The 72,089-nt window shown below is 44.0% G+C and overlaps 1 protein-coding gene across 4 annotated transcripts; it reads right to left on the minus strand.

Annotated features, from left to right (window-relative positions):
- Positions 1-22,438: 22,438 nt before the first annotated feature.
- On the minus strand, positions 22,439-59,613 carry FMR1 (fragile X messenger ribonucleoprotein 1). 4 transcript variants are annotated; one of them, XM_075260678.1, is made up of 17 exons: positions 59,311-59,613; positions 49,258-49,310; positions 46,927-47,020; positions 46,761-46,793; positions 39,269-39,340; positions 38,980-39,128; positions 37,958-38,051; positions 35,601-35,717; positions 35,254-35,424; positions 35,085-35,163; positions 33,384-33,493; positions 31,130-31,159; positions 29,605-29,691; positions 28,881-29,076; positions 28,047-28,223; positions 27,284-27,366; positions 22,439-23,768 (listed from the first exon to the last, which is right to left on the minus strand). In XM_075260678.1, exons 1-17 carry the CDS (start codon positions 59,560-59,562, stop codon positions 23,607-23,609), a joined length of 1,959 nt encoding a protein of 652 aa, XP_075116779.1. In that variant the 5' UTR covers positions 59,563-59,613; the 3' UTR covers positions 22,439-23,606. The 4 variants fall into 4 exon arrangements, with proteins under 4 accessions (XP_075116779.1, XP_075116781.1, XP_075116780.1 ...); XM_075260680.1 differs by lacking the exon at positions 46,761-46,793; XM_075260679.1 differs by lacking the exon at positions 31,130-31,159.
- Between the last annotated feature and the right edge of the window lie 12,476 nt (positions 59,614-72,089).

Consider the following 72,089-nt stretch of genomic DNA (forward strand, 5'->3'; position numbering starts at 1 on the left):
GTGAACGTCATAAAACCAAAGCCCGTAAGAAAGTCGCAGAAATGCATTTTTTCTTCAAATCCACCCCATTCTGAATTTTTTCCCTGCTTCCCAGTACATTATATAGAATAATTAATGGTGGCATCATGAAGAAAAATTTGTCCCGCAAAAATTAAGACCTCATATGGCTCTGGAAGCGGAGAAATAAAAAAAGTTATTGGGTTTAGAAGGAGGGGAGTCAAAAACGAAAATCAAAAAATGCCATCGGCGGGAAAGGGTTAACTTCAAATACTTCTGTCCCAAAGTCACTATGTAAAGTTTCTCACAACACCGTATAGCAGCTCAAATACAAAGTAACTTCAACACAAAAGTCACAAGATACAAAGTTACATTTCATATCCCATACTTTATACACAGTACGAAAACCTTACCCGCGCCTGTATATACCCACTGCTACAATCACCGCAGACGAAGTCGCGGGTACCAGCTAGTAAATAAATAAACCATAAGCAATTAAAAAAACAACAACTTTTTTTCTTGTACCTCTTTAACTACTTTGGTGCTCCCGGTCTACCACTTTTCCACCCATCATACATACATAAACACGGTTTCTTATATGTAGTTATGCGCCTATTTGCTTTGTCATTGCTCAAATTGGATTGGGATCTGTGGATGGTCGTATTCAATGTAATTGAATTGTGATAAAATCTTAGACATGGCCCTGAAGCCTTTAGAAAGTTCATTACCCCCAAACAGCTGGAAATCTATTTTTTATGTGACTTTTCACAAACTTAGGGGGCGTTCACACTACCGCCGCTGTTCATCTAGGGGTTTCCATCCTAAACCCCAGGGAAACTGGACAAGGGATGACTTGCCGGCGGTCAGCTTTAGAACCCATTCATCTGAATTGGATTTTAAAGGTACCCACCAGAGTCTGTATGAAGCCTCTCCAACTGGAAACCATTTTTTTTTTCCACAGACACAAAGTCCGTGGATGGAAACCCCGAGCAGACAGTGGTGGTAGTGTGACGCCGCTTTAACTTAAAGTCTTGTTCATGGGACAGAACCACAAATACAAAAAAAGACTGTTGGAAGATATGAGTAACCCTGAAATACCAGGCCATACCATTTTCAGAAGATCCATCCTGTCATTTTGAACTAAATCCTGACAAAAGGGAGACGAGAGGCATTTCCTAGCATTCATTAGAAAAATATGCAAATCTGTCTCCTGAGATGTAAACAGGGAGACAGTGCCTCTGTTATGCAGCATAACAGAGGCACTGTCTCCCTGTTTACATCTTGGGAGACAGATTTGCATATTCTTCCCATGTTCCCTTGCAGTGGAGCAACTATGGCTGTATAAGTCTCCACACGCCTGAGAAGGTGGTCTCTCCCTAAGGATGGACATTATCCCCATAATCTGGTCTCTCAGCCTCTCACTTAAACCAAATCAATTCTCTCTAGGCTGCGCTGATGAAATCCAACCAGACAGAAACGGTGCCGTGCGTAGCTGAGAAATTGATTTGGTTATAACCTCGCATCAGGCAGTAAAGACTTCTGGGAAGTCAGACATGATGTTCAGGGTGCTTGCTATAGAGGGCGGCATAACAGAGGCACTGTCTTCCTGTTTACATCTTGGGAAACAGATTTGCATATTCTTCCCATGTTCCCTTGCAGTGGAGCAACTATGGCTGTATAAGTCTCCACACACCTGAGAAGGTGGTCTCTCCCTAAGGATGGACGTTATCCCCACAATCTAGCATTCATTAGGCAATGTTTCTCCTTCTCCATTATTTGATTAATAAAAGTTAAGCAAAATGTTTACAAAAATTATATAAGTGAGCAAAAAGTGTAAATGTTATGCTAGGTTCACACTAGCTTGGGGACAGCAAAAACAGAAAGCTAACCTGATTAACAAGCGCTTACCCATGGAAACCTATGGACCCCATAGACTATAATGGGGTCTGATGGGTTTCCACCTAAAAAAATGGAGAAAATTTTGGAAAGAAAAATCCTGCATTTTTTTTTCCTCTCCATTTTTAAGCAGGTTCAGGGATGAACACCCCAAATGGAGTTCAAGCGTTGGTGAGGTCACTGGCCAAACTCTGGAGCAACAAGTCAAAAATTTGACCTGTATCCCAACCCGGACTTGATGGTCATTTGTCCTTTTACACCTCTACTATATACGTAGCCGTTACTCCATAAAGATGTTTCGGGGCAACTTTTTGTTTTCTGTGCGTTATATAACAAAAATTTGTTTTGCGTCTTCAATAAACCTCTTAGATTTGTAGACACATAACTGGATGCAATGATCCTTGATATAGGAGACGCTTTTTTTTTATTGCTAATAATTATAAACTGTAGAATGTTTTTTAAAAGCCGAAATCACCAAAGGCTAATCCCATTCTAACAGTATTAAAATAGTTGGAAACATTTTCCCGTTGAACTAAAATTTCACACATATATATATATATATATATATATATATATATATATATATATAATAAATTCCTTCCCATGAATAATAATCCAGATTTCCCTCCAGGCAGGTGTATAATGTGTTCACTGTATGGAGAGAGAAAGTTATTGTTACTTTGGAAAACAAATTAAGCAAAATTTCTGGAGAGTTTCCTCCATTTATTCTTCCCTATAAAGTCAGTCCTTACTGTGCTACAAAGTAAGAATAAGAAAACCCATTGTTTGTTTTATGAAATGGAGAATTAAAGGGATAATTTGGATGGAAAATTAAAATTTTGTACAGTTTAGAAATTTTTTTATTTGATTTAGGTTTAATGTCTCTTTATAAGTGATCTAAATGGAAGTTTTACCTGTAAGTTAAGGAAATTATTACATTGCATTAAAATCAGCCTAAAAAATATAAAGAGGGGTAGAGACATTTATGGCATTGCACTAGGTTGGTGTGGGGTCAACCACTATTTATGGGGACGGTGTAAATTAAAGTCACTTTTGGAGACCCTCTATGAACACTGGTAACATTATCACCGGGGGTCACCTATGTATTATTACTTTTATATATCATGTTTGCCAACTTTTGAGAATCAGAGAGATTCCAATGATGGAAACAAAGTGCTGTGAGTGCAGTCACTATGCTAAAATGTGTTATTTATGTCCAGCTCATTTCTATAGAAAATACCTAAATCTATGGTTTTAAATTACAAATAGTATATAAGATACTTTTAGCATATGCAATGATAGCAGAGCAAACACGGGACCCCCTAAAGAAATACAGGCTATGGGCTGGCCATGGCTGTCACATCTTTGGATGTCACAATATAGAGGGAATCTATGGATGTCAATGTTATATAGGAACTATGAGAGCTATGAGAGGTCTTTGGCTGTTACTGTGATGAGAGGTAGTATGGTTAACACTCTTACTGGGGTTATCAATGTTATAGGATCAATGAGTGTAGCGTTTATTGGTGATTTATGCATGTTACTAGAGGATGTATTGGATGTCACTGATATGGGGATAATACTACTGTTACTGGTATGGGGCTGTCTCTATTATAGATGATATATTGGCTGTCACTAGTATGGGGGTAATACTGCTGTTACTGTTACGGGGCTGTCTCTATTATAGATGATGTATTGGCTGTCACTGATATGGGAGTAATACTGGTGTTACTGTTACGGGGCTGTCTCTATTATAGATTATATATTGGCTGTCACTAGTATGGGGGTAATACTACTGTTACTGGTATGGGAGTTGTCTCTATTATAGATGATGTATTGGCTGTCACTGATATGGGAGTAATACTGCTGTTACTGTTATAGGGATGTCTCTATTATAGAGGATATACTGGCAGTCACTGGTATGGGGGTAATACTGCTGATACTGGTATGGGGTAGCCTCTGTTATATAGGATATACTGGCTGTCACTTATATGGGGTAGTACTGCTGTTACTGTTATGGGGCTGTCTCTATTATAGAGGATATACTGGCAGTCACTGGTATGGGGGTAATACTGCTGATACTGGTATGGGGTAGCCTCTGTTATATAGGATATACTGGCTGTCACTTATATGGGGTAGTACTGCTGTTACTGTTATGGGGCTATCTCTATTATAGAGGATATATTGGCTGTCACTGGTATGGGGGTAATACTGCTGTTAGAGTTATAAGGGCTGTCTCTCTTATAGAGGATCTAGTGGCTGTCACTAGTATGGGAGGTAGTATTGATGTTACTATTATGGGGTATATGAAAGGTGTGAAAAACAAAAACATAGCACAGCTGGAAAAAAATATATCTTTATAGAGTAACAAGCCTACATGTGTATACCAGCCTATACCCCTTACAAAAACGTGTTGCTACCTACATAAATGCCACAAAACGAAGAAGAGAAAAAGGTAAACACAACACTCAACATAATATGAAAAAATTAAAAAGAATTTTTATTGAAATATATTAAAAAGATGAACACACATAAATACAGGAAAATTTTCCCAAAGGGTCGACACTAAGTGGATAATCAATTACAATAATCATAATAAATATAGCATTCACAATTAGAAGGATAATCGTTTTGTGTTATATGAAAGGTGGTACAGTTTTCATCCTTATATAGACTCTATTGCAGCCACTATTATTTGGGGGTCTATGGTTGTTACTGCTTTGGGAATCTCAATGGGCTCTAAATGTATTTGTGTTGTATACAGGCTGGAAATGTCTATAGAAGCAATGGGCCAAAGATGTTTGTCAGTAAGCTCTGCGATTGTCAGGAGAAGCCATCGGAGTGTTCTGGGGTCCATTGAAGAAGGAAAGGAAAGAAAATCCCTACGATCAAGGAAGATGTGACCTGTGGATATAACAGTATTGCATACACATGGTAGTACTGATATTTACCATGGTATAGTATTATTCAGTATAGTGTCACAGTCCTCATTACATATCCATGTCCTTTATTTAAAAAGCACCTAATCATTGTTCGCTCAGGTCCCTACATCTGGGACCTCCACCAACCACTAGACTGGGGGTCTTGAGCCAACAATCCAAAGGGGTTTGAATGGAGTGGAGGTCACACATGCCCCTGCTGCCTTGTCTGAACAGAGCAGATATCGCCATAAGTCACATAGAAAGGAAAGGAAAGCATACATGTCTACTGGTACAATACATATCAGTATATCTCATTTTATCTGTATAGGCCAAATTTTCAAGGGCCACATGTTTCCTCCCCTGCTATGTAGTGCTGTAACTTCATAGCTTTGATTTGTCCGATTAAAATGTGCAACTGTTTTGTTTGCTTTTATTTAATCTGTTTTTATTAGATTTTTATCCATTTTTTATGCATTAGCAAAACAAACAAAGTAAACCTAGCAACAGAGGACATGCCGAGTACTAAGTAAGCAGGTGAATAGAGATGAGCGAACAGTGTTCTATCGAACACATGTTCGATCGGATATCAGGGTGTTCGCCATGTTCGAATCGAATCGAACACCACGTGGTAAAGTGCGCCAAAATTCGATTCCCCTCCCACCTTCCCTGGCGCCTTTTTTGCACCAATAACAGCGCAGGGGAGGTGGGACAGGAACTACGACACTGGGGGCATTGAAAAAAATTGGAAAAAGTCATTGGCTGCCGAAATCAGGTGACCTCCATTTTAGACGAATAGTGGATTTCAAATCCGGGTCATATGAGAATGTGAACTTTGTGACTATGAGACAGGGATAGCTGTACAGGCAGGGATAGCTAGGGATAACCTTTATTTAGGGGGGAATGTTATTAAAAATAACTTTTTGGGGCTCTATCGGGTGTGTAATTGTGATTTTTGTGAGATAAACTTTTTCCCATAGGGATGCATTGGCCAGCGCTGATTGGCCGAATTCCGTACTCTGGCCAATCAGTGCTGGCCAATGCATTCTATTAGCTTGATGAAGCAGAGTGTGCACAAGGGTTCAAGCGCACCCTCGGCTCTGATGTAGCAGAGCCGAGGCTGCACAAGGGTTCAAGCGCACCCTCGGCTCTGATGTAGGAGAGCCGAGGGTGCACTTGAACCCTTGTGCACCCTCAGCTCTGCTACATCAGAGCCGAGGGTGCGCTTGAACCCTTGTGCACACTCTGCTTCATCAAGCTAATAGAATGCATTGGCCAGCGCTGATTGGCCAATGTATTCTATTAGCCTGATGAAGTAGAGCTGAATGTGTGTGCTAAGCACACACATTCAGCTCTACTTCATCGGGCTAATAGAATGCATTGGCCAGCGCTGATTGGCCAGAGTACGGAACTCGACCAATCAGCGCTGGCTCTGCTGGAGGAGGCGGAGTCTAAGATCGCTCCACACCAGTCTCCATTCAGGTCCGACCTTAGACTCCGCCTCCTCCGGCAGAGCCAGCGCTGATTGGCCGAAGGCTGGCCAATGCATTCCTATGCGAATGCAGAGACTTAGCAGTGCTGAGTCAGTTTTGCTCAACTACACATCTGATGCACACTCGGCACTGCTACATCAGATGTAGCAATCTGATGTAGCAGAGCCGAGGGTGCACTAGAACCCCTGTGCAAACTCAGTTCACGCTAATAGAATGCATTGGCCAGCGCTGATTGGCCAATGCATTCTATTAGCCCGATGAAGTAGAGCTGAATGTGTGTGCTAAGCACACACATTCAGCACTGCTTCATCACGCCAATACAATGCATTAGCCAGTGCTGATTGGCCAGAGTATGGAATTCGGCCAATCAGCGCTGGCTCTGCTGGAGGAGGCGGAGTCTAAGGTCGGACCTGAATGGAGACTGGTGTGGAGCGATCTTAGACTCCGCCTCCTCCAGCAGAGCCAGCGCTGATTGGTCGAGTTCCGTACTCTGGCCAATCAGCGCTGGCCAATGCATTCTATTAGCCCGATGAAGTAGAGCTGAATGTGTGTGCTTAGCACACACATTCAGCTCTACTTCATCAGGCTAATAGAATACATTGGCCAATCAGCGCTGGCCAATGCATTCTATTAGCTTGATGAAGCAGAGTGTGCACAAGGGTTCAAGCGCACCCTCGGCTCTGATGTAGCAGAGCCGAGGCTGCACAAGGGTTCAAGTGCACCCTCGGCTCTCCTACATCAGAGCCGAGGGTGCGCTTGAACCCTTGTGCAGCCTCGGCTCTGCTACATCAGAGCCGAGGGTGCGCTTGAACCCTTGTGCACACTCTGCTTCATCAAGCTAATAGAATGCATTGGCCAGCACTGATTGGCCAGAGTACAGAATTCGGCCAATCAGCGCTGGCCAATGCATTCTATTAGCCCGATGAAGTAGAGCTGAATGTGTGTGCTAAGCACACACATTCAGCACTGCTTCATCACGCCAATACAATGCATTAGCCAGTGCTGATTGGCCAGAGTACGGAATTCGGCCAATCAGCGCTGGCTCTGCTGGAGGAGGCGGAGTCTAAGATCGCTCCACACCAGTCTCCATTCAGGTCCGACCTTAGACTCCGCCTCCTCCAGCAGAGCCAGCGCTGATTGGCCGAATTCCGTACTCTGGCCAATCAGCACTGGCTAATGCATTGTATTGGCTTGATGAAGCAGTGCTGAATGTGTGTGCTTAGCACACACATTCAGCTCTACTTCATCGGGCTAATAGAATGCATTGGCCAATCAGCGCTGGCCAATGCATTCTATTAGCGTGAACTGAGTTTGCACAGGGGTTCTAGTGCACCCTCGGCTCTGCTACATCAGATTGCTACATCTGATGTAGCAGTGCCGAGTGTGCATCAGATGTGTAGTTGAGCAAAACTGACTCAGCACTGCTAAGTCTGCATTCGCATAGGAATGCATTGGCCAGCCTTCGGCCAATCAGCGCTGGCTCTGCCGGAGGAGGCGGAGTCTAAGGTCGGACCTGAATGGAGACTGGTGTGGAGCGATCTTAGACTCCGCCTCCTCCAGCAGAGCCAGCGCTGATTGGTCGAGTTCCGTACTCTGGCCAATCAGCACTGGCCAATGCATTTCTATGGGGAAAAGTTAGCTTGCGAAAATCGCAAACTGACAGGGATTTCCATGAAATAAAGTGACTTTTATGCCCCCAGACATGCTTCCCCTGCTGTCCCAGTGTCATTCCAGGGTGTTGGTATCATTTCCTGGGGTGTCATAGTGGACTTGGTGACCCTCCAGACACGAATTTGGGTTTCCCCCTTAACGAGTTTATGTTCCCCATAGACTATAATGGGGTTCGAAACCCATTCGAACACTCGAACAGTGAGCGGCTGTTCGAATCGAATTTCGAACCTCGAACATTTTAGTGTTCGCTCATCTCTACAGGTGAAAGTACACAGAGGCATTGATGCGAAAAAATAAATAAAAAGAACACAGTCATAGTAGAAGAATACAACAAAGGGGAATGATAGTATGGAGAGCGGATCAGTCTCATGTCTCAATGTATTGCTAAATACAAAAGTGAATTTGGCAAAAGATATTCCCAGTTACCTTCAGGGGGAAAGATCCTCTGAGGACAGGGGCGTAACTTGAGGGGGCGCAGAGGGTGCAGTTCCCCCGGGGCCCAGGAGCCTTTGGGGGACCCATAAGCACCGGCATCAGTATTGAGATTGCAGCTTCCATCTGGCCCAAAAGCCAAGGAGACCCACAGATTACTCTAACCACACTAAGGTTCCTTAAACTCCTTAGGGATGTAGGGATGAGGTAGGGGGCCCTGGACAAAAGACTGAACAGGGGCCCACAAGACTTTAGTTACGCCATTGTCTGAGGATGTCCATGGACCTCAAGTCTCCAGGAACCTGTGTCCATGTACTTTATCTCTCCTTTGCTGGAGCATTGGTGGTTCCTCTAGGGGATTAAAAGCTTAGTAGCCTGAGGAAACCCTGTAATTAAAGGGGTTCTCAGGTAAGCTGTTCTTGGGAACACTTAGTTCCTCTGGGATTTTTCTGCATCATAAAGGGTTCCAGGCCGGTGCTGACTGCAGGTGATTAGAACCAACACCGGGGTCCTGACTGATCCACCTCCTCCCTCCTCTCCACAGGTAGTTTACTTGTGCTTTGGGGATTGCTTTACTATAACCTATCTGATAGCACAATTACCTGTGACCATGGGAGAGGAGGGAGGAGGCAGAGTGACTTGGGGATGGGGGCTGGTTTTAGTCACATGGCCAAGGCTCAGAACCAGTCTGGTAATCCTAGGTATGATGCTTAAAAACCCTGGAGAAAGTAAGTGTAAACAGACTGCCTGAGAAACTCTTTAAGCAGTGTCTTGAGGCTTTATATTGCTAAGTAGGCATTGGAAAAAAAGGCTTCCTAATTAGGAAGCATTTTTTGGACCTTGCCCAGCTTTTGGACCTTGCCCCATACTTTAAAGAGACCGGGCTGCAAAAAAACGTGCATTTTGCGCTTCCCATTCACTTCTATTGCTTTCTTCAGGCAGAAAACGCCTGAAGAAAGGTCATGTTGCTTCTTTTTCTCTGCTAGCAGTCTACATAGACTAACATTGTATGGAGGCGGATTATGACGTGGATTCCGCTGTCAATCCTCCTTCATGTCCTCATGTGAACTAGCCCTAGCTGATTTTGTCACTGATTTTTCAGCGTCGCTTTTTTTGAATGCTGTTTTTTGCATTGGACGCTGTTTTTGACGCTTTTTCAGTCGCTGTTTTTTTTTAAGCTTTTTTTTTGCACTACAAAAGAGTACATGATAAAAAAAACACTAGCGGTTTCAGTCGCTGTTTTTGCCAAAACAGCTGCAAAAATAAGCGACCAAAAACCGCTAGCGGTTCTTTCTGCGCCCCATAGACTCCAATTCATTTTCTTAGGCGTTAAACGCCTGAAGAAAGGTCATGTCGCTTCTTTTTCTGCTAGCAGAAAAAAAAAGCTAGCAATTCACATAGGGCTACATTTTATGGAGGCTGATTTGGCCACAAAATCAGCTGTCAAAATCAGCGTCCATGTCCCCGTGTCAACTAACAGTGTTTTTTATGTTTCTTACCTCTCCCGGGCCGCCGATCATTATACTCGGGGGTCTGAAAAGACCTCCGAGTATAATGATAGCAGCGGTAGTGGTTGTCACTGGGCCCCTAATGTCCCGGGCCCTGTGGCAGCTGCCTCTGCTGCTACGGCGGTAGTTACGCCACTGCTCACTTCTCCTTTGCATCCTTGCAGCATCCAATGGTCCCCCTGCATCCTCTTTAGGCCAATGGCTGACATCACCGGGGTAATTGATGAGGTCTGTGATTGGACCTCAGCAGTCACATGGGACCCATCTTCATCATGATGCTAAGACCCACCATCATAAGGATGACCTACCCCATGTCATCCTGTGGTGTGTGACGTCAGCCATAGGCTGGAAGACATCAAAAGAGGACATTGTGGAACCGACATATGCCAAGGAGAGGTGAGTATAAGTTGTTGTTATTTTTACTCACATCACCTGTACCTCCACTTAGTATACTCCGGGGTCTGAGGAGACCCTAGACAATAATCAAAAGAACTTAACACTCGTAAGGAATAGATTGTCTTCAATATTTTATGCATATAATATCACATAATAAATTAATCATAAAGTAAGTATCCACAACATTGCAAGTAGAGAGAATTGGTATTGAGTAACGTTTCAGTCCTCCAGACCTTCATCAGACTTGTGCGCAAAATACAAGAAGTCTCCGGTACTAGGGAATGGCGGAAAGTCCTAGCGCTAAACTTTTGGAAATTCTAAATTCTTATTCTAAACTAATTGATTCGCCCATCCCTAATACTAGGGTAGGTTATTTGTAGCAACTTGAGACTCTGCACTGTTACATTGTAGCAAACCCCACTTGTGTTAAAATAGGGTTGAAGATTTTTTCAAACTATAATTTAATTAAAAAATATGCTTCTGATCAGTGGCTGAAAGCAAATATTGTAGAAATGGTGAAAAATCTAAACATAAAGTATAATAGAAAGTTGCATTGCTTTTCATTACGCAGTTATTGTTAGCTTATTACTGAACTGTATCACTATATGAATACCGGAATTTCTCTATTACTATTAAAATAAATGTTTGGCTTTCAGGGTTCAGTGAAATTAAGTTAGTCTTTTGCTGCCATCTGGTGGCCATAATAAATATTGCTATTCTCGTTCCCCATATTTCAATGTTCGGTGCTCAAGTACCCCCAGGTCATGTTTTAAGTGTATCCCAAACCTGAGCTAATTGATAGAGACAATAATTACTCCTCTTGTGCTTAGACATGGATATCCTTAAGAGTGCTTGAGGAGCGGATTGAGAGACACATTGAATCTGAGAGCCAAACTTCTCAGCAATATTTTACTTGCCTGTCTGTTACGCATGCATTATACAGACATTTATAATTAATGGACTTGGACAGCAAGCCCAGCAGTAAAAGAAAAAAAAAATCCTAGAAAATAAAGTTATACATATATTCCAGCATATATAACAAACAAGTGAAAAGGGAACTAATGCATCAGCATGAACACGAGAAAACTGACCCTAAAGAACAGGGTTTATTATAGGGGTTTTCCTGGCTAGGGGGCTGTGATGACAGAAGCCCACCTGTTCATATATCCTTTGTGAATTATATTGTTTATGTATAGATCAGTAGTGAATATATTGTTTATGTATGTGTTATCAGTATATTACATTGGTGTATGTGTATAGGAGTGAGACTATTTACTCACTGCAATCACAAGATCAGATATTCTGCCAGGTATTATGGCTTGATGGCTATGTCCCTATGGAAGTCCATCAGGCATACGAGTTGGGGGGTTGTGACTGGGAGTCACTGGGCGCAAATGGAACAGGTCATTCCCCAACTTTTCAAGGTGAAAAAAGGGGAAGTAGATGGAACAAGTCATTTCCCAGATTTCCAAGATGAGGAAAGGGGAAGGAGATGGAAAAAGTCATTTCCCAAATTTCCAAGATGAGGAAAATGGAGAGAAGGGGACATCCTGGAAGGAGTCAGGGCTAAGCACGGGCCAGGAGCTTCGCCTTACAAAAAAACTGGGAATGCCTTGGAACCTTGTCACACTTTGAAAGTCAGCAAACAAACTGGGTGTGCCCAACCCATCCGATAAATCCTCTAAGCTCTATGAAAACGGTCACATGGGCATATAGCACATCATGACGTCATAATGCTCCGCATGCCCATGTCATCACTGAGGCCCAATCGAAAGCCTTAACTGTAACCCTGCACATGGGTCAGAAGAGACCCAGAATATAATAAGGTTCCTGATTCGTACCGAACTTGTTAGAATGAAAACAAATCAGAAATCCATGCCACCCAAACCTGAAAATAAAAGACTGTTGGGAGGTTCACGCATTTATGTTGAGAGTGTATGACATGGTAGTACGCCCAGTTCTACCGCACCATACACTCTGCTTTTTTTGTTCCCTATCAATACGTCTTTGTAGAATGGGAGGAAATCCAAGCAAACGCAGGGAGAAAATACAAACTCCTTGCAGATATTGGCAGGATTCAAACCCAGGACTCCAGTGCTGCAAGGCTGCAGTGCTAACTGAGCCACCATGGTGCCCTCCATACACTCCCCTTTATGTGCTTCTTACATTGTTATCATGGCATCTGATGAAGGTTATAACTGAACACAATGTCTTTGCTACTGTCTGCATTATTTTCGGGTGCAGAGTTCCTCTCTTTGATATTAGAAAATTCCTTTAGCATATAAAGACTGCAAAACTCTCCCAGGTGAGGAAAAAATAGAAAAAACTATATCTTAATCGAAAAAAAAAATGAAAATAAATATATGGATTTTTCCAATTACTTACCCATTGCAAATTATTATGGGATTAACATAAACGTGTCATAAATGTCAGTTCCAGAATCTGTCCAAACAGTTTGCATCTTCTATATACAAATGCAGGAATACATAGTGTTCAATGGTGCAATGTGCAGCCAATGGCATTTAATAGGAGCGATGTCCCTGAATGTTTAATAGGCAGTGGTCATGCCTTATAAAACATTTCCCGTGGCGATGAACTTGCTGTCGGATTCCAGTACATGTGTAATGCATTCTTACCAGAAATTACAAACGGTACAATCTTATTTTTCACTGTTTGTGGCCTTGAAGTACAGTGATATGAAATACATTGGAATCAAGTTTCCAGCTTACTGAAGGCAGAATGGCTTAGAACCAATCTCTGTAACGTGAGCCGTACGATACATTTATTTATACACTCGATTTATATGGAAATGGGCAAAATAGCTTATCTGAGCGAGGGGTGTTATCCGGGGAGATACACAAATTAACAGGTCTAGTAAATAGTCTACATTTAGGACTGTGGATTAAAATATTTCATGGAATGGAAATAAGAATTGAGGAGACATCGTGTTTATAGATTCCGGCTTGGGTCAGCCATATTGGGGCAGGTAGTGATAGATAGATAGCAGGAGAATAAAGTTGAGTTGCTTAACTGTTTGATCAAAGTCAAACTCAAAATTTTCATATTTAGGAACATGGACGTCCAAGGGTCATATACAGTGTTGGCCAAAAGTATTGGCACCCCTGCAATTCTGTCAGATAATACTCATGTTCTTCCAGAAAATGATTGCAATCACAAATTCTTCGGTATTATTATCTTCATTTAATTTGTCTTCAATGGAAAACCACAAAAAGAATTGTCAAAAAGCCAAATTGGATATAATTCCACACCAAACATAAAAAAGGGGGTGGACAAAAGTATTGGCACTGTTTGAAAAATCATGTCATGCTTCTCTAATTTGTGTAATTAACAGCACCTGTTACTTACCTGAAGCACCTAACAGGTGGTGGCAATAATTAAATCACACTTGCAGCCAGTTGAAATGGATTAAAGTTGACTCAACCTCTGTCCTGTGTCCTTGTGTAACCACATTGAGCATGGAGAAAAGAAAGAAGACCAAAGAACTGTCTGAGGACTTGAGAAGCAAAATTGTGAGGAAGCATGAGCAATCTCAAGGCTACAAGTCCATCTCCAAAGACCTGAATGTTCCTGTGTCTACCGTGCGCAGTCTCATCAAGAAGTGTAAAGCCCATGGCACTGTGACTAACCTCCCTAGATGTGGACGGAAAAGAAAAATTGACGAGAGATTTCAACGCAAGATTGTGCGGATGGTGGATAAGGAACCTCGACTAACATCCAAACAAGTCCAAGCTGCCCTGCAGTCTGAGGGTACAACAGTGTCACCCCGTACTATCCGTCAGCGTCTGAATGAGAAGGGACTGTATGGTAGGAGACCCAGGAAGACCCCACTTCTTACCCAGAGACATAAAAAAGCCAGGCTGGAGTTTGCCAAAACTTACCTGAGAAAGCCAAAAATGTTTTGGAAGAATGTTCTCTGGTCAGATGAGACAAAAGTAGGAAAAGCCATCAACATAGAGTTTACAGGGAAAAAAAGAGGCCTTCAAAGAAAAGAAGACGCCCCCTACAGTCAAACATGGCAGAGGGTCCCTGATGTTTTGGGGTTGCTTTGCTGCCTCTGGCACTGGACTGCTTGACCGTGTGCATGGCATTATGAAGTCTGAAGACTACCAAAACATTGTGCAGCATAATGTAGGGCCCAGTGTGAGAAAACTGGGTCTCCCTCAGAGGTCAGGGGTCTTCCAGCAGGACAATGACCCAAAACACACTTCAGGTCAGCACTAGAAAATGGTGGTGAGAGAAAGCCCTGGAGACTTGTAAAGTGGCAGCAATGAGTCCAGACCTGAATCCCATAGAACACCTGTGGGGGAGGAGAGATCTCAAAATGGCAGTTTGGAGAAGGCACCCTTCAAATCTCAGGGACCTGGAGCAGTTTGCCAAAGAACAGGGGTGCTCACACTTTTTCAGCATGTGAGCTACTTTATTAACTGACCAAGGGTTAAGATCTACTACCCACTTCTTGTGGGCGGTGTCTGTGGGCGGGGCCATGGGCTGAGAATCATCTCTGGACACTTGTAGGCGGGGCCTTGCACTTGTTAGCAGTCAGGGTTGCGGCGGCCCCGCCTGCAAGCGTGCGGAGATGACTCTCAGCCTGCGCTGTGAACATGCAGCACCCCGGCTCCCTTCATCCTTAAGAGCGGGGAGCGCGTCATCCCCCTGAACTGCTACTGCCCGGCCTGCAAGTGTCTGGAGTGCTTGTTCACAGCGCAGGCTGAGAGTCATCTCCGGACACTTGTAGGCGGGGCCGCCGCAGCCCTGACTGCTAACAAGTGCAAGGCCCCGCCTACAAGTGTCCAGAGATGATTCTCAGCCTGCGCTGTGAACAAGCAGACACCGGGGATCCCTGGCTGCATCCCGCGATTGACCCATACGTCCTTCGTGCAGGCAGTGCGCGGCAAGCACACGGAGGCCATTATAGTCTATGGGCTCCATGTGCTTTGCAAGCACATCGCTTGCAATTGCGATTGCATTCCGTCCGGGGGGTCTCCATGTGGACTCCTTACAGACGGAACACAAGCGCTAGTGTGAACCAACCCTTACATGCTCTTTTTATACACAGTCATGTGACTTAGTTGAAATATCAGACTCCAGCTGTTTTTCATTAGTACCAGTTAAATTTCCAGCCTTAGGTAAACCCTGTCCCAACTTTTTTTTTAAATGTGTTTCTGAATATAGGACTTCTCTCTCCACCAGTTTCGGTATTAAAACGGCAGACCCCATTATAGTCTATGGGGTCTGCAAGTGTCTACAGTTTTAGTGGACGGGCTCTCCAAACAAAACAATGGAGAGCCTAGCACAAGTCGAAGCTAGCCTTACTTTCACCTTCCGATGTGTTCTACGTTCTGTTGTGAATAACATATATTACATGTGACATTTCCAAATTATTGTGTGTAATTGGTATTGTAAAGTTAGATTTTATTTCCAAAAACCATGGACATAAGAAAACACCTTTAAAGAGGACCTTTCACCACTTGGGGCACATGCAATTTTATATACCGCTAGAAAGCTGACACTGTGCCCCAAGTGAAGAGCTATCGGTGCCGGTACCGTAGCTCATCACTGTCAGAAGGGCGTTCCTGACAGTCAGTCAGGAACGCCCTTCTTCACAGCAGCATCTATAGTGCTGTACTGTGAGACCGTGGAGGAAAGCCTCCCTCCCCTCCTGATAGTACTCATTTTAAAGTTGGCAGTCCTGTTGCTTCCGTTTTTTTCTGGTCCTCGCTAGTTGGGAAGTGACGGCGAAGAGGTAACACTTTGGAATTTGTCATGTATGTATGGGTCTCAGTGGCTACCTTCTGCCACTGATCAGATCTGTACAATTGACATCTATGGAGAGGGGAGGAGGAGAGCTCCTGAAAGCAGAGACTTCTGCAGTATAGAGAGACAGTTCTCTTCCACAACACAGTTGGGTTATCGAGAGTTACTGTCCAGCCTTCTCCTGACATGTTGGTGAAGGCCTAATATCTCTGCCTCTTTCTCCTGTCTCCATAAATATCATTGGAAACTGACACTGCTTGTGTACAGATCCTGGACTGAAATCACTCCAATAAGAAGTAAAGGCAGGAGCAATACTTAAAGGGGTTGTCCCATCGCAAGGATCCTATCTATACTGCTAGTTTATGTGAATTTAAGGCTTTTCCTAAATGCATTGCTTTATCAAAACTGCTTTGTTTGGCCGCTATCTTAATTTATTCACTTCATTGTTTACACTGCTTTTCTATGGCCCTTAGGATTATCTGCTCATTTGTCAAGTGATGTAGCTGCCTGCTCTCAGGGGGGGAGGGAGGGGCTGGGAGCAGCTCTGAGCTATTTGTGTCTTTTAAGTAGCGGAGCTTCTCAGAGAGCTCCGGGATTTCTGAGCTCTTATCAGTCGGTTTAATTGAATTTGGCTGATAAGGGCTGAGCTAGGGAGTCCTTTACCTCTGTATGTAATGCAAACTGACTCAAATCCAGCTCTGCTACATCAGCTTCACACTGTGGTAATTCATTTGCAACCAATCCCGTGCAAGTGAAACCCTGCCCACCCATGTGCTGAGAAAAGCAGGAAGTGAAGAGAGCGCAACAGCCTGCATGTTAGTGAACAAGTGTCATGGGAATACCCCTTTAAAATCACTTGCACTTTAGTGAAGTCTATTGCAAAGTGTTCAACTGCACTATAGATTTATTAAAAAATAAATAAAAATGTACTTACGCTTTAAGGTAAAATCCGCATAATGCCATAATCGGTGTTTAAGCAATTCCCTGTAAAGTAGAAGCCACTTGTTATGTTTGGCCATTAGGTTTTGTGCAGACTATATATATATATATATATATATATATATATATATATATATATATATATATACTGTGACTGCCAGTAACAACAATGCCAGATAGAGTCGGGTAATAAGAAGGGCTTGATAAACTGGTAGCAATTTAGGCAAAGTGTATCCCATCTATATATAAAGGAATTTCCAGGGAGATAGGGCGGCTTAGTTGACAAGTGTTTTTAGTTTATTTAAATGTATATTTTTCTGGTTTAAGTTGCTAAGCAATTCACTATATTTCCACCTAATGAACCAGCTGAAAAACACAAGACAGAAAGAATTCAGCAATAATTCACCATTTCCATTGCTTAAGTCAATTAAATCTAATAAATAGTGAGCGTAAACAGACAGTAATATGATTTTCCATGGAAAACCGAGCTCTATCAGTATAGAATTGCAGCAAAGAAATAGAGCCACGTGGCAACACCGTCGATGTACCTTCATTTTGATGTTACGGGCCATTGCAGAGCATTAGGTCTAAATGTTTTGTCTTGTATTAAGGCTCAGTTCTCACTAGCAACAGAAAACAAAACTTAGGTAAAACTCCCTGGAGAAGGCAAATGATATTGTAAAGGCTTTCTCCGGGGATCTATTCATGGTGTTGCAAGGAACAAGGGATCTCCCCAAGGCTAATGAGAAACAAACATGATCTTTAAGACCTGGATACAATGTAACTTTTTGTAGTGCTGGACACTCCATTACCTCAATCCTGTTGTAGCCAAGATATAGTGTGTTTTGGGTCATTGTCATGTTGAAAGGCGCGGAAACGCAACTTTTTTTTTTGCAGATTTTGCTGCGTTTTTTTGATCCAAAGCCAAGAATGGCTACAAATGGAAAGGGAAATATATAGGAAGTTCTTATACGTCTTCCTTCTGCTCGATCCACTCCTGGCTTTGGCTCAAAAAAACTGCAACAAAAAAAAAAGCTGCGTTTCCGCAACGTGGGGCTTTAGATGCACCTTCTTCGGCACGGGGAAATGTGATCACCCTCCTACCTTAAATAAGAGCCAAAATTGATTCAAGTCATTGACTGTCTTAAAGTACCTTAAAGGGATTCTACCATTAAAACTCTTTTTTTTCTAGGTAATACGTCGGAATAGCCTTTAGAAATGTTATTCGTCTCCTACCTTTGGAAGTGATCTCCGCTGCGCCGTTCGTTCGAAATACCGGTTTGTACCGGTATGCTAATTAGTTCTCTCGCAGCGATGGGGGAGTCCCCCAGCGCAGGAGATGCGATGGGGGCGTCCCCATTGCTGCTCGAAAACTGACTCCAGCGCCGCCTCTGTCTTCTTCTGCATACTCCCCTTCCTTCTTCGGCTTGACGTCGGACGCCTGCGCAGTACGCTCTGTTCGGCGAACTTTGCCGAACGTACTGCGCATGCCCGCTGCCATAGTGCCGACACCGCAAGTTCGCCAAACAGAGCGTACTGCGCAGGCGTCCGACGTCAAATCGAAGAAGGAAGGGGAGGATGCAGAAGAAGACAGAGGCGGCGCTGGAGTCGTTTTTCAAGCAGCAATGGGGACGCCCCCATCGCTGCGAGAGAACTAATTAGCATACCGGTACAAACCGGTATTTCGAACAAACGGCGCGGCAGAGAGCACTTCCAAAGGTAGGAGACAAATAGCCTTTCTTAAGGCTATTCCGACGTGTTACCTAGAAAAAAAAAAGAGTTTTAATGGTAGAATCCCTTTAAAGGGTTATTCCCATGACTATAACTATATTTCGATTTGGAACATTTATGCATATATAAATAATTAAAAATTTCACAGATTTTTAAAAATTTCTGTAATCCTCTCAGTGGTGACTATCTTTTGTCTTTGCAGGTTACCAATGGATAGGACCATGATTGCAAGAACTTTCTATGGTCGGGCACGTGTCAGAAACCCAGCCATGACTTCCTTATTGTGGACAGGTGATCAGACAGGGACACTACATACATACATACATACAACACTACATACTCGTACATGATAAATAATCCAGATCAGGCTGCGACCCAATGTAGCGGACAAATAAACGCAGGGTTTTAGATGAAGTGCAAAGTGTATGGGATTCTGACTAATCTCGTCCACATATTGTAGAAAATAATCCGCAGCGCAAATGCTGGGATATCAAAAATGCTTATGTTTTTGCAAATCACAGCACATCAATTACGCTTATGAAAATGCTGAAGATTTCCATATACTGTAGGTATAATAGAGGCAGAAAATCCACAGAGGACCTTTCATGACCTCATCAAGGTTCAGTGATGACGTTGAGCTGTGCGGAACGCCCCATCTGACATCTTTAGTATTTCTTTGGATCTAAAAATGCACCAAAACCTGCCACAAATATTACCTATGTTATTACAGACTTGGTGAACTCCAAATGTTCTTGTCTTCTCAGTCATAGTTTGACTCCAGCCTACACCTAAAAAGGATCAGGCAAAGACAGGCCAAGTCCTTCCATTTTCCATTTCTTCTGAATCCATTTTAAGGTTTAGCTCAAACCACCACAAAAACTTCATGCGTGAGCAGCGAGCCTCCATTCAGTCTCTACGGAATCGTCAGAGATGGGTGAATTCTGTATTTCTGATCTCGGATGACCCCATAGAACGAATGTAGGGCACGTTCTTAGCCAGACGCTCCATCACAACAGGATAACTGGATAAGGGTGGGTTCACATCTGCGCCCGGTCTCCGCTTTCGGGTTTCCGTCTTCTGCCGAGAGAAACTGGACAGGGGACGGAAACCCGGCAGTCAGTTGTCAAACCCATTCACTTGAACCCATTCACTTGAGTGTCTTCTGCCTCTCCGCGGCGCAAAGTCCTGCATGTCCGACTTTGTGTTCAGTTATATAAAACGGTTTGGAGACGGGGCACAGGTGTGAACCCTCTGGGGGTCTCAGCAGTCAGACCCCCCACTGATTAGTTATTTATCCTCTATTTTACCAACAGAGGATAAATATTCTTTGTGGCCTAACCCTTTAAAGAGGACCTTTCATCAGATTGGGCACAGGCAGTTCTATATGCTGCTGGAAAGCAGACAGTGCGCCGAATTCAGCGCACTATTGGCTTTCCCGATCTGTGCCCCGGGTAAAGAGTTATCGGTCCCGGTACTGTAGCGCTTTACAGTCAGAAGGGCGTTCCTGACAGTCAGTGAGGTACGTCCTTCTTCAAAGCAGAGCCTATCGCCCTGTACAGTGTGAGCGGGGAGGAACTCCCCCTCCCCTCCTGATAATACTCGTCTATGGACGAGCACTGTGAGCCGAGGGAGGGAGCGTTCCTCCCCGCTCACACTGTACAGCACGATATGCGCTGCTTTGAAGAAGGACGTACCTGACTGACTGTCAGGAACGCCCTTCTGACTGTAAAGAGCTACGGTACCAGGACCGATAGCGCTTTACCCGGGGCACAGATCGGGAAAGCCAATAGTGCGATGAATTCAGCGCACTGTCGGCTTTCCAGCAGTATATAGAACTGCCTGTGCCCAATCTGATGAAAGGTCCTCTTTAAGTGACAAACTCAGCTCCCCTATTATGTATTGTGCATTTTGTGTGTGGACTTGTACGTTTCCAGTGAGTCTTATCTGCAAGGAGCATACAAGATAGCTCAAACTGCAACTAAATGTCTGCCATGGATGCCTCAGTCATGGGAACATGCCCTTAAAGTCTCATCCAATTTGCTACTGTCATAAGCTGTAAATTCTTCAGTGTACCTGCTTTGTGTGACCGTACCCTAAAAAAATAAAATAAAAAGAGGGCTTCAAAAACTTTAACTGTGAACAGTCAACCCGATTCAGTTAGCAGAGGAAGATCAAACTTTATTGAAACTGCTTGCATACAAAATATATTGCACTATAACCAAACAAATGTCAACATAAAGTCCAATATATTGTAGCTATTATGTACAGAGGAGGATGCCTGGCGGCCATTACAAGGTTAGACTACCTTGGTTAATTATCTACAGTATCTTAAACCAAACCAGCGTAGAGATGATGTGTGCAATGTACCAATCCATTCTGCTTCCACATACTATACATTCCCAAAAAATAAATAACTAAAGATTAGTGTTTGGCAATACACTTAAGTCTCCCCTTCTTGGATCTGTTACATTAAGTGCAGCAAATTGTCATTGTGTATTCATGTGTATGCAAGAAGATGGGAAGCCGAATGTAAACGGATTCCAGGTAGAACATGAGAAAGCGGGGCTTAGCTGAAAGTCTCAGGAGAAAGAGAGAAGATCTTATGCAGGACATGCTGCGAGCACAGAGGCAAGAAAACAGAGAGAGCAAACTAGGACATTGTATTGTTACTAGATCTCATTCTTTAGGGCAGTCTGCTGACAGTCTTGACCCCTCACAAGTGAAGACAGTGCTATATACAGGATGGGGAGAGCAGGGTATAATACCAATATATCCATGATGGACAAATCCACATTTTATAGCCCCTAGCACCATAATAGCAAGAATCCAGGAGATGGCGACACACAGAATTCTCCCTGTATCCCGGTGTGAGTGACAGCCCTAGCATCCAATCAGAAATCTGCTAGAGCAGCCACCCAGTATTCTGTGTACCGCACAAGAAATGGCCGCCTCCTGGGTGGCATTAAAGGGATTCTATCATTAAAATGTTTTTTTTTTTCTGACTAACACGTAGGAATACCCTTAAGAAAGGCTATTCTTCTCCTACCTTTAGATGTCTTCTCCGCGCCACTGTTCGGTAGAAATCCCGGTTTTCGTCGGTATACAAGGTCTCTCGCAGCACTGGGGGAGGTCCTCAGCGCTCACACAGCACTGGAGGCGTCCCCAATGCTGCGAAAGAACTCTCCAGCGACGCCTCTATCTTCTTCTGGAACGGCCTCTTCTTCCGGTACTGGGGTTAACGCATGCACATGTCGGGTCTACCATCGGGCCTCGGGCAGAGCCAACTGCACATGCACACGGCCATTTTCTTGTGGCCGCTTACCCCAGTTACTGTGTAAGCAGTCATAAGAAAACGGCCGCTTACACCAGGCGAGCGTGCACAGTCGGTTTTGCCGGAGGCCTGACGGCAGAGCAGACTGCGCATGCCTAGAAGTTTGAAGCCAAAGCCGGAAGAAGATGCAGGGAGAGGTCATTCCTGAAGAAGATGGAGGTGTCGTTGGAGATTTCTCTCGTAGCATTGGGGACGCCCCCAGTGCTGTTTGAGCACTGGGGCCCGCCCCCAGTGCTGTAAGAGAACTCATTTGCATACCGATGAAAACCTGAATTCTTACCGAACGTCGGCGCGGAGAGGACATCTAAAGGTAGGAGAAGAATAACCTTTCTTAAGGCTATTCCTACATGTTATCGAGAAAAAAATGTCATTTTAATGACAGGATCCCTTTAAATTAGAGATTTCTCAGTCGTGACCATTATCCCAAGTACATTTGCTCTCCTCATTCTCCTTTTGAGTGGTCAAAACTGCTGACAGACTCCCTATAAAATATATTCTTATTACAGATCATGATTATAAGGTCTTAGGGTGTATACAAGCATTTACCCACCATTCCTGCACGGATGGGGGGAGTCTTAAGAAATTGATATTGAAAGTCCAGATACCAAACTGGTTCTCACTCATCCATCAGACACAAATCCCCGACACTCGGACGTTAAATCATCGCTCACAACATAAAAAATGGTCCCATCTATCCCCTCTATAAAGAAACTGGGTCCCTGTCATGACTACCCATTGCTAATATATCAGTGCAAACCCAAACGTCTACTGTTTGCAGCCGAGGCTTAAATCTACATATGTATGGAAAGCATGCACTCGTCTTAAGAGTTCTATGGGGTTTCAAGATTTGCTACATATATTTTACACGTACAACGTTTCTCCCCCGATTCCTGCATTCAAACACTAGCCATACATGTTGAGATATAAAAAAGGCACAGATCATACAACTTTTTTTTTTTTTCTCTATTTTTTTTTTTTATCCAAATGAGAAATGACATTACGTTGCACAATTATTAGGTCCCACTAAGATATTGTCCAATGAGCTGGAGGTGAAGGAATGACATAAGTGGAAACGTGAGCCCGGCTGAATAGTCGCGGTGTTTTTTGTTTTTTTTTGTCGTCTACCGATTCTAGTCAGCTGCCAGAAAATAGTGCAACTGAACGCAATTATACCAACACACAGCTTAGTATTTTTTTCATTTATTTTCTCTTTTAAACAAAAAATACTTTTTTTTTTTATTAATTTTTTTTTTTTGTTGTTTTTTTAAGTCAAGTGCAATATGTACTTGAAAGCCTCAGAAGGTTTTTTGATATTTAATGCAAATAGGTTTCCAATGTCTGACCTCTGAAAACTGTTTATAGCCAATGCTAACAAAATAAGGCTAACAGGAACGCTTTTGTTTCATGCCCCGTGTCTTCTCGCCTATTTGTCTTTGGCCTAACAGGCTTCTATAACGTGAAATATGATGAATCTTAGAATTTGCTTAGAGTGTGAAGGATTGACAGGAGACATGTTAAGTTACGGTACGCCGTTAACCACCATCTGCTGCCCGTCCACTGCCTCGGACTTTTCTTTCTTCTGGATGCGGTCTTTGCCGGTGCGGAGTCGGTTGCCCTCGATGGGTGTGTTCTGCAAGCTTTTAGTATGTACACTTCTCTCATTATTGCAGTCAATTCGGATCTGAAACAAAAAAAAGGGGAATTATTGGGGGCAATACGGTGGCTCAGTGGTTAGCACTGTAGCCTTGCAGCGCTGGAGCCCTGGGTTCGAATCTTGCCAGGAACAACATCTGCAAGGAGTTTGTACGTTCTCCCCGTGTTTGCGTGGATTTCCTCTCATTCTACAAAGACATACTGATAGGAAAAAAAAAAAAGGGGGGGGGAATTAGATTTATGATCAAGAAGCCGTTTGTATGGGGCATTCTCAGGCTGACTGCAGCATCCTAGTGATTTCCTATAATCTCTGGTCATGTCCCCTAGATGGAGTACCTCAATGGGATGTCTTCAAATCAGAAGGATGGGGGCGGAGGGGAGGTAAAGGGGCAGGACATGACCGGATAAAGAGAGTTAGGGTGGGTTCACACCAGCGCCCGCCTGGTCTCCGCTTTGCAGGTTTCCGTCTTTTGCCTGAGAAACTGGACAGGGGACGGAAACTGGCAGTCAATTTTCAAACCCATTCATTTGAATGGGTTTGCAAAGTGTTCGCCCGTGAGCGTCTTGTGCCTCTCCACGGCGGAACCATTTTTTTTACCTGGGCACAAAGTCGGACATGCAGGACTTTGTGTCCAGTAAAAAAAACGGTTTTGCCGCAGAGACCAGAAGACGTTCATGGGCAGACACTGACTGCCGGGTTTCCATATCCTGTCCAGCTTCTCGGGCAGAAGACGGAAACCCACAAAGCGGAGACCGGGCGCAGGTGTGAACCCGCCCTGAGCCTATATAAAACGTCACTCTTCCAGCTCAGTTGTGACCGCGGGTTGTTATAAGACTGTAACTTCTAACAATGGCCACCTATGAAATTATAGCAATGTTGAAATGTGTACGGTCACAGCAATAACCAAGCTGGAGTATTTAGGACGGGATATCAGATTTCTCAATTTCTGTTATTTCAATAGCGAGCGTTCCTCTGCAGGGACATAGGGTGAATCTAGACGCAAGTAATTCATGGGTGGTCATTCAATGAAATGCTGTAAATGGCTCATATTTCTATAGAATAGTCTGATAAAAGTGAAGTTCCTTTACCCATTGCTTATGTAACGCTGACAATCTGTAACGTCTAAAGATGAAAATCCACTAAGTGCAATGGAGAGTAAAAGTGAAATACCCCTCAAAATTTTTTAGGATGTTTATCCATGTATGTATTATCAACCAAACATGAAAACAATGATCGTGCATTGGATGATATGAAGGCTCTGATCACACTTAGCTGGGTTTTGCAAAGCCTACATATATACAGTATGACCAAGGTTTCCATTACTCAATGAAATCCAAAAGAGTGTCCTTTTGGCTTCCATGAAACTGGTACCATTTTTTTTATTCACTTTTGCCAATACAATACAGAATGGCAGACTACACTATTCCATACAAAAGGTATACAGAAAAACCTGCAGAACACAACATGATTTTCTTTCTTTAATAATATGCCTATAGGTGATGTATTCCATCATAGGCCTATATAGTAGGGTGCATAGTGGAAGGTAAATGTTAGGAAACAACTTCCCAACGTACAACCCGAAGAGAAGACGCCATTTTCTTTACTGCATCAATAACATCAGATTTATCAAGGCGTTGTTTCACCACATTGAGGATAAGGTAGACAGCCTGATACCCCCTCCCCAGATGGATTAACATGGTGAACAGTGGGGGTCCAACCACTGACCATGAGGGCAGGTGTCATGTTTTTCAGGTAGGTCAAACATGTACACTGCGGGGCCACACGGTGGCTCAGTGGTTAGCACTGCAGCCTTGCAGCAATGGAGTCCTGGTGTTCAAATCCTGCCAAGGACATAAAACCATCTGCAAGGAGTTTGTATGTTCTCCCCGTTGTTTGCATGGATTTCCATCCCATATTGCAAAAAGACATACTGAGAGGGAAAAATGTACATTGTGATCCCTAAAAAAACCAAAAACATGTACACTGCCATACCATTTACTGGGATAGCAGCAGAGCACTGTGCTTGGCAAACTCCGGGCATGGCCATAGAGAATGAATAGAGCGGCAGTGTGCATACACTTCATTCGGGCAGGGGAACGGGACCCTTTTCTCATGATCAGCGATGGCCCCAGCATTCAAATCCTCAATGATCATCAGCGAAGCTTGGCTTTCCAGCTGTTGTAAAACTACAACTCCCAGCATGCATACTTGCTCTGCTGTTCTTGGCACTCTCATAGAAGTGAATGGAGCATGCTGGGAGTTGTAGTTTCACAGCAGCTGGAGCGCCGAAGGTTCCCTGCACCGACCTATAGGAACTAGTCACAGCTGGAAATGAGACTGATGGTTATGGAAAAGGAATAGAATAGCATGCCCTTTCCCACTTCCCGGTTGAACTTAATGGATAGATCTTTTTTTCAACCAAACTAACTATGTCACTATAGACAGGGGATAACATTAAACTCGGGCAAACCCATTAACCACTTCCGGACCGCCCATAGACTATATACGTCCGGGAAGTGGTTGCCTAGTTCTGCCAGGACGTACCTGTACGTCCACCAGAACACAGCAGCTGCACGGAGATCGTGTAGCTACTTTCACTAGGAGCCGGCTGTAACTTCAGCCGGAGCTCCCAGAGAGAAGACAGGGCAGATTTATTACCTCCCCTGCCTTCTCAATCGCTCAATGAGCGCTGTATACACAGCTATGGACGCAGCCATAATTCAGCTGCCCTCTGACCCGGCGGACACGTGATCCGCCGGGAGCAGAGTCTTACCAGAGCTGCTGGGTCCTACAGGACTCAGATCAGCTCAGCTCAGTAAGCTGTATATACAGCGTGCAGGAGGCTGTATTCCTCCTGTATCTGAGGCTAAATGTACCAGCCCCAGTTATAGGAGAAATCAGCCTCCAGTACAAAAAAATAAGTGATCAGATGTCCCCAAAGGTCTCTTATCACCTTATGGGGACACAATCTGAAAAAATAAAATAAAATAAAAATATAATAAAAAAGTTTTTAAAAAATGTAAATAAAATAATAAAAAATAAATAAATAATACGCTAATAAAACGCCATTATTAAAGGTTATAGCCCTACCCCCGACGACACCATACAAAATAAAAATTACCGTAACGGAGAGGAAAAACTATATTATAAAGTTTTTCAGTGACACGTTGTGTTATTAAATTTAAAAAAAAAAAAAAATTGAAAACCAGACACAATTTCCCTCCTATTTTGTTTATATTAAAACACATTCGAAAATAAAGATAACGTAAAAATAAAGCCCTATGTGTCCCCAAAAAAAGACGCAAAAATTAGTTGACTGAGACATACGGGAAAAATGTTACAGCCCTCAAAACCGCACATACAAAATAAACCTAAAATGTGTCTGGTCCTGGACCACAAATTAGCCCGGTACTGAAGTGGTTAAACTTAATTACACAAAGAATGTAAACAACAGATTAATGAACCTAAAGCTTGCAGTAGATGTCCGCTATGTGTGTTTGCACATTAATATATGATGGCTATATAAATATTCATTGACAAACCTGGAGCGAGCCATCTGCTGTCCTCGATTTCGGCTCCCTGGAATTGCGCTGTCTGTTGTCTGTTCGAGATTGGTCGTCATTTGCTGAAATGATCAATTACATGTTACGACGTCTTACAGTACATACTGTATGCTGCATCCATGTCCCACAGGGCCTCCACATATGGGATTCTACCATTTTTATAAGTGTTGTAGTGGTTGTTGAGGTCAGTAATGTAACTGAACCTTTTTAACAGGTCTCCAATAAAAGAGCAGTGATACACATGTGAAAGAAGCCACATAGTCTTAAAATGCCCCTTTATACCAGGAAATCTGCTGTCCTCGGACCACCACCAGGTTTATTGTATATTGTGACATAGGAAAACACTTTTCCCCCACTCCTAAACTGGAAAAAAATGTTGCCATTTATTTAGGGTAAAGGTATTTCCAAATAGATCTTTTGTTATTTTATATAGCATTACCTTTTCAATCCCCTTCTGCTCCCGCATCAAAGCTTCACGTATTCCCTATAGCTTCTGTTATACCGGGTTCCAGCAATGAGGTGTCGGTATGACGTGATAACTAAAGCCAATCCCTGGCTGCAGCAGTGCCCACAGTGTCCTGGCTACAGGGGTCACTGACTGACACGTCATTGCTGGAGGGAAGCGCTAGCACAGGAGTGACAGGGAACTGGTTAGGTAAGTAGGATGAAGTGATTTTATGTCGTAGGATGTGATTTGCAAAAAAAACAAACCATGTAGTTAGAAAACCCCTTAAGTTATTACCTTTAAATCCCCCACGTCCCCTCAGTCCTTGACCTCGTCCTCCACCACGCCTTCTCCCATCACCCCTCCGAATGTAGTTATCACGCTCTTCCTCGGCAGGTGCCAAAGACCAATCGCTAAGCTCATCCCGATGGTCAGACTCGGTCTCTGAAGCATTTGACGCCTCCGAATTTGTACCTGCAACAAAATGTTTGGTCAGATCATTGTTTCATTTTGAAAGTGGGATTAATGGTGTTAAAGCCTTTCAAGAATCATCCATGTAGAAGAGATGAACTGCCCCCCAATAATCCCGGTTAACCCCTCAGTCCATTGGGATGTACCTGTATGTGACAGGTGAAGAGAGTGTGCATGGTCCCATTTTTTGTCAGTGTGTCTTTGGATTTTTAAACTGATCACAGATGAACCCATTCAATTCTATGGTCTCTTGCACAGGACCCTGGTTTTAATGGGTGTGTGAATCCAAGCCACCAAACTCAGGGTAGGTTTTATTCCTGCCCAATTACGGGTCTGGGCTTATCATTCAAGTATATGGGTACACGGACAGCAACAACAGCACATGGATGTCATCCGATCCATTTTTCGTGGGAATGTAGCCTATGAAGCACAGTAAGTGACAGCTGTGTTATAGAACAGACAACCTCCAACAAATTCCGGGATCAGAAATGACAGATCCTGGAAGGTTAAATGGCAACCGCGGCATCTAAGTGGTTAGTCAAAGGGGCAGGGGGGATTCCCTCCTCCCCCAGACGTGTTCCCCCTGCAGTCGAATCGCTGAGCGCCCGTCGTGGCACTGATCCCACTAAGCTCTAAAGCATGTATTGCGTACTGACTTACCCGATGCATAACCAGTTCCCCTCCTATTGCGCCCCCTGTTGTTATAAGGTCGACTTCCTCGTCCTATGCCACTGCAGTCTTCACTCAAATAACCCTTCTCCTTGTCAGGGCGATTTGGTGGAGGCCTTGAGCTGGCTCCAATTTGTCGAAGCTGTTCATCAATCTGCAGCCGCTCCAGACGGAGTTGGTCCACTTCCTATTGAGATTCGAGATAAGGACATTTTTCTGTTATATAGGACACATTTTTTATATACATACAAATGTGATCAACATTCATATATTTACCCCTTGCCACTGAAGAAATTAAAAAAAAAAATTGTTTTTGACTCCCCGTCTTCCAAACCCCATAACATTTTTTTTTACTATTTTATCTTCCCCCTAGGGGGGCTTGAACCTGCAATCATTTGACTGCAAGTTCCATAGACTGCAATAAAACTATTACAGTCTATGGGAGATTCACTACATTACTATTGAGGCTGGTCGTAGACCAATCTAAATAGTAATATTCTTTCAGTAGGCTGCCAGAGGAACATGTCGGCTCCGGTGATCTCAATGTGCAGGAGCCGGCCTGCAATGATAATGGAGGCTTTTTTTTATTTAGCGGGAAGGTCCCGGCCTGCAATGTCCGCGAACAGAGTGAACTCAGTGACAAGCTGAAATGAAATTATCCACAAAAATAATGTAAATGTACAAAAGGATAGAACCCTAAACATTGGATAGTTACCTTTAAATAGTTAAGATGGTAGTCCAGCAGAACGGTTGCATTGGTGATACTGTCTTTAGTGCCCACAAATACAAAAGGAACCATTCCCTAAAAGTAAAGGATCACAGTTTTAATATTTGCATGCTCTAGTATAGTATAGTGGTTTTCTGACCCCTATCTTGTGCACAGGTCATCAATATAAAACAACCCTTTGGGGCCAGAAAATCCAGCAAAGATCAGCTGCAGTGGACGGAGAGCTGGTAGCTGCTACTATTCATGTAGCTGTGCTCACTATATAGCTATGATTCTGGGGAAAATGCAGTACCACTCCCTGATCCCTGCAGTAACTTCTGGCACCTGGAATCCAGGATTCCCACAGATGACATATTGATAACCTATCCTATGGACCTATGGATAGGTCATCAGTAGAGATGAGCGAGTACTATTCGAAACGGCCGTTTCGAATAGCACGCACCCATAGGAATGAATGGAGGCGGCCGGCCACTTAACCCCCTGCGTGCCGGCTGCGTTCATTCATTCCTATGGGTGCGTGCTACTCGCTCATCTATAGCCATCAGTATGAAAAGTCCATTTGAGACCAGACAACCCCTGTAATGCTGAGGGCTTCTCCAGATTTACATAAATATGTATACATCTTTATTATTGGCACACAATATTGTGCAAAAGAAGAAACACAGCAAAGTAAGAATGGTTTCAAAAAATAAAAGTGCTAGCAGTTCTTTTTTTTTCTCAATTAAAAATGAAGCGAACAAAAGAGAGATCTAATTCCCATCAATATTTGGAGTGACTATTGCTCTTTGGAGGAGGAGTCCTGGAAGTGATAATCCGGCCCCCGCAGAGCCCTGATCTCAACAACAACCAGTCTGTCTGGGATTACATGAAGAGACAGAAGAATTTGATCAGGCCTACATCCACAGAAGATCTGTGCTTAGATCTCCAAGATGGCGGGAACAACCTTCTTGCAGAGTTCCTTTAGAAACTGTCCAGAAGTGTACTGAGAAGAATTGATGTAATACAAATGGCAGACCAGATATTGATGTGATTTAGATTTCTCTTTTTTCCCATTCACTTAAATTTTGTTAATTGACAAAAACTATCAACACTTTTACTTTTTAAAGCATTCTTACTTTGAAGCATTTTTCTTTTTTTCTGCGTAAAACTTTTCCACGGTACCGTACATATTTAATATACATCTATACAGACATACATCAAAGCAGCTTATGTACAGATTGATCACTGACTAATAAGGTCTCCAAATATAGCACCAAGAACCGCAGTAACCCTGTACTGCATGAATACAATATGGCCGCTGATGCAGCATATCCACGTGATACAATATGGCCGCTGATGCAGCATATCCACGTGATACAATATGGCCGCTGATGCAGCATATCCACGTGACTAACTCAAATTAGACAAGATTTACAGATTACTTTAACAGTCCCTAGAAAATATGTATTTATTTGTAGACTAGGAAATCATACAGTTTTCTAACATACATTTACTTAAAGTTTTGCTCACATACCTTTCTTACACTGGTGCAGTAGGCCCCTATCTAGAAAAAAAAAATGGTACAGCCACAAATTAATCCATAGTAATGCATCCCATGGGCTAACTAAATGGACTAAACAAGGTGTCAGTCATGTGACCTCTGAAAACTGTATGATTTTCTATCCTATCAAATAAAAGCAATAAAACACAGATAACCCATTTTTTTTCCATCCTCGTATAACTTATATATTTTATTTTTGTCGTCCTACTTTGTCAGAAATGTTTAAAGTCATCCTTTTTTGGAACATATACTGTAACTTTTCATCTTTTACTAATATATTTTATTAATTATTATTATTATTATTTTATAAGGGCTGAGGGACAAGAAAGAGATGAAAAAGAAAAAAAAAAGTAACTCTAGCATTGTTTATGGCATACTAAGTGTAAGTTCACTGAGAGTTCTCTGCAGGCAGATTTTTTGAGGTGGAATCCACATCCAAAAACGCCTCCCAACTCTCCCATTCATTTCAATGGGAGTCAGGAGTAGATTTTATACGGTTTTATATACTGCTAGAAAGCTGATGGTGCGCTGAATTCAGCGCACTGTCGGCTTTCCCATTATGTGCCCCGGGTCAAGAGATATCCTTGTCGTTATATGGGCACCGATGTCTGCCCACTGTTGGAAGGGCATTACTGACAGTCTCGCTGGGCTATGAAGAACGACCCCCCAACTGTATTCATCCATAGCCCTGTACTGTCAGAGAGGGCATTCCTTACTGCCCAGCAATGATGCTAAGCTTTGAAGAACCCCCCCCCCCCCCCCCCCAGTACTAGTCTATGGACGAGTAATGTCAGGGGATGTTCCTCACAGCCCAGCTAGACTGTCAAGAACGCCCTTCTGACAGTGGGCAGAGATCGGTGTGGTTATAACGGCACTGATATCTCCAGCCCTGGAGCACATAAAGTGAAAGCCAACAGTGCGGTGAATTCAGTGCACTGTCGGCTTTCTAGCGGTATATAAATCATGGATTTGGGCACAGGCAGGTCTATATACTGCTGGAAAGCCGGCAGTGCGGTGAATTCAGTGCACCGTCGGCTTTCTAGCGGTATATAAAACCGCATGTGCCTGAGGACATGAAAGGTCCTCATTATGTAAGACTGACATTTCAAATAAGATGCACCAAATTTTTTAAGGGGCACAATAATGTTTAAAAAATTTGGAGCACCTTCTGCCAAGCCACTTACCAGATAAACAACTATAGATCTGGCCCATAATTTAAAGAGGACCTTTCATCAGATTGGGCACAGGCAGTTCCATACACTGCTGGAAAGCCGACAGTGCGCTGAATTCAGCGCACTGTCGGCTTTCCCGATCTGTGCCCTGGGTAAAGCGCTATCGGTCCCGATACTGTAGCGCTTTACAGTCAGAAGGGCGTTCCTGACAGTCAGTCAGGTACGTCCTTCTCCACAGCAGTGCTTATAGCGCTGTACTGTGAGAGCGGGGAGGAACGCCTCCTCCTCTCCTGATAATACTGGTCTATGGACGATCACTGTGAGCAGAGGGAGGGGGTGTTCCTCCCCGCTCACACTGTACAGCGTGATAGGCGCTGCTGTGGAGAAGGACGTTCCTGACTGTAAAGAGCTACGGTACCGGGACCGATAGCGTTTTACCTGGAGCACAGATCGGGAAAGCCGATAGTGCGCTGAATTCAGCGCACTGTCGGCTTTTCAGCAGTATATAGAACTGCCTCTGCCCAATCTGATGAAAGGTCCTCTTTAAATCATCTGTGCCCCTCCTATGTTAAAAAAAAAAGGAAGAGTATAGCAAAAATTTGACACAAAACTATTGCTTGCTCAAACATCCTGTTTCATGCTCCTTTTTATACAAGCTTTATCTTCTGTACACTGTATCAAACTCTGTGGGTTACACAAGCTGACAATCCAGTCTACCGGGTTTTGTCATGTCAAATACCAGATAAATCTGGAGCCACACAGTGGCTCAGTGGTTAGCACTGCAGCCTTGCAGCGCTGGAGTCCTGGTGTTCAAATCCCGCCAAGGGCAAAAAACCATCTGCAAGGAGTTTGTATGTTCTCCCCATGTTTGCATGGATTTCCATCCCATACTCCAAAAAGACATACTGATAGGAAAAAATGTACATTGTGAGCTCTATGTGGGGCTCACAATCTACATTAAAAAAAACAAACAAACAAACAAACAAAAAAAAAAGCACAGATAAATCTGCAATAAGACAACTAAAAGCCAAGATCAAATCAAAGGAAATGTATACCTCCTCTTGGGAAATATTCTTATCATTTTCAGCTTCAATCCTAACTCTAACAACCCCGGATTTATCCACAATTTCCTGAATGAGTTTTCCATTCTTCCCGATGACTTTTCCTGTAAAAATAAAGAAATAAAATACATGACATAAATTAATATTATAAAGCTGTTAAATTTGCATTTAAGATAAAAAAAGACACAATACTCAGCTTGAATGTCTTTTTATAGGTATATCGCAAAGATTGGAAGGATAAATTGGATAGGACTGTCAATAAACACAGGCTATGTACACACATGTAAGGGCATTACAGAAAAATAAAGTATTTTAGCATGACTGACACATGATCCTGTACGTACAATATAGATGAGTAATGTGTAGAAGCTAGAGATGAGCGAATATTATTCGAAACTCTATTCGAAACGCGTTCCATAGGAATGTATGGGAGCGGCCGGCGCGTGGTCGGCACTTAACCTCTTGGTGTTTGGCCGCTTCCATTCATTCCTATGGGAGCGAGGGAATCGAAACTAGTGTTTCGAATACTATTCGCTCATCTCCAATAGAAGCTGGGGTCTGATCAAGAGGCTCCCCAAGTCCCCTGAGTGAATGTAGTAGTACTGCTCATGCATGACAATAGTCGCATTCACTCCTATGGGACTGACAAGACTCGCATGCAGAAGTATAAGTTCCATAATTGTGAATGAAATAGTGGGAAAGCATGAAGACTATCACTTTATTCAGGGGCCCACAATCTCATGAGTAGAGATGAGCGAGTACTATTCGAAACGGCAGTTTAGAATAGCACGCACCCATAGGAACGAATGGCCACAACCGGCACGCAGGGGATTAAGCAGCAGGACGCCGGAACCAGATGCGTGCCAGCTGCGTCCATTCATTCTTATGGGTGCGTGCTATTCTAATAGTACTCGCTCATCTCTACTCATGATCAATCTCTTGTCCCCCCAAGAGATCAGACTCATCCCCAATCCTAGGAAATAGGAGTTTAGGAGAAAATGTCTTCAAGTGACCGCTGCAGTCCGTAGGATTTCATTGCATGCCTTTGGACTGTATATGTAGCGCAGCAGTTAAAAATCAGTGTTGCTACAAAAACTATCAAATGCAATGGAAATCCTAATAGAAAGCTCCCACACATGTGAATAGAGCGCCCTAGGCCTAATGCACAGGACCAAGTGTATAGGTCGAAGCTCTACCAAGGGGGAATTCGATGCTCCATTCCAATGATTAAAAAGCAGGTCCTACCCTGCACCTTGTCATCAGAACAGAATGGATCAGAAACCTCCATAAAGGTGACTGCATTCTGCTGCAAACCCTTACAACCACTCCTATAGCCCCTCCCTGACATCACACTTGCATTAAGCCTTATTATTTGATATCCATATTTGATATCCATGGTGTATTTCTATTCTGCACACTGCCACCATGTGGTGAAAACACATACCACATGAGTTTTACTGGACAGAATAAGAGATCTGCAACGTTTTGGGGCCTAGACTGTGTCTAGGCCCCAAAAATTCATGTCATTATTATATAACAACATGACTATGTCTGCACGCTGTACATAAAACCGCCAGCTCTTTGCTGTTAACTACTGTGACCCTGCACACGAGGAGAAGGACTTACAGAACAAAACCCTATGATACAGATCTGACAAACCTCCTTTAATATAGTAAGCTACATAAACTTACATACCTACTAAATTTCGAGGAACTTGGATGACGTCTTCAGCGAATTCTAGGTATGTCCTTGCTTTCTTTACAGCGTCTTGGTCCTAAACAATGGGATCGTACAGTAAAGTGTGAAGGTGTAAGACATGTTAAGCTCATTTTTTTGCAGCCAAATCCTTGAGTTCAACTCTTACCTCCCCATAAATATGAAATGTACACGTGTCTTCGTCCAAATCAATCGCGGTCACCCCTGGAACCTTTCTAGCTTGTTGTATATTTGCGCCGTGAGTGCCGATGGCTAAACCCATCAGATCTTCTCGCACAACAAATTGCTCGTGGAATCTGGATGCTAGCTGCCGTGAGCTCTGCAACGACACAGATACATCATGTCCTCCTCATGTTTACCACAGGCTGGATAGATGAGTCAATGCCGGGTCATTAACACGACTAATAAAGCTGAGAAAAACTGAACTAAATCACATAACAGTGACCTGCAGGAAATAATGGCTGCAATACAAGCAGGGCATTACAGTCTACATACTTCAAGCTGCTTGCTGGCTTCTTCATTCCTCAACATTAAAGACAGTTTTGTCCGGAGGCTTCGGAAATGCATGTCGCTCAACATGTTCGCCCTTTTAATGGTAACTTCATTGACGGACTGTAAGGAGATAAAACGATGATTATACGAAAAAGCTGTATTTAAGACATCACTTGTGTCTGGCCATTGCAGACGCAACGCATAAGGTTACTGCGCGCTTTGTGCACTAGACTGGCATCTGTACCCTGAAATAGACGCCATTGAAGATCAAAACTGATGCAAAAAGTGCTCCAAAAGGAAAAGCATGGAAAGTTCATCCCCAGCGAAGAGGTAAATGACACAAGCTCGCCAGTTTCATGGGAGCGCGGCCTACACTTAAGCAGAGAAGCCCAAGGTCAAGTTTTTTTAGCTTTTGCAAGGCTTGCTGTTGGGGTATACACTTGAATATCTGAAAGAAGTATTCAAGAATATTCAGAAACCGATCCACTGATATTCATAGGACAAAAGGAACCCCAAAAGATTAAACCAAAACCATGGAAAATGGATTCCAAGTTTACAGTGAATGTGTTTATCTTGGGTTATGTTTGAGCTTGGTTTTTAGGTATTCATGTGTGCACCCCGGATGGAAAGTCCAGGGGAGGGCTAAAAAGTGGGGTATATAACCCTGGGATATCAGTATAAATCAGTCTTAGGGTCCATTCACACAGAGGAAAATGGTGAGGAATTTGGTGTGGAATTCCAGCACTGAAAAAATAGCCTCCCATTGACTTCAATGGGTTCCTTTTTCTGCTAGCAATCAATGGGAGGCTTTTTTTTCAGCGCTCAAATTCCACACCATTTTCCTCTGTGTGAATGGACCCTTAGTTCACACGTAAATTACGTGTGGTTTATTTTGGCACCGGAAAAAAAACGCTTCCTAATTAGGAAGCTTTTTTTGTACCTTGCCACGCTTTTTGGTGCTCTTTTTGGAGCATTTTTTTGGTAAAAACCGCTTGGAAAAAAAGTCAGGCTGTTTTCCCCTCCTGTAAAGTGAATGGGCCGAAAAAAAAAACGCGTGGTTTTCGCCTTCCATTCACTTCCATTGCTTTCTTCAGGCGGAAGAAAGGTCATGTCGCTTCTTTTTTTCTGCTAGCAGTCTACATAGACCACTATTGTAAAGGCGAAGCGAAATCCAGTCAAAATCAGCCTCTTTGCCCCCGTGTGAACTAGCCCTTACAGTCACAGCGCTGGGACTGACTGAGGAGAAACAAAAGGAGCCCCTTTGTCTTTACTTAAAGACCTTTCATGTCATTAGCTATGTGCGGTATTATACACTACATGAACTATCAGCGAACTGTCGGCTTTCCCAATATGCACACCGGTGAATGAGATATCTGTGCCATTAAAATTTTAAAACTGATAACTCCCAAGTGTCAGAAGGGCGAGCCTTACTGCTCAGTGTCATCGCTGATCTGTTAGGAACGACCACCCCCCCACAGTACAGGGCTATGGAAGAGTACCATGATGGCCTTCCTTATAGTCCAGTGATGATGCTAGGCTGTAAGGCTTTCCCTTCTGACAGTGGGGAGATACTGGTGTGGAGAAATTAATGGCTTCAATATTGCCAGCGCTGGTGCGCATACCGGGAAAGCTAACAGTGTGCTGACTTCAGCGAACTAGCAGTATATAATAGCACACATCAATGAGGACGTGAAAGGTCCTCTTAAACCCCCTTTACGCACTTTGGTATTGGTTGCCCGTTGTTCTGGTCTGTTTAAGGACAGGTGCACAGATTATAACGGTGGTGGCTCCTGTTTTCAAAATGAAAGTGAAAAAGCCGTACGTACGAGACGTCTTTATATGCTAGTATCAGGCAGACATTGTGATGGAGCCTTCAATGCAACTTGTAAACGTATCCTGAGCTGTCAACTAGTTAAGCGGCCATGATCAATGCTCTATTAGAGCGGCTGTCAAAGTTATTGTGCCTGCACGAACAACATGACACCTAGTGTATATGTAGCGAAGAGCAAGAAAATCTCAGCGCCTTTTAGCAATATATACCTCAAACAGTGGGAAAAGGCGATACCTTGTTTCTATTCAGACTTGCATACGATTGTAAAGCAATCCATAGCTTAGATGCATAATACTATCGATCATTATAAATTTTATAGAAAGAGTCTTATGCTAATATTTCAGTATATTTATTTACAGGTCAGAAAACAAACAAGCAGTGTTCAATGTTACCTCTTTGTTCTATTCTGACCTACATCCACCAACTACCATTAGAATGGGACACAAAACTAAGCAATAAGCGCCTGATACCGTAATGAAGAATACGGTTTTTCTTAGATTTGACTCTGAAGGATAACTGCAGTGCTTACCAAGATAACAAGCTGGCCATTTTCTGAATCGTATGTGACTGAAAATGCTCCGACTGCCTTTTTGAAGTCTTTGTGAGCAGATTCTTTTGCGCACCTAAAAGCAGACAAAAAATTCATGATAATGCCAAGATTCATTTCCGTACAGTGTGTCAGCTAAACTATTACTATGACTGTCAGTGCAAAGAAGACACCGGATACTGAAAAAGACACACACACAGAAGACATTGCTACGTTATTGTGACTATTCGCCATCTTGACAGTATTTTACTAAAAATATACTGCAAGCAATAACATTGCAAGATACTATACGTGTTAGGGCTCGTTCACATCTGCGCCCGGTCTCCGTTCTGCAGGTTTCCGTTTCCTGCACAAAACAGAGGCAGGAGACGGAAACCTGCAGGCATGTTTCAAGCCCATTCATTTGAATGGGTTTGAAAGATGTCCGGCCGTGAGCGCCAGTGAGCGTTTTATGCTCTCCGACGCGAAACCGTTTTTTTTTTAATCGGACACAGAGTCGGACATGCAGTACTCTGTGTCCGGTTTTAAAAAAACGGCTTCGCGGCGGAGAGCATAAAACGCTCACCGCCGCACCCGGTCTGGCAGCTTTCCGTCTTCTGCATGCAGAAGACGGAAAGCTGAGAACGGAGACCCCAACGCTAGTGTGAACCTAGCGTCAGGGGGAACAGGAATGTATAGCGCTAAGTTACTCAAAGAGGACCTTTCACGTCCTCGGGCACAGGCGATGTATACACCGCTAGAAAGCCGACAGAGCGCTGAATTTGGCGCACTATTGGGTTTCTCGTTCTGTGCCCCCCTGAAGAGCTATTGTGCCGTTACTGTAGCACCTCAGTGTCTGAAGGGCGTTTCTGACAGTCAGGCAGGAACGCCCCTCCTCAAAGTAGCGTCTATTGCACAGTATTGAGAGAGGGGCGTTCTTTACCGCCCAGTGATGATGCTGAGCAGTGAAGAACGCCTTCCCTACTCCTGACAGTACTCATTCATAGACTGGGGGGTGTACTTACATTTGCCGCAAGTCTTCAGGAACGTCCAGTTTCACCTTGTGAAATGTGTTTTTCGTTGCTGGCTTGTTGGGGTTTACAGATCGCAGCCTTTCTATGGTGACAATCTCATTATAGGTGGCGTCGCAAGCTGCATATTCTATTACGTAAAACTAGGCCGAAAGAAATACAAAAATGTAAGATGTGACATTAAAACAAGATTCTTTCTCCCATAATTTTTGGGCTAGTAGAGAAAAATGTCCTTGCTTTCAAGCATAAGCTATAACAAAATAAAATGCAGACATATTCCTACCTCACCCTTTATCATTCTAACTTTAGCAAGCCACCAGCAGCATGGCTCTTTCTCATTTGCTCTGGAATAAACCTGAAAAACATTAAAGACACATTAAAATATAATTTTTTTTACAATGTGATCAATACATCACAGTTGAAGTTTTTTGCAAGGAGGCAAGGGAAGGTGAAAAAACAAAAGCCAAACACATCTGTCAAGGGGCCACACGGTGGCTCAGTGGTTAGCACTGCAGCCTTTCAGCGCTGGAGTCCTGGTGTTCAAATCCCGCCAAGGGCAAAAAACCCATCTGCAAGAAGTTTGTATGTTCTCCCCGTGTTTGCATGGATTTCCATCCCATATTCCAAAAAGACATACTGACAGGGAAAAATGTACATTGTGAGCTCTATGTGGGGCTCACAATCTACATTTAAAAAAAAAAAAAAAAAAAAAACACATCTGTCATTGATGCTCTGGTGTCTTCCAGCACAATCCCGTCCTGCTGCTCCCAGTGAAAGTCCTTAACGCCCATGACCGCTTACGCCAATCAACGGTCTCAGGATAGGACACGGGATGTCACAGGTGACATATATGAGTGACATCCTGGTTCAACTCCTAATAGGGCGTGGAAAATTCCGATAGTGGAAAAAAAAAGCTAGTGGCACCCATTGAAGTCAATGGGAGGCTTTTTTTTCAGCGTGGAAAATTCAGTACCAAATACAACGCCATTTTCCTTCGTGTGAATGGACCCTTAAGTCTCAACAGTCATGTAAGGGCTAGTTCACACAGGGGCAAGGAGGCGGATTTTGACAGTGGATTTCGCCTCAAAATCCGCCTCCATACAATGGTGGTCTGTGGAGACCACTAGCATTCTTTTTTCCGCTATTGGCGGCTTTCTTCGGCCGGCTTCCGTGGCTTGCTGAGCCGCGGCTTCGGCCTTGCGGCAGCAACCTCCGATGTTGGCTCATTCATTTCAGCCGACTCCAAGCGGAAAGCCGCGACCGCAACGGTCGAGGCAGGCAGGTTTTGACCCGAGAGTGACGTGGCTCCCCGCATCACTCTCGGTGCCAAAATCCGCCCCCCCATGCGACCGAACCCTAAGACGGAGGTCTTCCGCCGGAAGAAGCAATGGGAGCTGCAGGACCAGATCGTGGTGGGGGACACGAGAGCATGGGGAGAGAACAATATGTTTTTTTTTTGTTTTTTTTTATCCTCATCTTCCCCAGCTCGCTTGCTGAAAACTGTATATCCTGGACAACCCCTTTAACAAAACTGCACTCACACATAGGGCAAGAAGCCGAACTCTGTGAACCCATAAACCGATACAGGGAAAGCTGTCATTCACTGTGTGTGAGTGCGGTGACCGGACTCTCATTGTCTCTATTAAAGTAAGTTCACACGGCGGATACGGCCTCAAAATCCTGACCAAAAAGACGGCTCTCATTGACATCAATAGGAGCCGGTCAGTTCTTTTTTCCGGGAGCCATTTGTTCCGGTTCCCGGAAAAAAAGAAGCGGCAAGCAGGCTGCCAGGGACTAGCTTCTTGTCTGTCATCAGCGCCGCACCTCCCATGAGGCGACCTGAAGCGACCGCTTCAGGCGGCGCTATGTCAGGGCCCCAGGGTGGGCGGCATTTTTGCTTACCTAAGCCAGTCCAGGACAAGCTGTCCTGGACTGGCTTAGCACAGAGCGGTGATTTGGGGAGGCCACTGGAGCAGCGCTGCTCCAGCAGCTTCCCCTCACGCTCAGGCAGAGAGCAGGTCCTCTCCGTGCCTGCTCTCTGCCTGCGAACGGCGCTAAGCCCCGCCCCCCTTCGCAGAGCCACGCCCCCTCCTGGGGGGGGTGCTTTCTGTAGTTCGCCTTGGGTGGTGAAAGGGGTAGGTTCACCCCTGTCTGTCATTTAGTCCTTATTGGTTTACTTCAGCTCTGTATACTATTGTGTCTACGTATTCAGGTGAAACACAATAGATGCTGACTCTTATTATCAATAAGCTAATATACATAAGTAATAAATATATATTCTATAAATATTAGACACCTTCTTTCCCCACCTTTCTAACTCTGGACTACCCATGTTGCAAAATTTAGATCAACATACTGAACGCATTAACCATCATATTATGTGGCATCTGTAGTCACGTTATATTAGGTTACTTTTGGAGCATAAAATAAGTTGCAAACCTCGGGTTTGTGACTTTAGAGATGGCTTTTGCGCTTGTTTTCACTCTACCCTTGCTACTTTCTGGAAAGGGGGCGAGGAGATGGTGTGCTTGGGTGGGGTCCGAAAAAAAGGTCACAGACTCCACACTAAAATGATCAATTGCTCTAAATTACTGATACATGTATTGGAATTGCAGAAATCGATCCATAGCTTGTTACAGATTTACTTTCATAGGAAATCAATCACTGAGAGTTGCTGCTTCTGTCTGACCATGTCTTTTTGCGGGTCCATGATTGTGCATGACATATGGATGCAGACGTGGTTTTCTGCAGAACGTGGACCAGTTTTTGTAGACAGTAAAAACCATTATGTTCACGTGCATGCAGCCCAAGTCAGAGGTTTAGCTGACTGACTCAATAGCCCTGGTGAGTTGGTCCATTACTCCCGCCATATTTATGATCACTTGCCCTAGTTTTGTCATAGCTGGCTAAGGGCTAGTTCAGACGGGGCCAGTGTCCTGATTTTGGGCGGCAAGCCGCATCAGAACAGGACCAAAATGCGCCTGCCACGGCTTCCCGCTCCGGAGTAGGCCCAAACAAATGGGCCTAGTCTAGAGGGTGAGGTCAAGAGACGAACGCCGTGGAATCTGCCTGAAAAAAGGGCAGCTCGCTTCCTTTTTGCGCGAGCGGGAACACATCAATATTGCAAAAGAGAACGCTAGCGGTGTACATAGACCTCTATTGTGAGGGGGTGGAATTTGAAGTGGATTCGGCGTGAAAATCCGCCCCCTCTTGCCCCGTGTGAACGAGTGCTTAGATGTCAGTGTAGGAACACGTCCTTCTGAAGGATTTACTGTATATACTTGAGTATAAGCCGACCGAATATAAGCCGAGGCCCCTAATTTTACCACAAAAAACTGTGAAAACTTATTGACTCGAGTATAAGCCTAGGGGGGGAAAATGCAGCAGCTACTGGAAAATTTCAAAAATTAAAATGGTCGTAGTTTTTGGGTGCAGTAGTTGCTGGGTGCTGGGGAAGGGGAGGGGGTGTTTTGGTTGTCTGTCTGCCCCTTCCCTGAGCTTGAGGACTTGTTTTTTTCTTCCCCCACTTGGAATTCAGCCTGGCTGAATATAGGGTATCTGCAGTGCTCCTATTAACCCCTTCCTCACGGAATAGTAGCACTGTAGATCCCCTATATTCAGTAGACCGGGCACTTTCAGACACAGGGATACCTAATGTGTATGTGTTTCACAGTCATTTTCTACTTTTATATGTATTCTAGGGAAAGGAGGGATTTAGAATGTTTATTTCTTTATTTTTTTTTTTTTAATCTTTTTTTTTTTTGCACTATTTTATGGGAGATTCTATACATTGATATTGTGGCTGGTCATAGACCCCCTCCCCCAAAAAATAAATATATATACAATTCGGCTTATATTCGAGTATATACGGTATGAGGAGGTTTGTACCTTATCATAAATCAGAAAAATCCTCTGGCCATGCAAAACGCTGGTCAACAATGGCGATAAACCCACTTCATCCAGTGTTGATCTGTACCAAACTAGTCTGTAGTTCTAGCAGAGTGTGAATCATGCTTAAACTTTGCTGTGTAGCTTATCTACACTATGATTTCCATCCATAACACACCTATGGCAACCAATAAGGCTCCATTCAGAATATCACCATGACTTCTTTCCATAACAGGCCCGTGACAACTAAAACGGATCCATTTTCTAAAAGATCCCAATCTCTACTGATTCATTAGAAAATCTATCAGGTTTCCCATTAAGTCGCCAAAGCAACTACTGGTTTTAGCTTTTTCCAACGTAGGCCTAAAATGAGACCAGTATCAATTAGTTTCTATGTGTGGATAAAAGTCTTAGCGTGATCGGTTACACAAATCACCACACTACACCCCAATAAAATGAAGTGCACGCGGCCCAATACACAGGCATGTTACAACAAAAAAGCATCAAGCCATGAGCGACACAAGAAAGTGAAAATGAAACCATGTTGCCCATAGCAGCCAATTACAGCACAGCTTTCATTTTACCAGCCCTTCTTGGAAAATAATAGAGGCGCTGTGATTGGTTACTGGGCCATCATGTGGGCTTTCCCATATTACCGAATCAATCCCACTAGAAGGAGGAAAAATGAAGGGAATAGTTATATACTAGAGGGTTACCGCGAGCGGAGGATGTAATGACACCGCTATAGGCGTTGGATCCCAGTATGACCATGCGTCAGGTGGATTAATACGCATAAGACTTTGGGTACAGATTTCGACACCTGATCCCCCAACCTAGTGCAACTCTTACAGGCACGACCATACTCTTAAAGGGGTTGCTTAGGATTAGGATAGGGCCTACAGATCATTTATTTTCATTACTGCAAACTTCATACTCCTCCTTGTGAAAAATGCTCCTTAAAAATGATAAAAGGACTATTTTTGCTCGATCTCGTGCAACCTAAGACTTTCAATGGGAGGCAGAGACCGAAGTAGGAGGCTGAAGGAATAAATGTCCGGCACCATCTTGGTGTGGATTCCTGCCGAATCAGCCATTGAAAATCTCGACAGAAATCCGCAGGCTGTAAAGTGAGTGGCCCCCAAATGAAACCTTATAACAAAGGTAAGCCTATGGCTATATGCACACACCGTATTACGTACAGAGGTGTAGTACAATACCCGTGTATATTAAAATGTACAGCATGACAGTTTATTAAGCAGTTTTTCAATGCAAAAACTTCACTCCTTGAATTTGAGGGTGAAAATAGCAGTAAAATATGCAAACTCTACATGCCAGAAGTGCGGATTTTGCTGCGGATTTGCCATGGTCCAACAGCAACATCCGCAGCAGAAATATCCACTTGTGTACAGGTACTGAACAGATAACAGGCAAGTTCATTCTGAATTTTTTGCAGTGTATTCTGTAGTAGAGTCCAACTCAAAAAACGCCTCCCAACTACTCCATTCATTTCAATGGGAGTCAGGAGCAGATTTTTTTTCCTCTACTGGATGCATCATGGCCTATCTACAGGCCTATTCCACCTTGCAAGTCAATAAAATAAATAGGAGGCAGAAAAAAAACACCAATTTTTTTTTTTCTATTGCAGTTTTTTTCTGCCTAAATATTGGGTCAAGGGGCTTTTCTATCCCTCTAGCTAAAGGAGAAAAATCTGCTTCTATGGAAAATATTTTTTTTCCCTCCTGTAAAAAAACACTCTGTGTGAACTTGCTTATAAATCTTTCCTAAAATTTACTTAGGAACTTTTTAATAAATATTAAACTACCGTATATACTCGAGTATAAGCCGACCCGAATATAAGCCGAGGCCCCTAATTTTACCACAAAAAACTGGGAAAACTACTGGAAAATTTCAAAAATTAAAATGGTCGGAGTTTTTGGGTGCAGTAGGTGCTGGGGAAGGGGAGGGGGTGTTTTGGTTGTCTGTCTGCCCCTTCCCTGAGCTTGAGGACTGTTTTTTTTCTTCCCCCACTTGGAATTCAGTCTGGCTGAATATAGGGTATCTGCAGTGCTCCTATTAACCCCATCCTGACAGAACAGGAGCACTGCAGATCCCCGTATATTCAGTAGACCGGGCACTGTCAGACACAGGGATACCTAATGTGTGTGTGTTTCACAGTCATTTTCCACTTTTGTATGTATTCTAGGGAAAGGAGGGATTTACAACTTTTTTTTTTTTTTTTTGCACTATTTTATGGGATATTCTATACATAAATATTGTGGCTGGTCATAGACTTTCCTAAAAAAATAAAATAAAAAAAAAATAAATAAAAAAAAATTGCTGACTCGAGTATAAGCCGAGGGGGGCTTTTTCAGCACAAAAACTGTGCTGAAAAATTCGGCTTATACTCGAGTATATACGGTAAGTAAAAATTAAGATAAGTCAGGCCCTAGGCGTTTAATCACACAGGCAGTATACTGTTTTAGCTGTATCTCCATTGCAGTGCCCAACACAGATATTTCCATGTGGTTTACTACCCCGCACAAAGTTACCTTTATGTAACGTAAGTGGAAACTAAGCCAGTGTAATAGAAAGCCAGATAACCCTGAGAACTGTCACATTATATCTGGATTATATCACATTGGGCCAGAAAATACATATTTAAGAAGAACGCACTTTGCATGCAATTTTCTGTGACTCTTCCATGCGGACTGTGCTAAAATAGATGTGCAAATCCTGCTCCACGTTACTTACCGTACTTAAAAGCTAGCTGGGAAAAAAAAAATGTAGGCGCTTGTTGTCTACAAGCTCCTGGTCCTCCTGACAGTTCCCCAATTTTGTGGCACTCCTTCTGGGTGTCTGCTTTATACCTAGGTGCATATGCCTAGTGCCAGACATCTGGCATCCATGTAGGTGCTGGACCTTCCTTTCCCTGATTTCCAATCAATGGCACAGGCCAATGACAAGAGCAATACGCTTGGAAAATTGGCCAATGGGAAGCGTAATATGAAAGAGTGTCTGTCAGGTCCAAATTACCTCCTAAACCAATTGTTTGTCCGTCGTCTTAAAACTGAAACTAGCAGAAGAAAAAGTCTGCAGCGGATGTGAACAGAGCCTTAGGCTGGTGGCAGACGACTGTGCTGTGGGTCAGTGCTTTATCCGTGTATTTCATAGATGGGCCCGTACACAGGAACATGATTTTCACTGTCCCGTGTGCGGGTCGACAGTCCGGGCCGTGTCAGATAGGACATGTCCTATTCCTGTCCTATTTTGCAGCCCATGCTTCCATGTATGAGTCATGTAAGCACGGCCCATGCACGGGTGGCACAAGGGGATATCCCCGTGTGCCGTCCGGGTTTCTAAATTACGGCAGGCTGGTTGCAGCACGGTCGTCGGCAACTAACCTTAGTAATGTCATGTTTTTGCTGATTTTTTTGGGAAAATGCCAGCAAAAAGGTAATGTATGAAGACAGTGGTGCCAATATGAATAGTTGCCATTACATCGTGATTCTTTCAACTGCTGCCAGTAGGTAAAAAAAGAAAAACCCTAAATAAGTGTAAATGCTTAAAATGTCTATAATTATGGACTGGCTGTAAGTATAAACTATACTCTTCCAGGGCCAAACCATCCCATACAATGCCTGCAGAGCCAGGTACGTCCGCCATATATGGACCATATCCCCGCACATGCCCCTATGTAACCTATGAAGACAGAATTTGCTTCTTTTTAGCCTAAATGAGAACTTTCAAGCATGTTCTTGAGCTCAAACAAAATCACAACACAGCGTAGACACAGAAAACACAATATAGGTGGGCAATACAGGGCACAAGGATTGGCTGCGGAAAAACAATACGCTTTGTTTAGTAAACTGGCATTCCTCACAACCTACCATGAAATCATCTTCGCCTTTCACCCTCAAAAACTAAAAAGGATAAATGGAAAAAAGAACAGTTTATTATCTGGGACTGGAATAATATATATATATATCAGGACAGCACAGGGATGGGGATGATACAGATGCTACGCACAACTACCACAATGGAGGTTCCACTTACCTCAACTTCATCGCTCTCGTTTATGTCCTTATTGTAACCTGAAGGCGGCGGGAATCTGACATCATGAAATGGTATCTGTCGCTCTGGCTGCCAGCTGCAAATAAAAGTCCAGCACAATTGTCCTTTGTAATTGAATAGGCAAGACAGCTGACCTGCAAATACGTAATACACAAACTACACAGCTCTAGTCTCCTCGCACTCAGTCACACATGTTATAATTAAACTACTTACCATAATAGAATAAAATACTTACCCAGGCTACAATACTACCCCAGCTCCTAATGTGCCTTGTGAGTTGTAACCATTATGTGCCGCCTGGTGACTGCACTATACTTGGATTATGCCTGGCTATTCTATTGAATGCTAGTCAAATGCTAGGTCATGGGGCGACCACTGGGACCAGCGTCACCAGAAAAGGAGGTGGACAATAGTACCCTGTTCCCCAAGCTACAAGAGACGAGGTGGAGTCTGAAGTGAGGGACAGCCAAGGGGAACAAGGGAGTCCCAGTGCTCGGATTCACAACCTGCCCAATGGCATTAACAGCCATTTAAACCTATGTATAATCCTACGCTCAGCATTCTTTATAGGCACGGCTCATCTCTACTTCCAAAAGCGGATAGTCACATATTGCTTATAAAGTTTGTTCACTCACCTGTGCCAACCAAAAGAGACAATTGTTAGCAGCCGCTGACCAGCCTCATACATACAAACGTTCAAAAGATAGTAATGAGGGGTAGAAGGGATTAGCTTTGTTTTTGGGGTGTCCATAAGTAAATATTAAAGAGCACCTTTCATCAGTTGGGGCACATGCGGTTTTATATTTCGCTAGAAAGCAGACAGTGCGCTGAATTTCAAAATCTGCGCCCCCGGTGAAAAGCTATCGGTGCCAGTACCGTCAGCTCTTCATCGTCAGAAGGGCGTTCCTGACAGTCAGTCAGGAACGCCCTTCCTCACAGCAGCGCCTATAGCGTTGTACTGTGAGAGTGGGGAGGAACGCCTCCCTCGTCTATGGACGAGTACTGTGAGGAGAGGGAGGGGGCTTTCTTCACCGCTCACACAGTAGAGCGCTATAGAGGCTGCTGTGAGGAAGGGCGTTCCTGGCTGACTATCAGGAATGCCCTTCTGACGGTGAAGAGCTGCAGTACCGGCACCGATAGCTCTTCACCTGGGGAACAAATTGTGAGAGCCGCCAGTGTGATGAATTCAGCGCACTGTCGGCTTTCTAGCGGTATATAAAACTGTGCCCCAACTGATGAAAGGCCCTCTTTAACTACAAAGCTGCCAGCATCTCATCAATCATCAAAAAGAGGCTTCAAGCTTTTTATACAGTCAAAAAAACTCCTAAGAGACTTAAAAGTGAACTTGTCAGGTGACTTCTGCTGTGTATCCGACAGCAGAATATCAGAGAGGGAGACAAGCTGAGCTCTGTGATATAGAAGTTTATGTGATTTGGATCAGGAGCAAAGTAAATCCTGACAGGACTCCTAGGAAAATGGAGAGTCCTGCTTACCCCGCCCACACTTTGAGATTGACAGCTTTCCCTGTATCAGTGGATGTACACAGAAGGCTGTCAATCATTGTGTGTGGGCGGGGTCAGTAGGACTCTCTTCTCTCCCAGGAGTCCGGTCAGGACTGACTTTGCTCCTGCTCCAAATCATATAACTCACAGGACTCTTCTTGCTCTGTTATATTCCGCTCTCAGATATGGTGACAGAAAGGGCAAGGTTGCCTTAAATTTAAAGGACTGTATTTAGCATAACTGCATATATAATAATAATAATATAATATTCTATCTATCTATCTATCGGGACAACATTGCAATCTGTTACTACAATATAGGTGCCTTTGTTCAACGACAACTCCCTACAGACAGAAATGGTCGGAAACTGGAAGTTTCTTGACTGACAGGTTCTTGCTGTTCTACCCAGGATCCTATGTATATATTACCCCGCACACATATTATTTCCTGTAATGGCAGCACCTTATGCCTGATGTGTATCCTTCACACATGAGTTAGCTTTCAAAGTGGCGGAAAGCTACAGCGTAGTAGAATGATTTGCCAGGCAATTACGTCACCGCTTTTAGCTGCAAGTACTAGCAAATACAATGGCATCTTCACCTTCACAAGTCGCCATTCCACTTTTATTCGTTTTCTTAGTGATAAAACCATTCTCACTTAATTTAGATGGTGAGTTATGGATATGTAACAATGGATGCACGGACTCATTCACTGTATAAGGGCTGTATAATGGTATATAGATACAGCAGACAGGATCTGAACTGTGTGCTCAGTACATCTGGCCTCAATTACCGTCAGCCCAGGTACTTACTTATTCTCGAAGGTAACAGTTATGGAATCCTCATGTACATCCTTCACAAACGCCTGAAAGAGAGAAGACAAAGGAGCCATAAGAGAGAATGAAGCGAAATATATAATGTACGTGCACATAATGTTACGGTGGATTAACCATGTCCAACACTACTGCTAAATTGTTGGTCCCCTCGTTTATTGAAAGAAAAAAACCCACAATGGTCACAGAAAAGACAAAAGTAATAATAAATAAAACTTCTATGAAAATGAACAAGTGAAAGTCAGACATTGCTTTTCGCTTCAACAGAATTTTTTGGAAAATAAAACTCATGAAACAGGCCTGGACAGAAATGATGGTTCCCTTAACTCAATGAGACTTCTGCACCTCAGCAGGTATTTTAGGCCACTCTCATGAGCAAACTGCTCCAGTTGTGCCTTTCCCAGACAGCATGTTTCAGCTCCATCCAAAGATGCTCAATAGGATTTAGGTCGGGGCTCATAGAAGGCCAATGTTTTCCTCTTAGCCATTCTTGGGTGTTTTTAGCTGTGCGCTTTGGGTCATAATCCTGTTACAAGACCCATGACCTGTGACTGAGACCAAGGTTTCTGACACTGGGCAGCACATTTCTCTCTAGAATCACCTGATAGTCTTAAGATTTCATTGTACCCTGCACAGATTCAAGACACCCTGTGCCAGATGCAGCAAAGCAGCCCCAGAACATAACAGAGCCTCCTCCATGTTTCACAGTAGGGAAAGTGTTCTTTTCAAGATATGCTTCATTTTTCCATCTGTGAACATAGAGCTGATGTGACGTGCCAAAAAAATTTGATGATTTTTTTTTTTTTTTGTCTCATTAGTCCATAGGACATTGTCCCAGAAGCTTTGTGGATTGCCAACATGTAATCTGGTTATTATTACTTTTGTCAATTTTGTCCACGTGTGTATATACAGTACAGACCAAAAATTTGGACACACCTTCTCATTCAAAGAGTTTTCTGTATTTTCATGACTATGAAAATTGTAGATTCACACTGAAGGCATCAAAACTATGAATTAACACATGTGGAATTATATACTTAATAAAAAAGTGTGAAACAACTGAAAATATGTCTTATATCCTAGGTTGTTCAAAGTAGCCACCTTTTGCTTTGATTCCTGCTTTGCACACTCTTGGCATTCTCTTGATGAGCTTCAAGAGGTAGTCACCGGAAATGGTTTTCCAACAATCTTAAAGGAGTTGCCAGAGATGCTTAGCACTTGTTGTCCTTTTTGCCTTCACTCTGCGGTCCAGCTCACCCCAAACCATCTCGATTGGGTTCAGCTCTGGTGACTGTGGAGGCCAGGTCATCTGGCGTAGCACCCCATCACTCTCCTTCTTGGTCAGATAGCCCTTACACAGCCTGGAGGTGGTTGGGGTCATTGTCCTGTTGAAAAATAAATGATGGTCCAACTAAACGCAAACCGGATGGAATAGCATGCTGCTGCAAGATTCTGTGGTAGCCATGTTGGTTCAGTATGCCTTTAATTTTGAATAAATCCCCAACAATGTCACCAGCAAAGCACCCCCCCACCATCACACCTCCTCCTCCATTCTTCACGGTGGCAACCAGGTAGAATCCATCCGTTCACCTTTTCTGCGTCGCACAAAGACATGGTGGTTGAAACCAAAGATCTCAAATTTGAACTCATGAGATCCAAGCACAAATTTCCACTGGTTTAATGTCCATTCCTTGTCTTCATTAGCCCAAACAATTCTCTTCTGCTTGTTGCCTGTCCTTAGCAGTGGTTTTCTAGCAGCTATATTACCATGAAGGCCGGCGGCTACACAAAGTCTCCTCTTACCAGTTGTTGTAGAGATGTGTCTGCTGCTAGACCTCTGTGTGGCATTGACCTGGTCTCTAATCTGAGCTGCTGGTAACCTGCGATTTCTGAGGCTGGTGACTCGGATGAACTTCTCCTCCGCAGCAGAGGTGACTCTTGGTCTTCCTTTCCTCATGTGAACCAGTTTCTTTGTAGCGCTTGATGGTTTTTGCAACTGCACTTGGGGACACTTTCAAAGTTCTCCAAATTTTTCGGACTGACTGACCTTCATCTCTTAAAGTAATGATGGCCACTCGTTTTTCTTTACTTAGCTGATTTTTTTCTTGCCATAATACAAACTCTAACAGTCTATTCAGTAGGACTATCAGCTGTGTATCCACCTGACTTCTGCACAACACAACTGATGGTCCCAACCCCATTTATAAGGCAAGAAATCCCACTTATTAAACCTAACAGGGCACACCTGTGAAGTGAAAACCATTTCCGGTGACTAACTCTTAAAGTTCATCAAGAAAATGCCAAGAGTGTGCAAAGCAGTAATCAAAGCAAAAGGTGGCTACTTTGAAGAACCTAGAATATAAGACAGATTTTCAGTTGTTTCACACTTTTTTATTAAGTATATAATTCCACATGTGTTAATTCATAGTTTTGATGCCTTCAGTGTGAATCTACAATTATCATAGTAATGAAATACAGAAAACTCTTTGAATGAGAAGGTGTGTCCAAACTTTTGGTCTGTACTGTATAAGAAATTGCGCAAATGGGGTTTTCCAGGATCAGGATAGGTCATCAGTATCAGACCGGCCGGGGTCTGACGCTCTGAAACTATTCCAATGAGCTTATGAAAGGGGCCACGACACTCGGCAGAGTCCTTCTACCTATATGTGTCTACTTTATAGTCGTAGCTATGTGTAGAGTTCTGGAGCCTCTTAGAGTTCCATCGATAACTCAGAATTCCATTTCCCACTACATATGGAGTGGCCAATGCAAGACCTTGTGAGGATCCCCCTCTTCCAGGTCCATACACTGTGGGTGGGTAAGGTGGGTGGGTGTTGGACATGCACTGGTCTGATACCGATCCCAAGGTTAGGCCATCACTGTTCAGATTTGGACAACCCCTTTAAGTATCAGTTCTGATTTTCAGACAGCTATATTTATTTGTAAGCTTTCTTGCCCTTTTCACAGCTTTTTACTTTTCTATGTGAACAGTAGTAATACATTGTGTTGCAGATGGAATCTGTCTTATTTATGTTCACATCCTCACCCCGCCCCAAGTGTGAACCTAGCCTAAATAGTCAAAACACATTCTTTTGTGAAGAGTATTAATATCTACTGATCTGTATAGAGAAGTGGAAGTAAGTGGGGTAGTGGTAAAAGATTACACATAGAGGTTGTACAACTTTTTACTCAATGTTCAATCTCTAATATGACAGATACACAGAAGGGCAAAATACGCGGTATAATGGAGAAAGTAGGATCCGCCTCCTTGACCAGCAGGTTCTGTCTGATGTATCTACCACCAGCAACATGGTTACTAGAGCAAAGGATGCATCCAACAAAGAAAAACATGCGGAATTACACTAGGTTCATACTTGCATCTGGTGTCCATACGCTAACAAACCGTAAAAAGAAAATAAAAAATCCCAAATTGGTCCAAAAAGGATTCCAAACGGTTATATAGCAGATGCCTGAATTCTTCTTTTAAGACGGATTAGTCAATGGGTCAGTGTGTTTTTGACAATTATGCCCCCCCTTCATTCTGAGCATGTGCAGAAGGAAAAATGTCTTCCATTGTCTTGGAAAAAAAACAAAAAAAAAAAACAAACAGATTTGTTGCTGTCTGTCTGCTATCCTTATTTTTCTGGACAGAGAAGAAGCCCAGCAAGTCCGACTTTATTCTCCACCCAAAAGAGCGGATACCATATGGAAATGCTCAAAGCGCATCTGTGGATAGTTTACACGACCTGATTAAATCAATAGGTTTTAAAATGAACTGTCTCGGATTTTGATCCACCAATAGAAAGTCTTGGACAACCCCTTTAAGGCTAGCTAATTGAAAATAATTCTAACTAATTTAGATCTCAAATAGGTAAAGAGAATTTTGCTTCTTTCTACCTAAAGACATAGATAAAGCTCGACTGCTTCATAAATGGCCAACGGTCATGTTCAGACAGAAATAGTAAAGACCCTCAAAGTCAGGAAAAAGCCAGTGATGGATATATATATATATATATATATATATATATATATACACAACAAACTATGTATCCAATTACATGATATCAAATGGCTATATTCACATCTGCATCAAGAGTCTCTGTCGCAATGATTGACAGAAAACGCTGGACAAAAAGTCCTAAAAGCCTGATTTATTTATCAGGTAAAAAAAAAACAACAACAACCGATAGACCCCATTTAAGGCCCGGTTCACATCTGTTTTCAGCAATCCCGTTCCCCTAACCACATGTGGGGCCTTAGCCTGAGCTTTTTTTGTTGCAGATTTTGTTGCGTTTTCAGTGAATGGAGCTACCCCAATGCTGCGACCTCTTCAATCCCCTGATCTGTGGGGGTCCTGGTTGTCAGACCCCACTGATCACAAACTGAAGACTTATCCTAAATAAAGGTTATGAATATACAAGTCCTTTAGAGAGTCAGGCACCAGAACCCAGTGTATCTACACAGCCCTGCACATAGATACGGTTAGGATCATCTGAATCAAAACGTGTTTTTAACTTTGTGAACCTCCATTGCCAAAATATGGCTATTTTTTATCAATATGCAAATGAACTCTTTGGAGCAATAAAGGCATTGCTGCTTAACTCTCTGGAACAATGACAATATCCTCATTGCTCCATAAACCTTATCCGAACATTGACAAAAACAGCAATATCGCAGCAAAGGAGGTAGTGATTCACAAGGGAAGGAACCATGTTTGATTTAGGTGCCCTAAGGGCGTGTTCACACCTGCGCCCGGTCTCTGCTTTGCAGGTTTCCGTCTTCTGCCCGAGAAACTGGACAGGAGATGGAAACTATCAGTCAGTTTTCAGACCCATTCACTTGAATAGGTTTGCAAAGTGACCCGTGAGTGTCTTCTGCCTCTCCGCAGCTAAACCGTTTTTTTTTTTTTAACCGAACACAAAGACGGACACACAGGACGTCGTGTCCGGTTAAAAAAAAACGGTTTAGCTGCGGAGAGGCAGAAGACGCTCACGGGCGGACACTGATTTCCAGGATTCCATCTCCTGTCCAGTTTCTCGGGCAGAAGATGGAAACCCACAAAGCGGAGACCGGGCGCAGGTGTGAACCCGCTCTAACCTATCTACCTGTGGGGCTGGGTTAATATGCGAGGTTCTGGTGACAGGCTCCCTCTAATTGCAGCAATGTCTAGCACATTTTACAATGAATTTTCATCTGTAAGATAATGAGCAGCAAAGTGGAAACCTCTGGTTTATTAGTAGAGGAACAACGTGCTACTGAAATTCATTGTAAAATGTGATACTCATTACTGCAACCAGAAAAGCAAGCAAAACCCAAAACTTAGGATAGATCATGTAGATTAGATTGGCTAGAGTCTGACAACCAAGACCCCCACAGATCAGACCAGGTTCACATCTGCACTGGGAGTCTCTGCCACAGATGCCATCTACAATCTGAACGTTGGCGTTTTTAGACTGAAACCACTTTTTAGCAGACGGGCAGATCTGAACGACGGAGAGACGAATGTTAGAGTGAACCTGGCATCAGCTAACTGAAGTCCAGGGAGAACCGCGTCAGCTTGCTGCGTGATGTGACATGGCTTGTTTGCCACGCTGTACCTCAGTAGGCAACTAAAACCATGTACACACAGGAAATCTGATGCGCTTGGGTTAGATATTGACCTTACACATAGCACGACGAGGTTCTCTTTTGATGTAAAAATGGTAACACTAAGGCTAAATCCCCACGTAGAGGGTCACAGCAAAAAAGCACTGCGGGAAAAACTGCGGCACTAACGCATCTCAGTTTTTCCCATTGCGCTTTGCACAGAAAGTCTGCGGAGGTTTCCTCTGCGGAATTTCTGCTGCAATTATACCTATAGGGAAATCGCCAGCGTTTCCGTAGGTATAACTGACATGCTCCGATTTCCAAAACCGTGATGGTTTGGAAATCGCAGTCCACTCTGCAGCGACTGTAAAACATTGCGTTTTTATGCTACGGCGTTTACGCCACATGGGGCCCTGGCCTAAAAGAGTTTTCCAGGACTTGTAGACTTATTGATGTCGTATTCTTAGACAAAATCCTCTGTGTAGTCGCCATTCCAGGTTACTGCAGCTCAGTTCCCATTCTGATCACTGATCTGATCATGACGATCTATAGAAAGGATTGGTCAGCAATATCTAAGTCCTGGTAAACCGTATAAGAAATTATAGTAGCAGCAGGAAAAGTTATACAATAAAAAAAAGTCTGATCAAGATAATGATAATGGAGGTACCGTCCCATGTTCCCCTCTCTGACTGAGGAACGCAGCCATTCAATCATTTCTATGCTTGGGTATCTCCAGAAGTCAGATAGATAAGCATAAACCATCACTGTCTGCGATAGATGGATGTACAATGGAGACCCTAGTGAACCCCCAACACGATACTATTTATTTCCTACCCTGTGGATAGGAGATACGTTGTCTTTGAGGGAAGACACCTTTGACTTTGAGTTCTTAACATTTGTCTGACCTGAAGATGGAAAAAAGTTGTATCACTCAGTGAACGTTCGGTGTATGTGTACCCTTGGAGAGCCGTAGAGCCCTAGGTAGAAATAAATGTATCAGACTATGGAGGTGGGAAGATGTTCATCAGACCTATAGAAGATCACCCTTGTGCTCTCAGAGTACTAGTGACACCAACACAAGTTAGGATACAGTGCAGCGGCTCTCAAAAGGTTTTCCCAGTAGCCACATTTCTAACCTATCACAAGGTATCTGATCTCTAGATCTAACCGCATGGACCTAGGGCTGGACAGTTATGATCGAAATCAAAATCCCAATTAATTGAACATTTTACCTTGATTATGATTATTTTAGGACACTCCCTTTCCTACATGCCATGCCAGGTTGAATTTTGGCACTGGTTATTCGCACATTAACAATCCTGACTGGATAGTGTACATGTCCTCGATCCAATGGCAGCGAGAGACAGGATGGCACGGGTGCAAAATAACTGAAATAATCAATGTGAGCAAATTTCACGTTTAAAGAAGACCTTTCACCTCCTGGGGCACATGCGGTTTGATACACGGCTAGAAAGCAGACAGTGGATGAATTCAACGGCTTTCCCGTTCTGTGGCCCCGGTGAAGGGCTATTGGTGCTGGTACTGTATCTCTTCACTGTCAGATGGGCGTTTATGACAGTCAGTCAGGAACGTCCTTCTCAACAGCGGCGTCTATAGCGCTGTACTGTGAGAGCGGTGAGGTGTCATCACTGGGCGGTAAGCAATGCCCCCTCTCATAGTACAGAGCAATAGACACTACTGTGAGGAAGGGCGTTCCTGACTGACTGTCATAAACGCCCATCTGACAGTGAAGAGATACGGTACCAGCACCAATAGCCCTTCACCGGGGCCACAGAACGGGAAAGCCGTTGAATTCATCCACTGTCTGCTTTCTAGCCGTGTATCAAACCGCATGTGTCATAAACGCCCTTCTGACGGCGTATAGCTGTATATTACACCGCATGTGCCCCAGGAAGTGAAAGGTCCTCTTTAACTGAGCTGATTTTCGGTTTTTTTTAAATTAATTGCCCAGAACTATTTGGACCCCAATGATAAAGAGAACAGCACGGAGTCACGGCGGGGATTTCAAGCGGTATATAAAACCGCATGTGTAGGACAGAAAGGATCCTCTATAAGTTGGCCACAGCAAAAGCACCTTTTTACTCTGTACCCCTTATACCATCGATATACCTAATCGGCATATGATAAAAGGGTTACCATCTCCAAACTTTACCCTTCTGTCAAGCTTTAAGAATCTCTATTTAGATGTTTCTAGGACAGTGGCAGGACAAGCACTGTAGCTACTATTACAGATCCCACTGCATTACCAGCTACAGATAAACTGGCTGACAACTCGTGTTGTAACTATAACAATAGTCATATCTGTTGTCACTGTACTTTCCCAGAGACAGATGGACTTGCATTATTTCTAACCTGACAAAGGACAGTTCAAGGTCTTGAATGTACTGATGGCTGAGGTTACTGGAAATGTTATTTTAAGTGGACTTGAGTGATCTGTGGACAGCATGTGATAGATAAGGAGCCGCCAAAAAGCGTGTCGTTTATTATATGTTAACATGTATTCCATCAGCAGATGCTTCTGATGACTTAAAGGGGTTGTTCAGGATTAGAAGAATCTGGCTGCTACATTTGTTGGCAGGTGCAATGCCGCATATAGTCTGTAGATATCTGTAGCACTGATTTAGGAGATGAGCCATTTGTTTTGTAATGCTGAACAACCCCTTAAAAGAAGTTTTCTTAAAACTTCTTAATCAATGACCTAACCGTACTTGAACCTTAATTAAAGAGGACCTTTCCCCGACTCCAGTTCTTTACATCATTTTATAGGTGCTGCTTCCCTGATTTCGGCACAGTTGGAATTTTTTCTCTAGCCCCCTCTGTTCCCAAAATATTGGTGCTGTCCGATATGCAATTTAGGCTCTGTACTGTCAGGAGGGCGGAGTCAGACAAGGGGTGTGATTGTGAGCTCTGACACTGGCTGCCTCTGATTGGAGCTCTGCATCACACCCCCACCTGACACCGCCCTCTGACGTTACAGAGCTTACATTGGACATCAGGCACCAGAACTGACTGTGCTTGTTGCTCAGGATCAGAGTGGGCTAGAGAAATAATTCCAACTGCGCTGGAGTCAGGAAGCGAAGCCTATTAACAGATGGTAAGAACTAGAATTGGTTGAGGTGGTAAAAGGTCCTCTTTAAAGATCCTTGAGGGTCTGACACCCGGGACTCTCTTGGATCAGCTTACCATGTGATGCCATGTTCATTGGTCAGTTCCATTCAAGTGAATGGGCTGAGCTGCGATTCCAAGTGTACAAATGGACAGTGCCCTGCTTGATAAACACTGAGGAGGCTGCAACGCTCTCCCGAACACTGCATCGTCATCAAACAGTTGGCTGTCCGGGGTCCTGGGTATCGGACCCCTGCTGATTTTTAACTCATGACCTGTCTTAGGGGTAGGTTGTCAATTAGAATGATCTGGAGAACCCCTTTAAGTCTTGGCTCTTGGGGGTCAGTTTTCACACACAGTGACTGACACGTTCCCCAGCACACACTCCTATCGGGGAATTGACGATACAGAATTACATGTATGGGATGAATGTCATGTTTCACATCTATTGGTTTCATTCATTCTAGTTTCTTGGACACCTTGTCAAGATTCTTGTTAAAGGTCACCTGTGAGCTCCCAAACTGGTATGGCAGTGCCAGGGGCAGGGTTGGGTGGCGAAACAGCATTACTGATGGAGTTTCTACCTGTAATACACACCCTGGTGCCTTAGGAACCTCTTTTACATGTTGAATAACAGTCCTAATTTGCAGTATTGGGTGCAGGATATTAGAAATCCTGATGCCAGCAGCAACTTTGTAGCTGTCCAGCCTCAGCATGGCATCTGATGAAGACTACCCAGTCCCCGGTGGGGATGCCCAACCAAACCCAGAAAAATGGAGCCTGCATGGGCAGCCATATTGGCTGTCACCCTGCTTTTCCAGGATCAGACAGATCTAAAAATAAAAGAAAAACCTACTATAAAATATGTGATTCCAGAAACAAGATGCAACGATGGAATATAGCCATCGGATGGGCACCAGGGTAATGCCAGTGGCTATGAATGGGTTAAATAGGTTAAGTAAAATTCTATAGAAAACATGCCCTGCCCAGTATGGAGATGACATGATATATGTGGACATCCTAGAAGGGGGAGGGCTACATCTTAGGTGATAGCTGAGAGAAGATTGGAGGTGACAGGGGGGGGGGGGATGCTGCTGCAGCTGCAGGAGGAGGAGGATGGGGATCAGTGCCCTCATGCCAGGCAGCAGGTGGAGGATGGCACTGATGAAATGTAATATGAATGGAGGGAGGGGAAGTTTGCAAGTCATTATGTGCAGCTCCAGGCCTGTGTCCCTGTCATTCAAGCCGGGCCTGGAGCTGCACTCTCCTTCCATCCCTGGCCATGGAGAACGCGCTCTTCCGGGGATGCACAGGCCTCACCTTGTAGAAGGCTCCATTGGAGCCCCGCACCTCCACCACCAGCTCCTCCATGTTGCTCGGCGCGATGCCCTGGTCACTGGCTGCGGATAAGGCGGTCCCTCCAGGCCTCTGTCTCCTCTCGTCAGTGGTTGGACCGCAGCATGAGCGCCGCTGGCCGGCCGTCCCCTCTCCTCCTCCTCCCGGGAAATGAAACCGAAACGGGCCCCCGTCTGGCGAAAGGATTCCCCCCTCACCCGCCTCGAATGTAAACATTAAAACGCGATCACGTGACGGAGGCCGCGGCTTCGATCACGCCCATTCACAAACAGCGGGCGCAGCCTAACCTAGTGGCTGCGTGACGTCGGCGGCGATTGGCAGCCTCGGGGACCAAGAGAACGGCGACGTTCGCAAGCGTTGTCCAATCAGAAGGCAGAATCCTTCTGGTTATTTATTTATTTGGACTGTGTGGAGCGGTCGCGGCTGACGTCAGGATAGGGGGCGGGACGTTCAGCCGGGGTTGCCATGGAGGTGAGGGAGCAGACAGGGGTGTGGCTGAAGAGCGCGTCTGGCGGCGGGAGAGGAACGCGAGGGAAGGGGGTCTGGGGACAGAGGAGGACGCCGGGAACGTCCGCCACACTACGGCGCTAGGAAGGGGGCAGAGCAGCGGCAGCAGCACACCCCGGCCCATAGTGTGTGACACACGGCCTGACCACGGTGGCGTTGCTTAAAGGGGATGTCCATTGTTAGCAAAACGTTATTGTTTGTAAGCTATAAAGTTATACAATGTTCCAGTATACTTACTGTATGACTTCCTTCTCTCTGCTTGCTGTCATTCATTCTATTAGGGCTCAGTTCAGTGTCAGGGATTCCTATTTACACCCTCCTCAGGTGGAAACCGCCGGGATCTCATGATCATTGGAGATGAGCGAGTAGTATTTGGTCGAGTAGGTATTCGATTGGATACTACGGTATTCGAAATACTCGATCGAGTACCACTCGCTATTTGTATGGAAAAATTTGATGCAGAACCAGCATTGATTGGCCGAATGCTATACAGTCGGCCAATCAACGCTGGTTCTTCTCCTACCTTTAGAAGTCTTCTCCGCGCAGCGGCGTCTTCCGGCTCTGAATTCACTCTGTCGGGCCTGGGCAGAGCCGACTGCACGTGCCCGTGCTACAAGAAAATGGCTGCTTTGACTGTAAGCGGCCATTTTCTTGTAGTGCGGGCATGCGCAGTCAGCTCTGCCCAGGCCCGATGCCTGGCAGAGTGAATTAAGAGCCGGAAGACGCTGCATGGAGAAGACTTCTCGGAGGATCCAGCCCGACCCTCACTCGTGGACTTGGTAAGTTCTATTTGATCGAACGTTGCCTACCCCTGAAACGAGCATTTTTCTCCTATAGAGTATAATAGGAGTCGACATTTGATTCGAGTAGTCGAATATTGAGGGGCTACTTGAAATTAATATTTCACTGTTCGCTCATCTCTAATTATAATCTATGGGGTACGCCATTTTCCTAAGGTAACTGCTTTTATATGCAGATTGGGGAGGGAGGGGTTCCAAGCAGAGCTCCCGAATGGAAACCGTGTGCAGAAAATGGCTGTGTGTGAGAAAGAGGGGGAATGGGGGTGCAGGCTGTGGGTGAGCAAGAGTATGGTGGAATCCCCCCTCCAGATCACCCTCTTGCTTGCACCCTCATTTCCCCTCTTGCTTATACACACAGCCTGCGTCCCCAGGTCACCCTCTTTGCTCAGACACAGCCTGCATGCCCATGTACCCCTCTTGGAGGGGGCCCCATGTCAAAAGTTTGCCACGGGGCCCCACCATGCCTAGTTACACCACCGATCCTGCTCCTAATTAGGCTCAAATGAATGGGCCTAAACAGGAGTGTATCTTGAGCTGCAAAATCTGCAGCAAGCTAGGTCATGTTGCTTTTTTCCCCCCGCTACTAGCTGGTGGGGAAAAATCAGGCGGCTCCCATTGAAGTCATCCATATCAAAATCCACCTGCAAAAACTCTGTGTGAACTAGCCCTGAGGGAGATGCAGAGGGAGCCTTCACTTTAAATGGCTCTAACTCTAGAACAAGGGCATGTCTGCAGATGTCACTGGTCCGAGCAGGGCTGTATATACTCCATTTCATACACGTACAGCTTCACTGTAACCAGTGTGCAGGGTAGAGAAGGATTTTTATTGTCCTGTGCCTGTCGCCTCGGATGGTCTCGGGGATGGGAGTACCATGGACTTTGATAATGATGGAGGACGTAATGAGCACATCAGAAGCAGGCTTGCCGTTTAACCCTTTATATTCTGTGGCCATTGTTGACCACAGCACCTAAGTCGATTGACAGAAAAAAATAGAATTCTTTTTTCCCCCTTGTTAATGGGGGGGAAAAAAAAAATACAAAATTGATATCTTCATATCCGTAACAACCCCTAAAATAAAATGTTATTTAAGCTACATGATAAATGTCATAAACCTCACCATTCAGATGCCGGGATTGAGGTTTTCTGTTCATTTCACTTCTCAAAGACAAAAAGTAATAACTGATCACAAAGTCTAACATGCCCACAAAATAAGAGGCCTTGTAAAGCCAAACTGAAATATAATGTAAAAAGTTCTGAACCCTGGAATGCAGAGAGGGATACACTGCATTAGATAGCGAAAGGGTTAAAATGTTATTGTCGTGTAACCACTCCGCCACAGGCCGTGCAGTATGAACAGGTGCTCAATCGTGTTGTAAGATGCAATCGCCATCCCCGAATTGCTCTTCAACAGTGGGAAGTAAGAAGGTGTTTAAAGGGGCTCTATCAGCAAAATCATGCTGCTAGAGCCCCACATATGCATGAATAGCCTTTAAAAAGGCTATTCAGGCACCGTAAAAGTTATATTAAACTACCCCCCCCCCCCCCCCCGTTTTAAACTAAAACTCTAAAAAAGAATATGATCTATTTACGCATTGTGCACGCTGGGTGGACATTCAGGGTGTGTCTTCTTCTTCATCCATGCCTCCTCTTCTTGCGATGTCCTCGGGTCCCGTCCTCCTCCGGTGCTCGCGAACTGACATTGATATAAAAAAAATGGCCTGGGCGCCTTCGCAGTAGCCGTAGTAGAAGCCGCATGCTACTGCGCAGGCGCCCAGGCTATTTTTTTTTTTTATATCAATGTCAGTTCGCGAGCGCCGGAGGACATTGCTGGAAGAGGAGGCGTGGATGAAGAAGACGGCGGACCCTGAATGCCCGCCCAGCATGCACGATGCATAAGTGGATCATATTCTTTTTTAGGGTTTTATTTTAAAACGGGGGGGGGGGGGGGGTAGTTTAATATAACATTTACGGTGCCTGAATAGCCTTTTTAAAGGCTATTCACGTATATGTGGGGCTCTAGCACCAAGAATTTGCTGATAGAACCCCTTTAAGACATCAGTGTAGGCCTGTGCTGTGACAGTGCCACGCAAAACAACAAGGGGTGCAAGCCCCCTCCATGAAAAACACCACCACACCATAACACCACCGCCTCCGAATTTCACTGTTGGCACTACACACGCTGGCAGATGACGTTCACCGGGCATTCGCCATACCCGCACCCTGCCATCGGATCGCCACATTGTGTACCGTCATTCGTAACTTCACAACGATTTTCCACTGTTCAATCGTCCAATGTTTACGCTCCTTACACCGAGCGAGGCGTCGTTTGGCATTGACCTGCGTGATGTGTGGCGCCCAATCACCTGACCATGTTCGAAGTCCGTGAGTTCCGCGGAGCGCCCCATTCTGCTCTCCCACGATGTCTAATGTCTACTGAGGTCGCTGATATGGAGAACCTGGCAGTAGGGGGCAGCACAATGCACCTAATAGGAAAAACGTATGCTTTTGGGGGTGTCTGGATACTTGCGATCACATAGTATTTTAGAGTTAGAAGTTTAATGTATTACTCTGCTATACGAGTACTTGCTGTCCCATCGTCATTCTTACGAGGACCAGTCAGAGGTCAGCTGCTTGGGGTACGTCTGGTCTGTGCCCTGTAGTGGAAGATGAACTGCAGTATCTGCTCCTGGCCACCTCTAGCATAGTACACAGACCAGACGCACCCCGAGCCACTGATCTGTGCAGGGACTGGCTGTCTCCCCTCACCCTAATTAGACATTAATGGCCTAACCTAAGAATAGGGCAGACCCTAACAAGGAGAAGTGGGGACATTACTCTCCTATTCTGAATTAAGCAGAGATCAGGCGCACACAGCTCCATTCATTTCAAAGGAAACACCTGAGCCAAACTACAGTGTTATCTATATCCGACACTCCCATTGACATTAATGTATAGGTGGGTGTACTGCCCACCCACCGCACCAATCAAAACAGGGGGACAAAACTCCCCCATTATCCTGATTGGTGGGGATCTGACTGCTTGGACCCCACCAATCTGCAAATTATTCCACATCCTGTGTATATGGGAAGGTCCCTTTAATTTCAGGTCATTGGGATACAACACCCAGACCCTACACTGATTAGCTGTTTTTAACACAGTGGTACTCATTTAGGGCAGGTTCACACCTGTGCCCGTACTTCGCTTTCAGTTTCCGTCTTCTGCCCAGGAAACTGGACAGGAGACGGAAACCGGCAGTCATTTTTCAAACCCATTCATTTGAATGGGTTTGCAATGTGTCCGCCCGTGAGCGTTTGATGGTCTCTGCGACAAAACCGTTTTTTTTTTTTAACCGGACACAAAGTTGGACATGCAGGACTTTGTGTCCAGTTAAAAAAAAATGTTTTCACCGCAAAGACCACAAAACGCTCACGGGCGGACATGGTCTGCCGGGTTTTCGTCTCCTGTCGGCGGAAGACTGAAACTGAAAGCGGAGACCGGTTCGCAGATGTGAACCCGCCCTTTCTATTGTGTTTCATCCAGAATTTTGGTATTCCGTTCAGAGGGGTCCCCATGTGGCCTCCCCCCAGACGGAATACCAACGAAGATGTGTACCAACCCTAAGGCGTTGGATAATAATGTAAATAATGCAGCCCCATGTGCTTTTTGCGTGCTAGGTTTTAAAATCTGTCTCCAAAATCGGCTTTTAAAACCTGTGGCTTTTTTTTTTTTTTCTGCCTCAACTAAAACTAAGGGTCCATTCACACAGAGGATAATGGTGAGGAATTTGTTGTGGAATTTCAGCGCTGAAAAAAAAGCCTCCCATTGAAGTCACTGAGAGGCTTTTTTTTCCCAGCACTGAAATGCTACACCACATTTAGCTTGCAGCAAAAAGCTGGACCAGAGGGGTATCTAGCATTGTGTATGTCTGAGGAAACCAAAGGCTGAGACACCATCCTGGAACTGGGGCAAGTGAGTTATCGGCAAGTGAGGGCGGGTTCACACCTGCGCCCGCCCGGTCTCCACTTTCCAGGTTTCTGTCTTTTGCCCGAGAAACTGGACATGAGACGGAAACCGGCAGTCACTTTTCAAACCCATTCATTTGAATGGGTTTGCAAAGTGTCCGCCTTTGAGCGTCTTCTGGTCTCCGCGGTGAAACTAGGTTTCTTAACCGGACACAAAGTCGGATATGCAGGATTTTGTGTCAGGGTAAAAAAAAAAAACGGTTTCGCCGCAGAGACCAGAAGACTCTCACGGGCGGACAATGACTGCCAGTTTTCTGTCTCCTGTCCAGCTTCTCGGGCAGAAGACGGAAACCCACAAAGCGAAGATCGGGCGCCGGTGTGAACCCGCTCTTAGAAAGCGGATACGTTTTCTGAATGGTTTGTCTGAATGGTTTGTCTGAATGGTTGCTACTGACAGATGCTTCACCTTGTTTCCATTAGTTGCATCTACTGTATATAATTATTTGCAGCAAAATGCAATAGCTTTAGAACAAAAAAAATCTCCATGCGCAGTGCCGAGCGCCAGATGTCCATACCTATCAGTATGCAACACCAGCTTTTTGCTTTTTTTTGCACTTTGTTTGTGACACCACATGATGTCAGGAGAATGAACATCTGTTGCTGGCACAAGTGCCTGTTTCTAGGCAGCCGCTCATAGCAATCCAGGCGCTGCCAGGCGAGATTGCCAACTTGACTTTCTATTTTTTATTTTTGGACTTATCCATAAATTACTGACAGCCAACATGTTTTATAGACATATTGGAAACCCATAGTGAACCCTATAGTGATGCATGTCTTTAGCGCAAAATGGCTATTCATTTACCATGAGCTGTAAAATATTGACATTTACCATCAAAGTTATCGGCACAAACATCTCCCGACATAATAAAAATAAAACGTAGACACGACAAATATTTTTTTATACAGACTGAAAAAAGTGCTATATTTTAGATGTGAACAAGTGGCAGCCACTGTTTATTTAGTCAACACAGTACTAGCGCTATACGATACAGGAACCATCCTATAGCTCAGTCTTTAAAGGGTTAAAATTTTTAGCATGGACCTCCAAAACCCAGTATACCTGATCGCCATGTGGTAGCGAAGTGGTGGAGCAGTGGCTACGTGACTTTCTTTCAAAGTGCCATTTTCTTGTGGAAAATGGAATAAAAGCGCACAAGAGAATGGCGCTTGGGCATGTGCAGTAGCGCGCAGAAGGGATGATAGAGCCCCTTTAAACAGTTTTAAGGGTGCATTCACACTGAGTAAACGCTAGCTTATTCTGAACGTAAAACACGTTCAGAATAAGCGGCGTCTAAAGCAGCTCCATTCATTTCTATGGGAGCGGGGATACGAGCGCTCCCCACAGAAATGAATGGGCTGCTTCTTTCACTCCGTGCAGTCCCATTGAAGTGAATGGGGAGTGCCGGCGTGTACGCTCCGGCATGAGCAGAGCTTGCCGTATACGCCGACACTCCCCATTCACTTCAATGGGACTGCACGGAGTGAAAGAAGAAGCCCATTCATTTCTATGGGGAGCGCTCGTATCCCCGCTCCCATAGAGATGAATGGAGCTGCTTTAGACGCCGCTTATTCTGAACGTGTTTTACGTTCAGAATAAGCTAGCGTTTACTCAGTGTGAATTCACCCTTAACACAGAACAGTGCTCCTGGTGTTGCGATACAGCACTTAGTCCCGTTCATTTGAATGGGGCTGACGCTAGGTTCACACCTGCGTTCTACTCTCCGTTCTCTGCTTTCCGTCTTCTGCATGCCAGAGAGCAAAACGCTCACCGCCGCTCACGGCCGGACAGCTTTCTCACCCATTCAAATGAATGGGTGATAAAGACTCCTGCAGGTTTCCGTCTCCTGCTCTGTTTTATGCAGGAAACGGAAACCTGCAGTACGGCGAGCACAACGCAGATGTGAACGAGCCCTGAGCTGCAAATGGGATATGTGAATCATGAACACAAAGCTACAAGCCTGTGACGTGGAAGTGGCACCAGTGTAATCAGATATTGGTGGCTATTCACCAGCACTGGGACTATGACAATATGGCTGCTTTGCTGCAGTTGTCGCCCACTTCTCAGCAGCCGACACACCACTGGGCAAGACCTTTCACCTCCCGGGCTGCCACTCAGACAACAACACCCTTGGGTCACCCACAAATGCTCATCAGCAATGAACGACACAGAGATTACCTCTGAGATGAAGGCTCTTTACTGAGGTAGATGATGGCAGGACATGATATGCAACGGTTTAACAGATGGCTGGGTGAAATAACAGCTGTACTTAGGCTTATTGCGTAAGATGTCAGGCAGTGGTGATGAGACTGGTGAAGTACTGCCCATCCTCTTACCCACTAGTGTTCCAGGGTGTCCAGTTTGTAGAACCAGATGATGTTCATGTGGCCAGGTGGAGGCTTTCCTTTTTAAGCTGCTCCATACACTCTCAAGCTGGTTACACTCTGAACCGTCCTCCTTCTAAGCTCTCCTCCAAGCCAATCCGCTCACCAAGAGCATGGTAAACTACACTGTAAAAGGAACCATTCCTGCTTTGGGTAACATAGGCAATGCCTGACACAGTAAACCACAGAATTGTCACAACTTCTCTGCAATGCAACTCACAGGCACATCTGTCATGTTCTGCCTCTAAGGAGCCACTGCGAAATGCATTTTCCGAAAAAAAAAACAAACCCTAAAACACTAAGCATTCAACGTAGTGCAAGTATATCCTAAAATATAATACAACATAATAAATGACTGGTGTTAGGCACTTGGTGCACTCATTCTAGTAACACTGTGCTCCTCAACACAGCTACAGGTGAAGACAAGACCAGGGTTTACCATGCAATAGGCTATAATGTCTTAGGTTTGCATGTGCGCCACCTAACACCCACACCAGCACTGTGGCTACCTAAAACAGCTGATGAGTGGGGGAATGGGATCCTCGCTGATGTAATATTTATGATTTATCAAACAATAGGTGATCAATACAAAAAATCCATTTAATAGCAAAATCTATAGCCATTAGATCCACCTTTTACACTGTCTACCAATAAGTATTTGGACACCTGTGATAGAATAGAAAAACAACATTTATTCCTATACAATAGTTGGTAGAGCCCAGCAGATGCTTCCTTACAGATGGTATTGAGCAACACAATACTCCTGGATGCCTGGTGACACTCCTGGTGTATGTGAGCCATCGGTTGGGTGCGGTTTCTCTGGCCAGCACTCGTCGGTCTCTATCTCCCAGTTTCGGGGGTCTGCTGACTCGGGGGACATTCCGACAATCACTGTTCACCTTCCACTTCATAATCACATAGGCCACTGTCGATTTTGGGTAATTCAGTTCACTTGCTATGTCCCTTAAGGATCAACCATTTCTGTGGTACCCCACAATTACCCCTTTCTCGAAATCGGACAACTCTGCACTTCGTGGCATCTTGCATGTGACTAATGCCAATGGACTAATGCCAATGCTGTTTCCTATTTAACGGCGGAAGGTGTGACGTACATCACAAAGTATCATATAACTGCCATGGAATAATGTGAATTTACCGTAAAGTTTCACAGCCAATGGCTGGTTATGGGGGCTCCTAACAGTAAGGCCTTTGTAATCAATATATATGATGGGGTAGTGGTTCTTGCCCAACCTGCTGCTCACTCCTGTTAGGGCCCATTCACACGGAGTAAACGCGGCACGCAAGCCGCGATTTTGACGGTGCATGTTTGCGGTCGCGTTAATGCGCGTTTATGAGGCGCTAACGCGACCGCAAACATGCACCGTCAAAATCGCGGCGCAAACATCCCGTAAACGCGGCGCATTGCGCGCCCGTTTACGCCGTGTGAATAGGCCCTTAGTAGGAATTCAGCTGAAACCAGTTAGTATCTGTGGCAGCAGGACACCAAGAGCAAAAGACAGGGCTAAGTAAAAGACAGAAGCAAGATGCCAGACAACTGGGACATGATATGGGACATAATAGGTCACAGGCAGAGGTTAATTCCCAGCTCAGGACCCCCCAGTCTGAGTCAGTTTGGAGAGCTGCCAACTGGCCAGTATATAATAGTTACCTTCTGCAGGGGTAATTTAGGGATCTTTTTTGGCAATAAGAGGAAATGTCCAGAGCTATGGACTCATGGTTATCATCTGATACGTGGGTCAAAGTGCAAAGAGCTGGTCGCAATGTGATGAAGCCTTTAAGATGCTGCCTTTATAGTATTTTGCCACCATTAAAGGTTGTATAGGACTAGAAAACATGTCTGATTCCTTTTTCATGTGCAGCTCAGTTCCATTCATTTTCATCGGACCGAACTGTAGCATTGCATTGAGATCAACGGTGGTGAGGTCACTTCCTGAGAAGAAGAAAGCCGCCATGTTTTCCAATCCTGCCACCCCCATTAACATAGTATAGTGCCACTGCTTACCGAGTGTGCTAATTCTGTAGACTTTTTATTATCTTCATGACTATTGAAAATTCAATCATTTCATAATCTTGAGATGAAAAATCTCATTGCACCTCTTATGTTCATTGGAATTCTGAAGTCCAGAGCTAATTACAATACATTTATAACCTAGTTTGATGTGCGGCACCCGAGAGATATCTAAGCATTCATTTCTAGCCAGATTTTAATCTATCGCTAAGTCCCGGAATAATGGTCTGGTTATGTAAGGATGCGTGTAATTAAATGTGCTGCATATTAATCCTAAAGCCAAGAAATGAGTAGAAAACTGTACAAAATGCTCGTAGCCATATCTATGCTATTGTATAGAGGGATCGCTCAAACTGGTGTAGCTACATTTGCTGTACGGTTAAACGTAGTCCATTGTAGTTTATAAGCGGCCTCTTTAAGGCTTTAGAGGAGCTAAATCTAAAGTTATTCATTGGAATAATTGATGGTGTCCAGAATAATGAGGTCTATGCTTTACATCAAATGTATCCAGTCCTGATAACATCTCATCTCTTATAGAGGGATATGTAGAATTTATCACCGTGCTCCATCTACAGTCAGCGTGTGGTCCCTACTGCTTTGGTCCCCTGAGAAACCTTCTACTATGGGTATGTACAGTGCTGTTTTTTATGTAGATTGTGAGCCCCATATAGGGGTCACAATACCCTTTTTTCCCCCCTATCAGTATGTCTTTGCAGAATGGGAGGAAATCCACACAAACACGGGGAGAACAAATAAACTCCTTGCAGATGTTGTCCCTGCCAGGATTTGAACCCAGGACTCTAGCACTACAAGGCTGCAGTGCTAACCACTGAGCCACCAAGTTGCGCCTTGTTTATTTGATTTCTAGCCCATGCTGTTGACACACCAGCCATGGACTGGGTGTGAGCACCTTGCAATCATTAACCCTTTTTGATACTGATTGACCTTGCTAGTTAATGTGGGTTGTACATTTACACATATTAGTAGCCATTTATTACTATTCTCATAAGGATATGTATAATGTTGTTATGGATTTATTAGGTACTTGATGTACATTTCCACACATACTGGCTCAGTATATCATACATTATGCTATAATATTTATATTGCTGGGTTTGGTATATTCAGATACTTTTGACATAAGTTGTTTGCATTCGTGCGATTTTTTTTTTTATACCTTTCTCTTGGGGTCAATTTGTGTGGTCTTCTCTTTTACATCTTGCTGACCTGGCAATGCACTTTATATAGTTGTATTCCTTTATATATTTTATCTAAGTTTGTGTATTTGTTCTGATTAATAAAAATATTTTTGTATTCTTGTTTGTTTGAAAACTGTTTGTATTGAGAAGTACAGAGTACTCAGTGACAGATATAATCAGTTAGCAAATATGTATTCTTGTATCTCATGGTATGTTTAGTGTTTTCTTGCTTGCTTTTAATCATTTTCTTATGAGGGAAGAGGGATAGAGACAGAAGGTGAGGTTAGAGACTGTTCAGATGGTGGTGCGGTAATAGTGTTATTGGAGGTTGTAGGCCTTCCTGAATAGGTGAATCTTCAGCGCCTTCTTGAAGCCTGTGATTGTGGGGGTCAGTCTTATGTGTCTTGGTAAGGAGTTACAGAGTATGGGGGATACACGAGACAAATCTTGGAGACGGTTGTGTGAGGAGCGGATGAGAGAAGAGCGGAGTAGGAGGTATTTGGAGGATCTGAGGTTACGTGTGGGCAGGTAGCGGGAGATGAGGTCAGAGATATATGGAGGGGACAGGTTGTGGATGGCTTTATATGTTAGGGTTAGTAACTTCAACTCTATTCGCTGGGCAACGGGTAACCAGTGAAGGGATTGGCAGAAGGGAGCGGCCGATGAAGAATGGGGGAGAGGTGGATTAAGTGAGCAGCGCAGTTTAAGGTGGACTGGAGGGGGGTGAGGGTGTTTGCTGAGAGGCCATGGAGAAAGGTGATACAGTAATCTAAGTGGGAGATTATGAGGGCCTGGACTAGCATCTTTGCAGTTTCTGGATTGAAGAAGGAGTGGATTCCATGGTTGTTCTTGAGTGTTGAGGGTTTGAACGTGTGACTTCAAGGATAGGTCAGAGTCCAGGGATAATCCCAAGGCAACCTACCGGTTGGACCCATGGGATACATATACCTGGCCCAGCAAACACAAATCATCCCTGTAGCAAAGCAGTGGCATCAATGCTCAAGTTAGTGATTGTCTACAGTGATGATCTTTGTGTATGGACAGATATTGGTTCAGGTCCCAGAGGTCAGTTCTGGAAGTGGCAGCTGAGAGAGGATATAAGTGTTGCTTGGCCTATTATTTTTGACCAAATGATTGCAAATACCTAGAACTATATCCTATACTTACTGTATATTCCTATACCCTTTTAAAAATATAAAAAAAAAAAAAAATCAAATGGACACAATGGATGTTTTTTAGACTTAAAACTCAACCGCTAATTAGCGTGAACAGCGAGGCAATAAAAACAAGCATGGATTTCATTATCATGTGAATGGTGTTCTAAAACAAGCTGTCACTTGCACGTGCCAGACTATAAATTGGAGTTAAAATACTTTACCCTGCATATTGTTTCTTTTTAATGTAGCTCTTTTGTATTCCTAAAAGCATGACATTGATTCTCCAAAAGGTTATCTAAACGTTTTTTTTTTTTTTGCTAATTTGTTATTCTCCAAGTTATATTACCGCCATTATCGTTTTTAGTTTTTACTGCATTTCTTTTTGAAACCCGTAATATTCCGAACAAAAGAGTAAGAATAAAATTCCTTTTATTCTTCAAATTAAGCTGTGCACGGTTCTCCTATGGGGCTCTCTTGGGTCTTCTCGCAACTTGCACAGGGAGCGCGTATCTCAGTCTCAATTATTTGCTACATATTTCATCTTGTCATTAACCTGTCTTGCTTAATTTTACTTGAAAAGAGGGATTTTGAAGACGGAATTAAGTATTTAATATTAATATATTTAAGGGCCCTTTAGAACGTGTTA

This window comes from Leptodactylus fuscus, chromosome 11, assembly GCF_031893055.1.
Source record: "Leptodactylus fuscus isolate aLepFus1 chromosome 11, aLepFus1.hap2, whole genome shotgun sequence".
In the NCBI taxonomy this organism is placed as follows: domain Eukaryota; kingdom Metazoa; phylum Chordata; class Amphibia; order Anura; family Leptodactylidae; genus Leptodactylus; species Leptodactylus fuscus.

Coding starts and splice junctions, on each gene's coding strand:
- FMR1 (XM_075260678.1), bottom strand. CDS start 59,562: ATGTTTACATTCGAGGCGGGTGAGGGGGGAATCCTTTCGCCAGACGGG. Junction 29,692..31,129: donor ACTGCACCAGTGTAAGAAAG/GTATGTGAGCAA, acceptor CTTTACTTTTAG/GGAATGGTTCCTTTTGTATT. Junction 23,769..27,283: donor CAGCAGATGGCTCGCTCCAG/GTTTGTCAATGA, acceptor TTTTTGTTTCAG/ATCCGAATTGACTGCAATAA.